This window comes from Balaenoptera physalus (assembly GCF_965194825.1).
Source record: "Balaenoptera physalus genome assembly, chromosome: 19".
Taxonomy (NCBI): Eukaryota; Metazoa; Chordata; class Mammalia; order Artiodactyla; family Balaenopteridae; genus Balaenoptera; species Balaenoptera physalus.
The window spans coordinates 16,895,500-16,956,447 of record NC_138900.1 but is presented as its reverse complement, the minus strand read 5'-3'; the positions used below and the strand labels follow the sequence as shown (position 1 = coordinate 16,956,447).

The 60,948-nt window shown below is 48.6% G+C and overlaps 3 protein-coding genes, 1 long non-coding RNA gene and 1 pseudogene across 9 annotated transcripts; 4 read left to right on the top strand and 1 right to left on the bottom strand.

Moving 5' to 3' along the window:
• The first annotated feature begins 1,346 nt into the window (after positions 1-1,346).
• CD22 (CD22 molecule) lies at positions 1,347-12,731 on the top strand. 2 transcript variants are annotated; one of them, XM_082438325.1, is made up of 14 exons: positions 1,347-1,384; positions 3,173-3,228; positions 3,472-3,846; positions 4,778-5,071; positions 6,188-6,454; positions 6,589-6,852; positions 7,894-8,151; positions 8,356-8,616; positions 8,699-8,962; positions 10,396-10,492; positions 10,646-10,721; positions 10,915-11,039; positions 11,440-11,524; positions 11,834-12,731. In XM_082438325.1, exons 2-14 carry the CDS (start codon positions 3,195-3,197, stop codon positions 11,963-11,965), a joined length of 2,532 nt encoding a protein of 843 aa, XP_082294451.1. In that variant the 5' UTR covers positions 1,347-1,384; positions 3,173-3,194; the 3' UTR covers positions 11,966-12,731. The 2 variants fall into 2 exon arrangements, with proteins under 2 accessions (XP_082294451.1, XP_082294450.1); XM_082438324.1 differs by lacking the exons at positions 1,347-1,384; positions 3,173-3,228 and having other exon boundaries at positions 3,402-3,846.
• Positions 8,148-13,991, bottom strand: LOC309648978. 4 transcript variants are annotated; one of them, XR_014256888.1, is made up of 4 exons: positions 13,128-13,274; positions 12,826-12,963; positions 9,558-10,468; positions 8,148-8,470 (listed from the first exon to the last, which is right to left on the bottom strand). It is a non-coding gene; the product is annotated as an uncharacterized lncRNA (long non-coding RNA). The 4 variants fall into 4 exon arrangements; XR_014256889.1 differs by lacking the exon at positions 8,148-8,470 and having other exon boundaries at positions 8,971-10,001; positions 10,380-10,468; XR_014256890.1 differs by lacking the exon at positions 8,148-8,470 and having other exon boundaries at positions 8,971-9,698; positions 10,380-10,468; positions 13,128-13,217.
• A 2,776-nt stretch (positions 13,992-16,767) lies between these two features.
• On the top strand, positions 16,768-18,752 carry FFAR1 (free fatty acid receptor 1). The gene is made up of 2 exons (XM_082438327.1): positions 16,768-16,835; positions 17,428-18,752. Exon 2 carries the CDS (start codon positions 17,742-17,744, stop codon positions 18,642-18,644), a length of 903 nt encoding a protein of 300 aa, XP_082294453.1. The 5' UTR covers positions 16,768-16,835; positions 17,428-17,741; the 3' UTR covers positions 18,645-18,752.
• A 12-nt stretch (positions 18,753-18,764) lies between these two features.
• On the top strand, positions 18,765-24,008 carry LOC309648976 (free fatty acid receptor 3-like). Its single transcript, XM_082438326.1, is given in 3 exon segments — positions 18,765-22,264; positions 22,488-23,165; positions 23,168-24,008. Coding segments are annotated over 3 exon segments (1,101 nt in total). The 5' UTR covers positions 18,765-22,152; the 3' UTR covers positions 23,479-24,008.
• Positions 24,009-25,636: 1,628 nt separating this feature from the next.
• On the top strand, positions 25,637-54,140 carry LOC309648963 (free fatty acid receptor 2 pseudogene; annotated as a pseudogene). The gene is made up of 2 exons (XR_014268682.1): positions 25,637-37,365; positions 44,669-54,140. The product of XR_014268682.1 is annotated as a free fatty acid receptor 2 pseudogene (transcript).
• The last annotated feature ends 6,808 nt before the right edge of the window (positions 54,141-60,948 follow it).

The window sequence follows — 60,948 nt, the reverse complement described above, 5'->3', positions numbered from 1 at the left end:
AAGTTCCCTCTATGCCTACTTTCTGGAGGGTTTTTCTCATAAATGGGTGTTGAATTTTGTCAAAAGCTTTTTCTGCATCTATTGAGATGATCATATGGTTTTTATTCTTCAATTTGTTAATATGGTGTATCACATTGATTGATTTGCATATATTGAAGAATCCTTGCATTCCTGGGATAAATCCCACTTGATCATGGTGTATGATCCTTTTAATGTGCTGTTGGATTCTGTTGCTAGTATTTTGCTGAGGAATTTTGCATCTATGTTCATCAGTGATATTGGCCTGTAGTTTTCTTTCTTTGTGACATCTTTGCTTGGTTTTGGTATCAGGGTGATGGTGGCCTCGTAGAATGAGTTTGGGAGTGTTCCTCCCTCTGCTATATTTTAGAAGAATTTGAGGAGGATAGGCGTTAGCTCTTCTCTAAATGTTTGATAGAATTCGCCTGTGAAGCCATCTGGTCCTGGACTTTTGTTTGTTGGAAGATTTTTAATCACAGTTTCAATTTCAGTGCTTGTGATTGGCCTGTTTATATTTTCTATTTCTCCCTGGTTCAGTCACGGAAGGTTGTGCTTTTCTAAGAATTTGTCCGTTTCTTCCAGGTTGTCCATTTTATTGGCATATAGTTGCTTGTAGTAATCTCTCATGATCCTCTGTATTTCTGCAGTGTCAGCTATTACTTCTCCTTTTTCATTTCTAATTCTATTGATTTGAGTCTTCTCCCTTTTTTTTCTTGATGAGTCTGGCTAATGGTTTATCAATTTTGTTTATCTTCTCAAAGAACCAGCTTTTAGTTTTATTGATCTTTGCTATTGTTTCTTCATTTCTTTTTCATTTATTTCTGATCTGATCTTTATGATTTCTTTCCTTCTGCTAACTTTGGGGTTTTTGTGTTCTTCTTTCTCTAATTGCTTTAGGTGTAAGGTTAGGTTGTTTATTTGAGATGTTTCTTGTTTCTTAAGGTAGGATTGTATTGCTATAAACTTCCGTCTTAGAACTGCTTTTGCTGCATCCCATAGGTTTTGGGTCACCGTGTTTTCATTGTCATTTGTTTCTAGGTATTTTTTAATTTCCTCTTTGATTTCTTCAGTGATCTCTTGGTTATTAAGTAATATTCTTTTGTATACACTTTCTTTATCCACTCATCCATCAATGAACACTTAAGTTGCTTACATGTTTGCAGGGAACATTGGGGTGCAGATATCTTTTCCAGTTAGTGTTTTGTTTCCTTCAGATAAATACCCAGAAGTGGCTTTGCTGACAAAGAGAGCTGGGGGGTGTGGCCAAGAAGAGTGAAAATCAGTCACTGGCGACTTTGCTGTGCTTCCCCTTTCACTCTTAGATGCTGCCAGGGTCCCTGCAGACAGAAGACACATGAGGAATCAGGTAAAAAATTTTTGTTCTCTTTTGCATTCGACAAGCAAGTAGGGAGCCGCTGCCATGTGCCAGGCACAATTCTAGGGGCTGGGAGCACAGTGGGACTCCCCTCCCTTTCTCTTGCCTGTGTGACAACAGGTAGGAGTCCCCGGTCTTTGAGCATGTCCCTTGCCAGGCCTGGCAAGTCTTCTGAGAGCAGGAGGCATCACTGGGTGCCCAGGAGGGAAGAATGGAATCAAGGAGGCCGGCTCTGAGGTTCTGCAAGGCTCTAAACAGGCCCGTGTTGAGCAGACCAAGGGTCCAGAGCCTTTGTGCCCAATGCCGACTGTTCCCAGCGTTCCATGCCCCATCCTGCCTCAGCTGCCTTCCAAGCCCCATGGCTAAAGAAGTATGGGTCGTGTACTCTACTCTAGCCCCCATGCTGGGAGATGCATGATGCGCACACAGCTGGTTAAAGTGTTTGAAAAGGCCTGCACTGAAGACTCCTATTTCACTTCTTTAAATCCAGCTTCTCTCAAACGGATGTGACCTTGAGGACTTTTTTCTGCCTAACGCTATTAGCACCCGCAGGGCTATATGAGCTCTGTGTGGAGAGTCTGCCCTAATCCATGCCCAGGCCAGACCAGCACGGCCGCCATGCCTGGGGACAGACCCCCTTCCTACTTTCGGCCAGCGGCCTAGCTTTCCCCACACCGGTCCTGGACACCCAACGGTCCTTTAGCATAAGCCGCGCAGCCCAGCCGGAGGAGATAAACAGCCAGCCGGAGGGGCTCGGGGAGGGGACGCCGATGTGTGGGAACTGTTGGCTGGGCGGGTGGGAGAGATGCAGGTCTGTGCTGAGACAGGAGACACACTCTGTTGGCACGTCCTGCTGGCTCCCCAGGGACAGGCATTCAGGGCACGACCATGTAAATTGGGACTTAAATTTAACTCTATGTAAATGTAACTCTATGTAAAAGTCCAGTGAGGTGGCGGTCCAGCTCACCGCACGTGCGCCCACACATAGAGATGGGCAGTGGTTGTGCACCGGCAGCCCTTGGACTACCTCTAGCCCACAGACAGGTTTTGTTTGACCAGCACCATGTTTATTTGTTTTTTTCAAAGCAGGTCATTTCACATGAAACTCTGGCTTCTTACTTCTTTTAAAACAGTAGAAGATCAGGCAGTGCTGAGCCCACGTTCCCACTTGACTGGAACTGAGATAGTCATGGCCTTTACTCAAGACGTGTCCCCACCTGGTTGATTTGTTTCCTAACCAGCCCATGGGGGCATCTGAGTGGGACCCTTGGACCACATTCTCCTAAGTCCTTTCAGACCCTTCTAAATGCTCTCCTGGCATCACACTTAATGATTGGTTTCAGAGTTATTTTTTTTCCCGGTCTTTAAAATCACGTTTTGGCCATGTCTCTCCCCTATGTGAAACCCTTCGCTAGTTGACCCAAGGTAAGCTCCAGGTCACCTAGGGCCTGGCATTCGAGGTGCTCAGTAGTTTGGTGCCACTCAAATCCTGAGAGCTGGGCAGCAAGTTTATAAAATTTTGGATGGATGGCTGGAAGAAAGGAAGGAGTGCTGGGAAGAGAGAGGCTAGCCTTACATGGTTCTCGGGCTGATGGGAGAGGCACAGCATATCCAGAAAAAGACCCTGTGAGCTTCCAGAATTCCATATCCTGCCATGCAACCAGACACGGTCTTCTCGGAATCAGGGAGAAGGGATTGGAGCTCAGTGGGTGAGCAAGAAAAGCTGTCTGGAAGATGTAAGTGACCAGATGGCTTAAAGACAAACTCTTCCTGGCCCAGGCTCCCGCCTAGACACAGCACCATGCATCTCCTCGGTCCCTTGCTTCTGCTTCTCGGTAAGGATGGTGGCCTAGGCGGATACTTGGGTCTGGGATGACTGTGGGAGCTGGAGGAGGAGGAGGAAAGATGGGGGCAGAGAAGAGTAAATGTGGGGCAGGGTGGGGACAGTCAATGTATATGTGTGTGTATACTTCTCTCTTTGTGTATCTGCCTCTCCCCCCCGTCTCTTCAGAGGAAATTCTTTAGAATGCTCTCAGTGTCCTTCAGTAATGCTTTCTGTTCACTCTGGTGGGTTCCAGAATACTTGGCTTTCTCTGACTCAGCCTCCTGGACGTTTGAACATCCCAAGACCCTCTACGCCTGGGATGGAGCCTGCGTCTGGATTCCCTGCCGCTACAGTATCGTAAACAGGCACTCCATAGATAGCCTGACTGTGTACCACAATTATAAGTACGACAACTCCACCAAGAGCTACAGTGGGACCATCCTCTATAAGAACCTAAAAATCAGGGATTTTCCTCCTCGTCAGGAAAGGGTACGATTCCTGGGAAACAGCAGATACAACTGCACCCTCCTCATCAATCCCGTGAAAGTCAATGACAGCGGTCAGCTGGGGCTGAGGATGACGGCTAAGGAGGACAAATGGATGGAGCCCATAGGCCTCAACATCTCTGGTAAGGCCCTGAGGATGGGTTCCTTTGTCTCGGCAATGAGGAAGGTGGGGAACACCTGACTCCTGGGACAGCTCACAAACCAGGTTGCCTGCAGAGGCCAGACGGGGATGCCAGTGAGCGACCGGGGTGCCACAAAACAGTGGCGCCCGTGGCAAACTGGAGCATGGGCACGCATCCCTCCTTGAGCATCTCCCCTGCCACTCAGCCTCTGCCCATTCTAGAATCTGGCTTCCAGGTTGCCCGGTTTTTCCGGAGATGGAAATCTGAATTTTCAAGTGAAATCTCCCAATGTATTAATGTGGGGGGTTAATTCTAATTAGGCCTTCGTGGCTACACGACACACGGATAGGGTGTGAACCAAACACAGGTCTGGGGCCTCCACCCCAGGGAGTGTGCTCACTCCATTCCACGGCCTGTGTGTTCGGTGGCTGGTTCTAAGCAGCCCTGTGTTTGGGGTGAGAGACGAAGCTCCAGACGCTGCAACCTGAGGGCGGCCCAGCCTAGCCTCGGGGGGAGCAGGGGCTGGCTGCGCACAGGCCTCTCCGCGAAAGGAATCCCCTCCAGGAGGGCTGTGTGGGAGGTCTCCGACACTGAGGGCTTTGGACAGATGCAGGTTTGTCCTCCAAGCTAAGCATGTTGAACTAAACGCGTAAAATCCACTGAGGAGCGCGGGGGGAGTGGCCTGGAAAACATTTAGAAAGCAAACACCAGGGGGGTGTGAATGAAGTAACTATAAAACATAAAACACAGTTTCTAAGGAGGATCAGCTTTCACAAGACCTTTCAGAGGGTGTTTCGGCCGAGCAGAGAAAGGCAGGCCCGGAGAGAGGTGGACGGGCCGGGCCAGGGATTCCTGATGGGTTACTTGGGGCAGGGCATCTAAAGCTGGTCCAGGCTCCCAGGCCTCCAGCGTGGCCCCTGCTCTTTTGCAGAGACGGCTCCTCCGCCCCGCATTGAGCTCCCTCCAGAAATCCGGGAGCTCCGTGATGTCACTGTCACCTGCTGGCTGAATTTCGCCTGCTTTGAGTACCAGGTTCATTTGCAGTGGTCCCTGGAGGAGCCTGCGGTCACCTCCACCTGCCTGTCCACCAAGACTGTCTCCACCCAGAGCACTCTCACGTTCCAGCCGCAGTGGACGCACCATGGCAAGAACCTGACCTGCCAACTCTGGGACCCCACAGAGCAGCAGTTACTCTCTGAGGAAACGGTGTGGCTGGATGTGAAGCGTGAGTCTCCCCAGTGCTTCTGTGGGGGGTCCGGGGGTCCGGTCATCCCTTCACCCCCGCAGAGGGTAACAGGGGCCCACACAGATGGGAGCGTGATGGGTCTGTGGGCACGCACTCTTGGGAATGGTCCAGGCAGAGCCGCGGCCCCTCCTCCACCGTTCCCATCGTCAGCTCCGGTGTTTCAGGGGACACCTGATTCAGAATAAAATAATCTATCCTCAAACCGTGACCTGATCACCTGGTTAAGGTTTTTTTGTTACCCTGGGGGGGTGGGGTGAAGAATTTTTTCACATCATTTTTTTGTGCCTCATTCATTCATTCATTCAATAAATATTTGTTGTGGACCTACTAGGCCTTACTACGGCTGCCGGGGATAGAGCAGTGAGCAAAGTTCTTGCCCACGTGGAACTAGCATTGCAGTCAGGGAGACGAAGAGTAGATAGGTGAAAAGGGAAATAGAGAACGTATGTGTAGGCGGTGCTAAGTGTATTACAAAAAAATAAAGCAGGGCTAGGACAGAGGGAGTGAGGGATGGAGGCTGAACTTGAGCTGAGACTTGGGTGAAGGGAGGGCCTGAGGCAGGCATATCTCTGTGAGAAGAGAATTCCAGGGAGAGGGAAGAGCAAGTCCAAGGCCTTGAGGTAGGAACTTGGTGTGTCTGCCTCAGAGCAAGGTGCCAGCAGGCTTGGCGCTGCGTCCAAGAGGCCCAGTGGTAGGAAAGGAAGGCCGAGAGGGACCGGGACACTAGATCTTGTGGGCGGCAGTGAGGGTTTTGGATTTTTCTCTAAGTGTGGAATCCACTGAACGGTTTCAAGCAGGAGAGTGGCAAGGTCTGATGGACAGTCCTGGGAATGCTGCTGGCTGCTGGTGGAGACCAGACCTTCAGGGTCTGGGGTGTGGGAAGCAGAGAACCGAGTTGGGAGGCTGTGACGGTCAGTCACCTGGCGCTTGGACCAGCCCACCCTTGTTGACAAGGGTGACAGTGAGTGGCTACGCACCCTCGCCCGCTCTGTATAGGCCGCTGCTTTATCAGAATAAAAGCCCCGCAACTTGTCAGCACTTCGCACCCTCTGAGAATTCCCTATCCCCTCCCTCGCTGCCCCTCTGCTCCTCCAGACGCGCCAAAGTTGAAGATCCAGGTCAGTCCCACAGAAGCCACTGTAACAGAGGGAGAGTCTGTGACCATGACGTGCCAGATTGTCAGCAGCAACCCACGGCACCAGGGTGTGTCCTGGCTCAGGGACGGGGCCCCGCTGCTGGGGGAGGAGACGCCCATGCTCACTCTGCCCCAGGTGACCAGGAAGATGAGTGGGCAGTACCAGTGCAAGGCCCACAACGATGTGGGCTCAGAAAAGTCGGAAGCAGTGGACCTCCAAGTACACTGTGAGCCTGCTGGGAGCTGGGGAGGGGCCAGGCCGGGGGTCAGCAGGGGCGCCTTCCAGGCCCACGGGAGCAGAGCCCCGGAGGCCTCCGCTCACCGCCCCCCCAACCCCCCCGGCCTCGGCCTCTTCTTCCAGATGCTCCGGAACCTTCCAGCGTTCAGATCTTCTCCTCGCCAGCTAAGGAAGGAAATAAAGTAGAGCTGACTTGTATATCGCTGGCCAATCCTCCTCCAACAAATTACACCTGGTACTATAATGGGCTAGAAATGCCTGGAAAGACGGACAGGACCTTCCAGATCCCAGAGGTCCTCCTCAGGCACGCTGGGGAGTACTCCTGCTTGGCGGAAAATAGTCTTGGTCCTGGAGAAGTTGGCCAGGGGGCTGACTTGGAAGTCCAGTGTGAGTGGTCGCAGAGCTGCTGGAGGGAGGAGATGGCTCTGGGGGCGGGAGGAAGGCAGATGAGTCCGCGAAGGGCCAGCAAGCACAAACCAGGGGCTCCTGGCAGATAAGCTTCTTGGGGCGGGTGTTGTGTTCACAGCTGTGTCCTTAGTACCAGACAGGGCCTGGCTCGTGGGAGGTGCTCAGTAGATGCTTGTTGACTTGAATGAATGGCAAGATGCCAGGGTCCCATGAGGGACGCGGAGACTTGGCGTCACTCGGCAGTGGCTCAGTCCCTGCAGGGGTCCTGACGTTTTCGAGGAGAACTGGGGCCAAATGCTTCATTACCTCTCGGTTGTCAGACCCTGTTTAACACAGTGAGTCTTGGCACTGAGGGGAGCCCAGGACAAAGAGAATCCCTAGGTTTGATCCTTGGACCCTGGGATGTCATAGTCGGGGCCAGATACTCTGATGCGGATGCCCAAATCCTGAAACCTAGACACCGGGTGTGTGGTAACAGCAGCAGCAACGTGTATTGTGTGTTTACCACACGCCACAGGGCTCTAACAGCATCCTCTCACCGCATCCTCCAATGATTCCACAAGGTTAGCTACTCACGGGACCCCATTTGACAGATGAGTCAACTGAGGCCTGCAGCCCATGGTCACACAACTCCAAGGGGCAGGATCCGGCAGTCTGGATCCAGAGCTACGCTTTTCTTTTTCTTTTTTAAATTAACGCCCTTACTGTAGTGACCCGGCTCCGCGCCCCAGACTCGTGCAGAGACCCACAAACAGTGGCCCCTGCCTCGCACGGCACCACACGTACTCCGCCCAGAGCTGTGCTCTTAACCACTGCACCATCCTGTCTCAAACCACAACCAGGCCAAATGGCCAGGGCAGGGTTTCTGTCCTCAGAGGCAAGAGGGAAGCACAAGCCTTCCCTCGGCTAATAGAGGAACTGCGTGAATGCACGGCACAGGAAGGGGCAAGAGGAAGCAGGAAGGAACAGGCCTTATGGGCGGCTGACTTTTCTTCACCCATCTCTCTGGTTTTCTTCCAGATCCCCCCAAGGAGGTAATCACAGTGATTCAAAACCGCACACCGATTCGAGAAGGAGACAGCGTGATCCTGTCCTGTACCTACAATTCCAGTAATCCCCGAGTTACCCGATATGAATGGAATCACCTAGGCTTCCAGGACCAGCTATTACCTGCTGGGCTGACGATTCGAAAAGTTGCCTGGGACACAGGGCCAGTCAAATGCGCAGCCTGTAACCAGTGGTGTTTGTGGTCTCCCCCTGTCAACCTGGATGTCCAGTGTGAGTGCCCTGGGCCGGGGGAGCTGGGGGGTGGCCCAGTTGGGGTGCGGGGCTCTAAGGGTGAGGAGACCGAAGCCTGAACCACAGTCCTCACAGAGAATTGAGGGATGAGAGTCAGGCCTCAGGGCCAAGGGGAGAGGAATTCTCGGGAACAGGAAGAGGGGAAGAGACCCAAGAGGTCAGCCTGAGGTCCTCGCTCTCCAGATGCCCCCAAAGATGTCAGCGTCCAGGTCACTCCCCACAATGAGATTCGCTCTGGGAACCCGGTCCTCCTCCAATGTGACTTCTTAAGTAGCCGCCCCACGGACGTCCGCTTCTTCTGGAAGAAAAATGGAATCCTTCTGGAGGAAGGAAAGAAACTGAGCTTTGACGCCATCTCTCCAGAAGATGCTGGAATTTACCACTGCTTGGTCAACAATTCCATAGGACAGACCTCGTCTAAGGACTGGGTTCTCCGAGTGCTGTGTGAGTGGCTGGAGCCAGAGGCTGAGAGCGGAGACGGGCAGGTGACTGGCTACCTGGATCCTGACTTCGCTTCTACTTACAGATGCACCCAGGAGCCTGCGTGTGTCCATCAGCCCGAAAGACAGACTGGTGGAGGGGAAGAAGGCAGTCCTGACGTGCGAGAGCGACGCCAACCCTCCCACCTCCCACTACACGTGGTTTGACTGGAATAACCAAGACCTCCGCCACTATGATCAGACGCTGAGATTGGACCCTGTGACGCTGCAGCACTCAGGCGCCTATTGGTGCCAGGGGACCAACAGGCTGGGCCGGGGCCAGTCGCCGCCCACCACCCTCACTGTCCACTGTAAGGGCCCTTCCCTCTTCTCCTCTGGCCCTGGCCACTCCTGCAGCGTGCGTTCCAGACCTCCTCCCCGCTCGTGCTCCTTCCCTGCCCCACCCGCCTGTCAAGCGAGTGCACGGAGGTTGGGGAGTGGGCAGCCTGTGAGCTCAGAGGCACCCCTGCTCCACACACAGCTCCCCCGTCTTCCCTCCTCCCTGCTCAGTCTCTCGCCGCCCCAGGAGGATTCAGGCTGCCCCTACCTTCCAGCCATCCTGAGCTCCTCCTGGCTCCCTCTCTCTGCCTCTCTCTCTGTCTCACCCTTGATAGGCTGCTTGTTTCTACCTTTTGAGATTTTAGTGGTTTTTTTTTTTTTTTTTTAAAGACAATACAAGTACATGGTAAAAAACTAAAACAGCATGAAAGGGTAAATAGTGGAAGGACGGATACCTCTCCTTTCTTGCTCCCTGAGAACTCTACCCCCTCCTCCCTTGAGGCTTTTGCTGTTGGCAGCTGGATATGGCCCCTCACAGAGACTTTTCTGTACGTGCACCCATAGGCCTGTAGGGATTTATGTCCATACACCCTTCTTTGTTACTTATGTTACTTCTTTGTTACTTACATAATAACTTTGCTATTTATGTCCACATATCCTTCTTTCGTGGGAGAGCTCACACGTTGCCCTGAACTTCCCTTTCTTCCATGTAATAACAGCACTTGGAGATTGTTCTCTATCTGTGCATATACAGGGTGTCTGAAGAGTCTGGAAACACAGGGGAAAATATTTATTTATTGTGCTTTTTTCAGGTTAATGATTGGAGCCATGGCTTTAAATTTAGAGGATTGTCACTGGCAAAGCTGGTGTTAAAGGGAGCCAGCCTGAGGGGGTCATTTGGAACAGTTACACATTGTATAAAAACACGTTCCCCGGGTCTCCCCTCTGCAGGCACCCTGGAGACCTGACTCTTTTGCTGAGGGTGCACTGCGGTCCCGTGTACGGATGTCGAGTAACTATGTGCCCACTGCCCTCCTCAAGGCTGGGTGCAGTCTCCTGCTCTGGGCACACCTGCGAAGAGAATTGTAGGCTAGGTTCCTGCACGGACTGACTGGCTCAAAGGACAAGTGATTTTAAGCATGGCTAAGCTGCCTTCTGAAGAGGCGGTGCCACTTATGAGGGTTACGTGTTCTGTGTGTGCCCGAGTCTGTCACACAGCAGGAGCTCCTCTTGAGAAAGAGCTGCCCTTCCCTCCTAATGAGACGTCCAGAGGGCAGGGCTGGCTTCTCCCTCTTACTCTGCACCACACCCCCTGGGCAAGGAGGAGATGTCCCGCAGGCCAGAAGGACCGTGGCTATGCAGAGAGAAGCCAAGGATGCCTCCCAGGCAAAGATCACAGGGCAGAGCTGGCCTGCTACCCGACTGAGGCAGTGACATCCACTGACGTACCTCCTTTCTCTATCAGATAGCTCAGCCACCATCAGCAGGCGAGTGGCCTTGGGAGTGGGGCTGTGCCTGGCCACCTTCCTCCTGGCAATCTGGGGAGTCAAGCTTCAGCGGAGGTGAGTTCCTCCCATGCCCACCACCTTTGCTCCCCCTCCGCCCATCCCAGGGAACGAGCCCGGTTACTCAGTCCTGCAGCCCCCAGCGTGCCGTGTCCACAGGGTCCTCTTCCCAGGCCCTTCATCCTCCCTGAGCGGGGCTTTATTTCTCAGCTGGAAGAGGATTCAGAGACAGCAGGGGCTTCAGGAAAGTGCCAGCGGACAGAGCTTCTTTGTGAGGAATGTAAAGGTAGGATGGGAGAAAGATGAAATGCAGGGCAGAGCTTCAAGTCAAGAAAGAAACAAAGTAGAAAATCAACTATGTGTCAAATAAAAAAAAAAAAAAAGAAACAAAGTAGAGAAGGGTGATAAAGAGTACGAGGGGCGGGGGAGCTAGGGCCGGGAGAGGAGTGGTAAGGGCCGAAACCTTGTCTTCCTCTCAGGCTCGAAGGATCCCCCAAGCTGAAGGCCCCCACTCCCTGGGTTGCTACAATCCAGTGATGGAAGATGCCGTCAGCTACGCTGCCTTGCGCTTTCCTCTTGGCGAGACTGATGCACCGAGACCTGGGTACTGAGGGCACCAGGGGGGTGACACCTGCACCCTGGGAGGGATGTGGAGGGAAGAGCTCGTGTCTCGCCTGCCCTCTTTGTGCCAGGCCCGTACTTCATCTCCTCATTCCTGCTCCATAACAACCCCCCTGGTAACGGTCTCGGGAATTGGGGGATCTGTTCCTACAAACCAGGAGCATGCACAGCCAGCGTTGGTCTCTATCACCAAGGTTGGGACTTTGGATACATACATACATACATTCACTCATTTGACACATCAGCCCCTGCTGTGTGCACTAGGCATGATACAAAGGGGCTGAGAGGCTGGGAGTGCTCTTAGGGTCTAGGGGAGTTGGAAGAAGGAGCAGATTTCATGCAAAAGGCTTCATTTGTGGTCATCTCTCTGCCTTCCCTCTCAGAGATGCAGGGACCTCAGAGACGCGGGGACTTTCCCCAAACAGGGACGACACAGTCACTTACTCTGTGGTGCAGAAGCGTCAAGTGGTAAGAGGGCAGGGCTATGGAAGGTGGGGAAGTGACGGGACCTGGCCTCGGCTGTGAGTCCCAGAGCCTGGGTGGGCTCAGTGCTGGCAGAGGCTGGGCAGCGGGGAGGGCTGCCCAGACCCTGGTGAGGTCAGACCCAGGGCAGGCACCTCCCAGTCTGAGGCCGGCTGCAGCCAGTTTCCAGACAAGAGGACTCCTGCTTGGGCTCTTGGACCCCCAGGTGGAGCCGAGGAGAGAAGGGACAGGGGAAGCGGGCTGTGGGAGGCTGGTGAGCGCGAGGCCACGCTCACCACCACGTGGCTTTCTCAGGGCGACTATGAGAACGTGACTCCAGAGGTCCTAGAAGACGAGGGGATACATTACTCGGAGCTGGTCCGTTTTGGGTTTGGGGAGCCGCCGCTGGCCCAGGAAGGAGTGGAATACGCGACCCTCAAGCACTGATGAGCCAAACCAGCTGAGGTGGAGGTGCCACAGGGGCTGCAGGGGCCAGGGTGGTCCTGGAACTTTCTCAGCCTCTGCTGTTCAGCTGCGAAGTCACACACACACACACACACACACACACACACACATGCATGCACGCACACACACACACACACACACACACACACACACACACGAGCACACACGCACGGTCACAGTTACTGCAACCCCAGTTGGTGCAGAGAACTTTGTACATGGTCCAGAGACAGTCTTCCTTCTTAGCACTGGTAACCCCGACCCTCCAAAGGGTCTGTCCCTGGTCCTTTCCCACTCCCCTTCTCACCCAGAAATTCATCTAAATACCTACCCTGAGCTGTACAAATCCCCCTGCCCCTTCCCAGCCCTCTGCCACCACCTACCCACTCCCAAACCCCACCCCCCAGCTGGCTGTGTCCCTGCGGGGATCAGCTGGTCATTATTTGTATTGCTCTCTCTGCCCATCCCTTTGACACCTCACCCCTGCTCTGATAACTGCACTCACTAATCTTATGCGTAATTTTTGACCCCAGGGCAAAGCCCAGGGAAAGAGGAACCAAAATGAGGTAGAGGCACTGCCCTGGGCTGGTTTCTTCTCTAAGAGGCATCCACGGGACGATTATGCTGCTGCGACTCCTTTCTTCAGGGGTCTCGTGGTCTGAGACGTACACTGATGTGGGCAAACGTGGAACAGACCCAGAGCTACACAATAAACATGGCTCAGATGCCACGGCAAAGAGCCAGTGCATGATTTCCAGTCTGCAGAGTCTGAGTGGGGACAGGGAGATGGGGCAGGCATGCTGGGGCTGGGGGAGAGGGGAAAGGTGACTTCACGAGCAAATCACCAGATCGGAGGGTCCATCGTCTTGTTGCCAAGAGTCCGCTGGCGTCACAGACAGAGTCTGAGTCTCGATTCTTCTGCTCAACCAGCCGAATGATCTTGGGCAAAGTTCACCGGCTTCTCTGAGCCTCAGTCTCTTCGTCTGTAACAGGGAGATGCAGGTGGTTCGAGAAAGGAAGTGAGGTATAACCTTATGTCATGTTATAAGAAGATTAACGCAATAGCCAAAAGTCCCTAAAAACCACATTCCCATCTGATTTGCATCTCTTGAAGACCATAAAAAGGGGAAGCCAACGCATTACTCACAGCACTTCTCAAAAGTGACCCTGCTGCGTCGTTTCACAGCCCACAGCTGCCTGCCTTCTCGAAGGCCAGCTACCTTGAGGAACCTCTCAGCTTTTCTACCTCCCCCCGTGACCCCCACTAGCTCTCTAGTATGTTCCCTGGCCGACTTGCCGGAGAGGCACTTCCGGCTTCTCGTCCGCTTCTCCGTCTGTTCTCTCTCCACCTGTTCTCCTGCTTCTGCCAAGGGGCCAAGGCCCATTCTCCTTCAGGGCAGAAATCTGTGGTTAATCATTCATCAAGATGACAGTCAAATTCCCGGCCTGTGGTGGGCGCTCTGAAGGCACCGCCTTCCTTGGCTGCCCTACTTTCCCATCTGCTCCATCCAGATGCTCTCTGAGAGGTTGTCCTTGGGATGCCCAAGGAGTGGGGCACTGATTTCCCCATCAACCTACTTTGTTCCTGGTTTGACATCTTTTTTTTTTTTTTTTTTCTGGCCACGCCACGTGGCTTGCAGGATCTTAGTTCCCTGACCAGGGATTCCACCCGGGCCCCGACAGTGAAAGTGCCGAGTCCTAACCACTGGACCACCAGGGAATTCCCTGGTTTGACTTGTTGTGAGCACCATCCACTTTTCTGGAGAAAGGGAAGGCTTCGAGAGCTGTTGAAATGAGAGGGCAAGGGTCTGGGGACCAGTATCATTCAACCATTTATTCAGCAAACATCTACTGAACACCTCCCACTGCATCCACCACAGAGCCAGTTGTTGGGGTACAAAAAAGATACAACATGGTCCTAATCTTGGGGGTCTCTAGTCTAGGCGTCCAGAGGGTTTTAGGAGCTGAAGGACCTCAAGGCAGCCGCCAGCCTGATGAGGCCTGGCACGGGCTCCTTGGCAACCAGCGGGTGACTTCCCATCCTGGACCTGAGCCTGACTGCTGATATCAGCCTACTTCATGACCAATTGCCCGAGAGATATGGCTGTCATCAGGCCCTGCTGAGGTGTGCACAGCAGGTGGCTGGGCAGCGCTGGGGCTAGAACACAGGCAGCCCCCGACCCAGCCCCGGACCGCACCGTCCTCTTGAAGCCTAGACAACTGGCCATCCATCTGACTCACTGAGCCCCTGCTATGTATGCAACAAGCAGTGGACAAAGCACACAGAAAGCGTTGCCTTCACTGACCAACATTCTAGTGGAGGAGCCGGCAAATCTGATGTTGCAGAGTCTTGGGTGCTTGGAAGAAACCACAACACAAGATGAAAGCAGAGGGGCTGGAGCAGGGGAGGGGCCCGTTTGGATGCAGGGATCAAGGGAGGCCCTCGGAGCAGGGGACACTGGGCAGACACCTGAACTGCCAGGTGGGAGGGCCAAACAGAGAAGAGCTTGAAGACCCGCTGTCTCCCTTTATAAATTTATTTATTTATTTTTGGCTGCGTTGGGTCTTTGTTGCTGCGCGCAGGCTTTCTCTAGTTGAGGCGAGCAGGGGCTACTCTTCGTTGCGGTGCATGGGCTTCTCATTGCGGTGGCTTCTCTTGTTGTGGAGCACGGGCTTTAGGCGTGCAGGCTTCAGTAGTTGTGGCTCGCGGGCTCCAGAGAACAGGCTCAGTAGTTGTGGCGCACGGGCTTAGTTGCTCTGCGGCATGTGGGATCTTCCCAGACCAGGGCTCGAACCCGTGTCCCCTGCACTGGCAAGCAGAGTCTTAACCTCTGCGCCACCAGGGAAGCCCCCCGCTGTCTCCCTTTGCACCCAACTTTGCTCATCTACCAAATGCTTGTCAACAAGAGGTGAAATGGCACTCCTGTTGACTTTTCCTCAGTTCTGTCAGTTTCTCAGTGTTTCCCAAAGACAAAACACTAAACAACAGGTCGCAAGTTCTTCTACATTCCCAGGGAGGTGCTGGACGACACATGTAGGACTTAGAAGGGGGGTGACCAAGAATCAGTTTGGTTCCTGAGGTATGAAAAGGAAATGAGATCATTTCTTTGGAGGGAGCAGTGGATATGCTGAGAATCTCAGGCTGCCTGCTCTGGAAGCCTGGTGGGAAGCACTTCCAGGGAACCACTCAGAGAAGCTTATTCTGGGTGACTTGGATTTTGGGGAGGACATAGGAGCCTGGTGACTGACACACACACCCAAGAAAGCTGAAGTCCAGAGAGACTGTACTGTCAGCCTGAGGCAGGAGTGAGACAGACAGATAGAGAGACACGTGCACGGTCAGAGACAGAGAGAGAGAATCACAGAGACAGCTTAGGGCCGCTTTAAATTTCAGGAGGTCTCCCTAGAAGGGCAGGATGACCCCAACAGAGTGGTGAATGACCAAGTTCTCAGGGCCTGAGAGGAAAGTTAAGCGACCAGCTGGAGGCACGCGCCACCCGATGTCCCTACAAGTGCCCCAGGGAGGAGTCCCTTTTGACATCCGTGCAGCCCAGAGAGAGGCAGGGTGGAGACCACAGCCCGGGTACTTCAGTGCCGCCGAACTCGACTTTGCTTGCTCCAGGTCTCTCCTCCTCTCCCTCCTGTCAACACAGGGAAGGTCATAAACCACTGTCATCAGGTCAGAGGGGAAAGGAGAGGGAGGATGGAGGAGCCCAAGGCCTGTGCAGGTGGGGGGAGAGTAGAAGCTCTAACTGGGAATGATGATCTCATTATCCCACATAGTTAATGCCAAGTGGAGATGGTACGGGTGACTAGAGGGACTTTTTATTATCTGGGAGTGAGCCTGGGCCTGCCCACGAGCTCGTCCAGGAGTAGAGAAGACTAAGCCCCCAGAGCCAGTTTGAACGGGCTGGCAGGGGTGGGGATGGAATAAAGGTGCGTTCTGGTTGTACCACCAACCCTGCTCTTTAGAGGTGCTGATAATTCCAAAAGATACATGCACCCCAATGTTCATTGCAGCTCTATTTACAATAGCCAGGACATGGAAGCAACCTAAGTGTCCATCAACAGAGGAATGAATAAAGAAGATGTGGGTACATGTATACCATGGAATATTACTCAGCCATAAGAAACAACGAAATTGTTCCATTTGCAGAGACGTGGATGGACCTAGAGACTGTCATACACAGTGAAGTAAGGCAGACAGAGAAAAACAAATATCGTATATTAACGCATATATGTGGAATCTAGAAAAATGGTAAAGATGAACCTATTTGCAAAGCAGAAATAGAGACACAGACGTAGAGAACACATGTATGGACACCAAGGGGAGAAGGGGGTGGTGGGATGAACTGGGAGGTTGGGATTGACATATATACACTGCTATGTATAAAATAGGTAACTAATGAGAACCTACTGTGTAGCACAGGGAACTCTACTCAGTGCTCTGTGGTGACCTAAATGGGAAGGAAATCCAAAAAGGAGGGGATATATGTATACGTATAGCTGATTCACTTTGCCGTACAGCAGAAGCTAACACAACATTGTAAAGCAACTATATTCAATAAAAATTAAAAAAAAAAAAAGGTGCTGGCTACGCACTCTTCACTCCCCCCAGGAAAAGTCCACATTTCTAACCTCTCCCCTTCCTGTGTTTGCATCATCTTGGACCCTCACCTCCTTCTGAGATGCCCCATTAGCTGCTCATCCAGGCTGTGAGTGCCTCAGGCTAATGGCCCTGCCTCCCCGCCCTTCTCTCCCTTCCGGCTCACTGCCCATCCCGGCTCACTGCCCATCCCGGCCACCCTCCCTCAGGGGACTCCTGAGCCTCAGAGACATCTGGCAGAACCAAGAGGTGAGTCCCTCTTTCTGTGGCTTCTCTCCCCGCAACAATTTTTCCCCGGATTCCCAGATGCCTCCGCTTAGGGTGAACCGCTGAAGCTGGCTAAAGTCATTCCCTGTGATACCAATGGGACCTGGCTTACCCCTGGACTCTCCCTGGGCGACCTCCTTCTCCTGCCCTTTGCTACAACCTACACCCCGACTTCCCCTCGGCTAGGCGTTGCCACCAGCCCCGCACTGCCTGCTGTAGGGAAACAACTCCTTCTCTTTCCAGGGAACTGGGGAAGGGGTGCGAACACAGGAATCTAGCTTCTTTTCCTGAGAAAAACACATACTGTCGGGTTCAACTCTGTTCATTTTTTTCTTCTTCTTTTTTTTAAAGATTTTTATGATGTGGACCATTTTTAAAGTCTTTATTGAATTTGTTACAATATTGCTTCAGTTTTATGTTTTGGTTTTTTGGCCACGAGGCATGTGGGATCTTAGCTGCCCAACCAGGGATCGAACCCGCAGCCCCTGCATTGGAAGGCGAAGTCTTAACCACTGGGCCGCCGGGGAAGTCCCTCAATTCTGTTCTGAATTCTCTCCACTGCTTGTCTCCCCAGAGTCTCAGAAATCAAGAGGCCTTCCCTCTTCCGGGACCTGCACGCCTGTGTTCCGTCTCCTCCCGTTACACCGCGATCGCTCGCTTCATTTTAAGGGGGCACATGGTGGAGAGGAAACAGAGGACTGACGGCTAGTGGTCCTCACTTCTAATCCAGGCCGCCTCCCCCTACCGGCGTCTGTCTCCCCAGCTATCCCACTGGATGGCTTCTCGCACCCTGAGCAAGTGCTGAAACCAGTCTGTGACTCTGGGAGCCCCCTTTCCCGGGCCCTGAGACCTGAGGGCAGGGAGCCAGTGGCGCGCACGAGGGGCCCCATGGACCTGCCCCCGCAGCTCTCCTTCGCCCTCTACATGGCCGCCTTCGCCCTGGGCTTCCCGCTCAACGCCCTGGCCATCGCAGGCGCCGTGTCCCACGCCCGGCTGCGCCTCACCCCCAGCCTGGTCTATGCCCTCCACCTGGGCTGCTCTGACCTCCTGCTGGCGACGTCTCTGCCCCTGAAGGCGGCGGAGGCCCTGGCCGGGGGAGCCTGGCCCCTGCCAACCTCACTCTGTCCTGCCTTCGCCCTGGTCCACTTCGCTCCGCTCTACGCAGGCGCCGGCTTCCTGGCCGCCCTGAGCGTCGGCCGCTACCTGGGAGCCGCCTTCCCCTTGGGCTACCAAGCTGCCCGGAGGCCGCGCTATTCCTGGGGCGTGTGTGTGGCCATATGGGCCCTTGTCCTCTGTCACCTGGGGCTGGTCTTCGGGTTGGAGGCTCCGGGAGGCTGGCTGGACAACACCACCAGCTCCCTGGGCATCAGCAAGCCAGTCAACGGCTCTCCAGTCTGCCTGGAGGCCTGGGACCCGGCCTCGGCGGGCCCCGCGCGCTTCAGCCTCTCGCTGCTGCTCTTTTTCCTGCCCCTGATCATCACGGCCTTCTGCTACGCGGGCTGCCTCCGGGCGCTGGCCCGCTCAGGCCTGAGCCACAGACGGAAGCTAAAGGCGGCCTGGGTGGCCGGCGGGGCTCTGCTCACGCTGCTGCTCTGCTTGGGACCCTACAATGCCTCCAACGTGGCTGGCTTCCTGCACCCCAGCATCGGAGGCTGCTGGCGGAAGCTGGGGCTCATTACAGGTGCATGGAGCGTGGTGCTCAACCCACTGGTGACCGGCTACTTGGGAGGGGGCGCTGGCCGGGGGACAGCGCGTGGGGCAAAAACAAAAGGGGGGCCGTCCCAGAAGTAGTCATCACTGCAGAGGGGAAGGGGCAGGGAGCAGGAGAGCCAGACTGTTTCTCCAGGCGCTTGGCGAGGGCTGCTCCGCAGGAACTGCAGGGTGGTTTTGCCTGGGGGGCATCCCGGAGCCACTTATGGGAAGAACTGAGCCTGGCAGAAGATGGCATCCCAGGTGGAGAGAAGAGTGGAGGCCTGGAGCTGGGTCACAGGAGGAAGGTAAGCTGCCTTGGCACACATCTGCGCGATTTCCCACCTCTGTCCGTTTCTCTTCTCCCGAGTCCTGACTGGCCTGACTGCCCGTGTGCCCTGTGGGGAAGGAGGAGGGAGGTTTGCTTCTAAGCCAGAGGAACTGCCGCCACTCTGATGGTCTACTTTGGGAGATGTTACTCCATAATCATTTCCTAGGAAAGACCATTTTGAATTTCTGAATAAGAGGCCGGAGGCAAGGTAATGACACTGTTATACCGCTTGACACCACAAGGGAGCAGCATTAGAAATGTGAACAGGACGCTGGTAGGAGAAGATGCCGGGGGAAGGGAAAACACTAGCAACTCCAGAAATACACGTGACAGTCACCACGCCAAGTGCTTTACAAGCGTTGTCTCATTTCATCCTCCCACATTCCTTCGATTCAGCCATGCGGCTGCTGTACAGATGAGCAGGACTGCTCACTGCAAGGGGGTGTCAGGCAGAGGCGCAAACACCGACGAAATTCTACCCTGTGCTTTGCTCGCCAAGCCGTGGGCCTGGCATGGGGCTGCTTCCCACCAGGGGAAGCAGCAACTTATTCTAATTTGAACAAAGGCACTCCTCAAGCAGTGCACCCTGGTGCTGGGCTATGCTCACCTGCAGGGTGTACATTTTCCTAATTTGCACTTAGGTGCTGCATGCGTTGGTTGTGGTCCTGGAACCAGGTATGATTATCATCTTCATTTTGCGGGGTTTAGAAATTTACCCGAGGCCCTACAGCAAAGAAGGGGTGGACATAGGATGTGATCCTTCCAGGAGGATCAGGGGACATTTGGAAAACTTGGGGTATCAGGCTTAATGCCTGTCCTTGTGGTCCCTTTGGCGAAGGTGAATGGTAGCACCCTGAACCCGAGAGAGAGTGGGCAGAGGACAGTGGCCACGAGAGACAAATGTCTGGGCGTCTGCTCTGAGGCGAGGAGCAGGAAACAGACTTGTTCCTCTAATGACGATAAAGACATGAACACACAGAAGCAAAAAAGTGGTAGCTATGTGCCTGACAAGCACGAACTGGTTTACACAAGTTATCTCTTTTCGTGCCTAAATGTCTACAAGGGGGGACTCCCCTGGAGGGCCAGTGGTTAAGACCCTGCCCTTCCACTATAGGGGGCACGGGTTCGATCCCTGTTCGGGGAACTAAGATCCAGCGTGCCGCGTGGTACGGCCAAAAAGAAAAAAAATGTCTACAAGGGCAAGGATTTTTGTTTCATTTGCTGATATATCCCCAGCAACTAGCAGAGAGCCGAGCACACGGTAGGCTTGCAGTAAATATTTGCTGAATGAGTGAATGCTCATAACAGGCCTCCAAAAGAAGTCTTATTATCCCTGTTTAAAAATATGGAAATGGGCCAGAGAAGTTCAGTCACTTGCCCGAGGCTCTGCCAAAGCCAGAAACAAGTTTGTTCTCTGCGCAGTGGTGACATCAGAGGATTTCAGCCGAAGGCCGAACTCCAGCCCAGGCAACCCCTCCTGTAACCCGAGAACCACTCTCCCTTCCACCGCACCCGAGCACCTGCTGGTGCCGAGCCACTTCTTCCAGTGACTTGTGCCTCCTCCACTTAGGGGAGATTTCAGTTCCTCCCTGGGGCCCCTGGGGCCCCGCACGACCCACCTCCAGCATCCTCTGGTGACCCTCGCTCCTTGGGCCCTGAACTTTCTACCAGTGCCCCTAGCAGGTCAAGCCTGTGCACCGCCCCCCATTCCCTCTGCTTGCGCTGTTTGCTCCAGGAGCTCTCAGCCTCTGTGTTATTGATGTCTTTATTATACTCCCACCACTCAGACCCCCCCGAGACTGCTGTACTTCTAACAACTTATTTGAGATAAAATTTACATATCATAAAATTCACCCGCTTTAAATGTACAACTCCATGATCTTTAGTAAATTTACCGAGGTGTGGATTATATTATATCACTATAATCCAATTTAGGACATTTTTATCACCCCAGGAAGATCCTTCATGTTCACTTACAGGTAATCCCATTTCCACTTTCAATCCCTAGGCCACCAGTAATCTACCTTCTGTCTCTACACATTTGCCTGTTCTGGACATTTCATAAAAATGGAAACATACATGGTCTTCTATGTCTGGCTTGTTTCACCTAGCACAATGCTTTTAGGTTTATCTGTGTTATGGTATACATGGATATTTCATTCCTTTTCATTGCCAAATAGTATTCCATTGTATGGCTATGCCACATGGTTTATCCATTCATTGGCTGATAGACCACCAGGGGATGTTTCCACTTTTTGGTTATTATGACTAATGTTATTATGAACATTTATGAGCAAGTCTCTGTGTGGACATATGTTTTCACTTCTCTTAAGTAAATACCTATAGCAGAATCAGGTTACGTGGTAGATTTATGTTTACCTTTTTAAGAAACTGCCAAACTGCCCTCCAAAGTGACTCCATCATTTTACATTCTCAACAGCCATGTATGAGGATTCCCATTTCTCCACATCCTCACCAACACTTGGTATTATCTGATTTTTTTTTTTTTTGGCTTATAGCCATTCTAGTGGGTGTATGAAATGGTATCTCATTGCACTCTATAAATATTTGAATGAATAAGTAAATACTTTCTGAAGCTGGACAGATGTTTGAACCCTGGTGTCGATACTTAGCAAACTGTATTACCTGGAGTGAATCACTTCCGCACTGTGAGGATTTCAAGACATAAGGTGATACCCTGAGAAGCAGTGGGTCTGCTATGGATTAGGTAGCTGTCATCATCATTGCCACCAACGTTAATATTATTACTATCAGCCCAGAGACAAGGCCACACGAGTGACTGACAGCCGGCATCTGTCAAGGGCTCACCACACTTACCGCTTAACTTAGCCTTTGACACGTATTAACGCTTTAATGTACACAAGCCTATGAGATTGGTTATGATTATCCCTGTTTTATAGATGAGAAAGCAGAGATACAGAGGGCTTATGTCACTTGCCCCAAATCACAGAGTTAGTAAGTGACAGGACCAGCATTGAACCCAAGCCCCGGCTCCAGAGCCCAAGCTCTACATCACTGTATCACACTTCCTGCTCTTACAACGAGGCAAACTGGATGAGTGCCATTCTAGAGGAGCAGATGAAATTCAAGTAGAGGATCAGAGAGAAGAAGACGCAGTCTGCTTATCCCATCTGAGGCTGCTGGGGAGAAAGGCACGCAGGCAGTCGTGGAATTTGCCCCTCATTTTGTCTACTGGGCCGGCACTGCTAACAGAGCTAAAGGCATCTTTTGGGCTGTTGCTCAGCAGCGAGTGACATCATGGGCACTGCCAGGTTTTTATCAGTTCTGCCAGATAATAGCTCACTGGACTTGTTCTGGAGGAGCCAGCAAGTTGCTGAGCGGCAGAGAACTTGGGTTCCCAAACCAGCAGGTAAGCACGGGATCCTGAGGGGCTCTGTGGAGGGCACCTTGGTGCTTAGAGAAAGGAGACAGGAGACAGGGTATGATCAGGAAGACAGGCAGGCTGACCCCGCTGGGGAAAGCACTGGGGGCATGAGGGAATGAGGCTGGAGATGACGTTCCCTTCTGATAGCTGAGAAGCGGATGGTGCAAGATGCCCACCCAGACTGCCATTTCTGTCCCTCTCTTGCTAGTGGCCATGACCATGAACACCAGCTCAGACCGGTCCTTCTTCCCCGGCAATCACTGGCTCTACTTCTCCGTGTACCTCTTCACCTTCCTCATGGGGCTTCCCCTCCACCTGGTGGCCCTGGTGATCTTCGTGGGCAAGCTGCAGTGCTGTCCGGTGGCCGTGCACGTGCTCTCGCTGAACCTGACCCTATCGGACCCGCTCCTGTTGCCCTTCCTGCCATTCCGCGTGGTGCAGGCAGCGAGCGGCACGCGCTGGTCCCTGCCCTTCATCTTCTGCCCCTTCTCCAGATTCCTCTTCTTCACCACCATCTATCTCACGTCCCTCTTCCTGGCAGCTGTGAGCGATGAGCGCTTCCTGAGCGTGGCCTACCCAGTTTGGTACAAGACCCGGCCAAGGCCGGGACAGGCTCGCCTGGTCAGCGGGGCCTGTTGGCTCCTGGCCGCTGCTCACTGCAGTGTGGTCCATGCCACTGAATTCTCGGGGCGCTCCTCCCCCACCCAGGGTATCAACGGGACCTGCTACCTGGAATTCCAGAAGGCTCAGCCCGCCTTTCTCCTGCCTGTCCAGCTGGAGATGGCTGCGGTCCTTTTTGGGGTGCCCCTGCTCATCACCAGCTACTGCTGTAGCCTCCTGGTGTGCGTACTCGGTAAGGGAGCCAGCCAGCGCCGGCGGAAGAGGCTGGCGGGCTCGCAGCGGCCATGCTGCTCAACTTCCTCGTCTGCTTTGGGCCCTACAATGTGTCCCATGTTGTGGGCTACATCCAGGGTGAAAGCCCCAAGTGGAGAAGTTACGTGCTGCCCCTCAACACCCTGAATTCCTGTGTCGACCCCCTTGCCTGCTATCTCTCATCATCTGGGTTCCAAGCTGACTTCCAGGGGCTGCTGGGGAGGCTGACTGGAGCCTGTGGCCCTTGGTGGCAGGAAGGCAGCGTGACACCGAAGAGTGAAGGAGAGGGGCCGCCGCAGGAGCTGTCTAACATAGAGGTCAGGTAGTGGACTCTAGGGGGGCTCTGCAGCGGGTGGCCAGGAGGCCTGGCCTGCAAAGCGGATCATCGCTGGGGCAGGTCCAAGCTCAAGTCAGGCAGAACCTTGGAGAGGCAGGCTGGGGATTGGCACTGTTTGGGTCAGAGCAGGTACCCAGCCTTCCTCAGGATGTGCCCACAAGAGCCCAGCTGTTGATCTCGCCATACTGCCCTCCCTTCTCGTGCCCCAACATGCTCAGGGAGCGGTCAAGGTGAGAGAGAACTCTGGAGAAGAAGGAGCTCCCCAGGGCAGCAGGCGAGCTCCTGTGCTTTGCTGAAGGTGAAGGAGGAGCTGAGAGCAGTGTCCAGGGTCTGAGGGAGCTGCCCAGTGACTTGGGACAGAAGAGAGGAGGAATCTGTCCTTCAGAACTACTGACTCAGCTGGGCAGGAATGGGGACACAGGACTCCAGGAATGAGGGAGCATACTGCTGTCACATGCACTCTTCCAGAAAGTTTCCACTCTTCAATAAATTCAGACTTTCAGGGACACTTATGAAAAATGACAGAAGAAAAATTACGTAAATAAATTTGGTAGCAAGCAAAAGAGAATGGTTTTTTCTTAATTTTTTTTATGGTGTGTGTGGGTGGTGTATGTGAGTGTATCTTAGGTGGTGTTGATGGATGGAAGGATAAAACACGAAGACTCTGAAGGAAAAGTGTTAAACTATAAGATGCCTAGTTGCTGGGAGAGGATTTGGATTGGAAGAATAAAAATAAGAGCTAACCTATCTTAAGGGCTTAGCCTGACATTGTCTTCAGTCTTCTCAGTAGCCGTGAGGCAGGTACTATTACTATTCCCATTTTACAGGTGAGGGAATGGGCCCGGCAAGGTGAAGTCTCTCACCTGAGATCCCATAGCCAATAAGTGATTGAAGCAGGGCTGGAAGCTGAAATCAGCTGACTCTGAAACTCAGGTCCCTAAGCCACTCTGCCACCAGCTGTGTGTCATCTGCCGTGACTGGGCCCAGTCAAACTTCCAGAGTCGGCTGAGGCAGTCTGACCAGGACAAATGTAAACAGGCCACAATGAGAAACAGAACTAGATGCAAAGCAGATCGACTATTTGTGTGGATACATCCTCTTCCCAGTAAAGAAGCCCTCTTGGAAAAAAAATAAATGAAGAGAATTAGTAACCCCAGTTGACTTCGGGTTACTACAAAGACAAATGTGTGTTCTTAAGAGCTATTTTTATCAAACTGCGATCACTTAGTAATTTTTCGTTTTCCACTGAGGGGTGGTGCATGAGAAAGAGTTGGTCAGGGTCTCCTCCCCTGGGAAAGCAACCAGAGAAATGCTGGCACCTGTTTGCACCGTCAGCTTTATTATTTCTTTTTTTAATTTGTTGTTGTTTTTTTTTAATGACAAACCAAGAAGTCTCTTACTTTATTTTTTTATTTTGGCCGCACTGCACAGCATGTGGGATCTTAGTTCCCTGACCAGGGATCGAACCCGCGCCCCCTGCAGTGGAAGCTCGGAGTTTTAACCACTGGACCGCCAAGGAAGTCCCGGTCAGCTTTAGTTCAAAAACATTTATGGTGCACTTACTGTGTGCAGATGGCTGCGCTCAGAAATTCCGGGATTTCGATACTAACATCTTTAGCATCTGTTTTCTTCCTGAGGTTAAGGTCGCTGGGGAATGAGGACTGGCTGTGGATGGGGACTGGGTCTCAGGTGGAGGGAGAGAGACATCGTCTCTGTACAGAGATGAAGGCATGAGCTGTCCCTCTGTCCCATGGCTCATCTGTCTGTCCCAAGGCACTCAGACCTTGATGTGAACATGGGTCTGCGTGGTTCAGAAAGGGCACAGCGGTGACGTGGAGTCTTGCAGCTCCAGGAGTGGTAGCCAGGACCCACGAGCGAGGACAAAGAGGAGTTGGAAACCCCGCTTTCCAGAGAGAGCCACGAAGAACAGGAGTCTGACTCCTCCCCCAGAGTTTACACCGAGGAAGAAGAGGCAGCTTAGCTGGCTGTGCTGCCCCCAGCCATCACCCAGGACCCCACCCCTACCCCAGTCTGTGTAAACTGAAGGCTGACGGGTGGGGAGGATGAAAAGTCATCAGAGGCTGGGTGGTGGTGAGGGCAGAGCTGTAGTGTTTTCCATATCTCTCGGAAGTCAAGGGAAAGGGGCGCTCAAGGAGTAGAGCGTGTGTTCTGGGGCTGCTGCCCTGTGCCCATCTAAGCAGAGGAGGGAGACGGGCAGGGAGGTGGTGTGGGCGCGTACGTGTGAATGACAGGGCACCAGGCACGCTCCCCATCTGGCAGAGCAAGCAGGTATGAGGCTCCCATGGATGAGGGCATCGCAGGCACAGGGCTGAGTGGGGGAGTTCTGGGGTGCTGGGAGAGGTCAAACCAGGTTGGGTCTCCCAAGACCGAGGTCAGAAGAACTCAATTCTAGCTGCCAAAGAGAGCCAGCACCCGGGCACCTGCCTCACGGCAGACACCAGAAGCTATTCGGTGTTAGCTAAAGCACTGTTTCTCAAACTTTTGTATCATTGTTCCCTCAAGGAGCCTTTTTGGATCTTTTCCTCCTACTCAGTACCTTCCCCTGCCTGCCCATGAAATTTTAATACAACAGACATACTATGTATCTGTTTATGTGTGTGTGTTTTGGAAGGCCACAAACCACTGTAAGACTTTTTGGCTCCCCCAGAACTAATTTTCACATCTTTGGGAGCAATAGTGCCTGTGTTGAGAACGCATGAGCTAGATAACAGGTCTCCTCACTCACAGAGTGATGAAGCCTGTCTCACACAACTGTAGCCCAACAAAGTCAGGTTCATTATCTTGCTGGAGCAAAGGAGACCACATTCCAGAGGAAGCGTGGGGCATCTCACGAAAGAAGAGATGGGGTTATAAGAGGTTTGGGGTAAGGGTGACGTTTAGGTGATGCTTTGATGAAGTAGTATTTGATAGGCTCAAAGCACAGCAGGCCTGGGTGGAAAGAGGTCAATTTCAGGCCTGGGCTGAGAAGCAGACCCAGGGTCCGATTCTTTGGAAAATACAAAATAAAGATAAAGGTAGAATTTCGTACCTGAAAACTCCTTATCTGAAGCTCTGGGGGCTGAAAAGCAAGGCTGCTTCTCTGTGTCACAGGCTCCTGCCCAGAGCCTGCAAGCAGCAGAGGAATGTTCCATTCTCACTGATGGGATTTCAAACAGCCACGTTGCGGACAGTCTGTGATTTTATTTTATTTATTTATTTTAAATTTGGCCATGCCACACGGCTTGTGGGATCTTGGTTCTCTGACCAGGGACTGAAGCCGGGTCCCGGCAGTGAAAGTGCACAGTCCTAACCACTGGACCACCAGGGAGTTCCCAGTCTGTGATTTTTAGAGAACTAGGTTTCTTAGCAGTCAATTAACAAAACAAGTTTTTAAAGGTTTATAAAAGGGAGTTATTGATGGCCATTGGAGTAGGAACCTTTCCCTCTTAGAAGGAAGGGTCCACCCCCAAAACCTAGGGCAGTGTAACCCAGAAGGATGGGAGGAAGTGTAGACTAGATTCATCTCTGCCATAGGTTCCCTGGGCCACAGGTCAAGTCTCAGCTCATAGGAGAATGGTGAGGAGGCTAGGAGTTTTAAATCACCAAGCGTGACCAGAAACCTAGGGAAGCCACTCAAGAAGTCGTTAAGAAATTGGCAAAGATGGTCCACTGCAGACTGACTGAAGGCAGTGAGTGTTGAAACCACTGCAGCTCAGGCTATCCATGAACCGGTGTCAGTCAGAGTAGGGCGGAGGGGCAGGCAGGAAGCAGGGAGGCACAGGGAGGTGGCTGACTTGATAACTTTTCCTGCGCTGAATACATCACCTGTGACCAGTATCTTAGGATAGTTTAGCAAGTCTGTGTATGTGCCTGGTGGGGCAAGGGAAGCTGTGATGCAAAGCAGGAGAAGTAAATCTGCTTCACTTGGACCCTAGGAAGGGGTAAACCAGGCCAGGTTAGGGTTGGGGGAGAGAGGGTGGGAGGTGAAGAACAGATGGGGGTAGGTAGGAACAAGAAGACTGGGAGTCTGCAAAATTAGTTGCAAGAATCATCCAAAAGGAAGAAGCAGAGCAGCAGTAAGAAGTAGAAAGAGACGTGGTGGAGAAGTGAGGCCCTAGATTCTGGGAGAGGAGAATCAGAGGTGAAAGACAGAGGCTAGGGTTGGGGAACAAATAGAGTAAACTAGTGTGAGAAAGTGTTCAACTTTTTACCTTCCCCTCTCTGATGTGACCCCTCTGGTTGAAAAAAAAAAAAGGCCAAAGCAATACAGGTAGTTGTGGCCCCTAAAACTCCGCAAAGAGAAGTGAGAAGCTTGCTGACTTCCCTTTAAGGCCAGTTCTGAAAAACCATATGGAGGGAGATCAAGGCATCAAGATGGTGGCCCATGTTCTGGGAAAAGGATGCTGGGGTCACATACCAGAAGAAGAATGGGCTAGAATGAATGAAATCTGATAAACACTGTTGGAAGTGGGACGGTGCATGGAGTTGATCCCCATGGAGGCGTGGAACTAGGGGAGAGAAAATGTTACAGAAGAGGAAATGGGGTAGAGAAATATTTTTGGAAGAGAGTGATTTTACTGAATTCAGACAAGAAGGGTACAGTGAGACAACTAAATCAATCATCCCCTGTTGCAGATCCCCCAGCTCCAGGGGTTGAATCGTAATTGGAACTAGTCATGACAATCTTGTTCCCCTTTATAGGTGACTGGTCTCAGGAAGGCCACATGACCCAATTTTAGCCAAAATATGGTAAGAAGTCTGCTGAGGGTCTCTGGGAAAGGTTTTCCTTCTTACTAGAAGAGATAGATGTGTGAGGAGCTTCCCTTTCCCTTCTTGGTTTGGAAGATTTTACATGAGGATATGATACTTGGAGCTATAGCAGCCGTTTGGGGGCCATAAGACCACATACTTGAAGAAGAAAGGTAACAAGCTAAAGGTGGCAGAGAAGAAGGATGGAAAGGGCCTGGGCCCTTGATGAGCTTGTTGGGCTGGGATTACCACCTCCAATCATCCCTATGGCTGACTCACTATTGGCCAGGTATTCTCTAACTTGCAGCCAAATGCATCTTAACTCTAATGGATAAGATGCTGTACCTCGGCATCCTATACCCTACTGGAAACTACCCAGTGATGCCTTCTTTTATTTTAAATTGTTTTATGATCCTGGAATTGCTAAACTCTATTTACTTTGTAGGAGTTATGAAATCTTAGTGTTTATCCTACCTATTATGACTGTACTTAGGGGAGAATTCTTATGGCTCCAGTCAGTAGTTCTGGCATCAAAATATTGGGACACCCTATCATTCAGAATTTTGAGAGCTGGCTGGCTGGGGCTACGTGGACATAGCACTATAAGACAAAGAACAGACTACTGGATGGGCACTTTCTAAGGTCGAGTATCATCTGACTGATAGTCTCCACTGCAAGCTCTCCTCCTTTTATTGATAAAGATTCCCATGCTTGTTATCGGATTTTTTAAAATTTTCTATTGAAGTATAGTTGATTTACAATGTTGTGTTAGTTTCAGGTGTACAGCAAAGTGATTCAGCTATACATATACATATATCTATTCTTTTTCAAATTCTTTTCCCATTTAGGTTATTACAGAGTACTAAGCAGAGTTCCCTGTGCTATACAGTAGGTCCTTGTTTGTTATCTACTTTAAATATAACACTATGTACCTGTCAGTCCCAAACTCCCAATCTCTCTCTCCACCCCCCTTTCCCCCCTGATAACCATAAATTCATTCTCTAAATCTGTGAGTCTGTTTCTGTTTTGCAAATAAGTTCGTTTGTATCATTTTTTTTAGATTCTGCATATAAACGATTTCATATGATATTTGTCTTTCTCTGTCTGACTTACTTCACTTAGTATGATAATCTCTAGGCCCATCCATGTTGCTGCAAATGGCATTATTTCAGTCTTTTTAATGGCTGAGTAATATTCCATTGTATATAGGTACCTCATCTTCTTTTCCCATTCATCTGTCGATGGACATTTAGGTTGCTTCTATATCTTGGCTACTATAAACAGCACTGCAATGAACATTGGGGTGCATGTATCCTTTCAAACCATGTTTTTCTCTGGGTATATGCCCAGGAGTGGGATTGCTGGATCATATGGTAGCTCCATTTTTAGTTTCTTAAGGAACCTCCATACTGTTCTCCAATACGGGATCTTGATTGCCATGGAAACAAGAGAGGATTGAATGAGTGGGGAGGAGATCATGAACGATGCTGCCCTGTGGAAGGGTACTTGGCCCTGCACAGGGTACTTGGCCCTGCGCAGTGTTCTTGGAAACAGGAGAGTAACCCAGTCTTCGTACCCATGGAGTCACCATCACACATGCCCTGCCCATATGAAGATGAGGAGATGTGTTCCTGGATGCCTAATTTACTACTTGTAATTTATGCGCAATCATGGGCTTGCAACTCACTGATTCCCTTGTCCCCTCCCCCCTTCCTAATAATTGTTTTCTAGCGGTTCTCTATGCTTAGAGCACAGCCCACTCTTCTAGGGTGTTCCCTAAAAGCCTCCACTAAAATAACTCCTTGTTTGCTTATCCTTTGGAAAACAATCAAATTATTTGCTGTAAATCAAGAGGTCAGCCAGGAAAAAAAAAATGTAAGCAGGAAAGTTCACTGCAAAGTGAACTGAACAAACAGGCCAGCAAGCTTCGGCACCGATTGCCGGTACTGGCAGTACTCCTGCTGCTGCATGCCGACCACATGCCAAGCAGCCTGGTGAGGAATCGCCCAGCTCAAAAGCACAGGAAGGCTTTGGAAGCATCACTTCTGAGGTTACGAGCAGCAGGGTCCTCCTAGGTATTACTCAGGAGGATGAGAGCCTCCCTATATACACAAAGTCTGCAGGCAAATATTCAGGGTAGCTTTAATCATAATAGCCCCAAACTGGAAACAGCCCAGGTGTCCATCAAAAGAGAATGGATTTTAAATCTGTGATGTAGCCATGCAACGGAACACTACTTGGCAATAAAAAGTAACAACCTGCCCATATAGATAACAGTATAGCCTCTGACTGTGATATTGTGATTTATAATGAATACGTATTTGGTCTTCATCCCCATTTCTGGCACAGAACTCTTAAAATCCTTAGAATTTCCTAAGTAATGAGAGCAACAAAGGTGTCTTTTGTTATGCTAATAAGGTGTCTTTTGGATCCCCACCTAAGGATGAGGGCTGATTGCCAGTGGGACCAACTATGTGATTGGAGGGTTGGAACTTTCAGTCCTACCACCCCTCACCTCCAGGGATGGGAGAGGGGCTGGAGGTTGAATCAGTCACCAACGGCCAGTGATTTAATCCATCTTACCTTTGTAAATGAAGCCACCATAAAAACCAGAAAGGATGGATTTTGGAGAGCTTCTGGGTGGCAACTTGGGGAAAGCGGCTTGCTGGGAAAGGGCATGGAAGCGACTCACTCTCTCTGGGTAGACAGTGTCAGAATTGAGTTGAATTGTAGGACACTCAGCTGGTATCGGGGGAAGTGCTTGGTGGTGTGGGGGAAATGACACCCCAGTTTGGAATTGGTACCAGAACCCCTTTAAGTGACAGAAAGCATATCAGTGGTTGTCAGGGGTTGGGGATGGGACAGGGAGGGGATTGGGTGGGAGGATACCAGAGGGACATTTTAGGGTGATGGAAATCTTCTATAACTTGATTGGGGTAGGAGTCACACAGATTTGTCAAAACTTAGTGAACTCTAAGCTTAAAATGGATGCTAAAATGCAAATTAAGTCTCAGTAAAAAGAAGTTGATTAAAAATGTGGTAACACCTCACCTCTGGGCCTATATGATAAGTGTACATACCATCATCAAAAAAATCTTCCCAAGTTTCAATAAGCCAAGCAGGTCTCTGCTTTTACTGTGCCACTCTGCAGAAGTTCGGACGGCTGTGGAACAACCCAGGTTACATAAAAGGGCAGAAACCATGGTGCAAACAGGTGATAAATGGCAACCACCTCTTGATGCTGGAGATCCGCAGGAAGTAGTAAGGACTATGGCCACCTGGAGAGTGCATGGCCCATCTGAATTCAACTCCTGTCTTGTTACCACGTAGGGCTGTGGACTCCATGTTGCCAGACCTTCCAGTTTTTCAAGTTGGATATCCAGCTGTTGCTGCTGTTTTTGAAATTTTATATTCTTTTAAGCTGATAACCAATTCAAAATGTGAAAGGATTGTGTGTGGTGAAAACAAACCAGAACTGAGGGCTGTGGACGGCTCCTAGGCTCCCAGTTTGTGGCCTCTGCAGCAGTGGAGGTTGAGGTGGGTTCAGATGTTGAGGATGGATGGGTAGGGAAGGAAGCAGGAGGAAGTGTCATTTTGCCACAAGCGCGGCTCAGAGAAAATTTTTCCCGGATCTGATGGCAAACAGCCGCAAAGACCTGCTGACTTTCTAAAATCATTCTTACGAGTTCCTCGTTCTCATTTAGAAGTCCCTGTCTACCTCAGCAGCCCTCCTCACAGGGAAGGTCCCTGGAGGACAGTCAGTCAAAGGAGACACACTCCTAATACCCCATGATCCCCGGATCCCTCCATCTCGACCCTGGCTCCTCCTCCTCCTGCCCCCACTCTCTGGAAGGCATTGTTCATTGCTCTGGAAGGTTCTCCCCTTTTGTTCTTGCCCTACACCCTCTCCCCAGGTGTTCTTCTTCTTTTTTTTTTTGGTCGCACTGGGTCTTAGTTGTGGCTCACTGGCTCCTTAGTTGCAGCTCACAGACTCCTTAGTTGTGGCATGCATACGGGATCTAGTTCCCTGACCAGGGATCGAACCCAGCCCCCCTGCATTGGGAGTGTGGAGTCTTAGCCACTGGACCACCAGGGAAGTCCTCCCCAGGTGTTCTAATTCACTACCATGGCTTTAATCATTGATGACTCCCAAACCTCTATCTCCGGCCCCAGACTCCTGTGTATCCAACTGTGTCCAGGGAGAACCCCAACTTCACAAGTCCAAACCGAACTTTTCACTCCATCCCCCAAATCTGGTCCCACCGCCCAGCCTATTCCACCTCTGTAAATGGTGGAATCTACCTTTCTGCCCATGCCAGAAACCCGGGAGTCATTTTTTTTTTAACAATTTAATTTTCTTATTTTTAAAATAATCATACTATAAAAAGGAACTTTTTTTCAGGGAGAACTGTACAGTTCTGTGAATTTGAACACACATAGATTCTTATAACTACCACCATGATCAAGATAAAAAGGGGGCAGAGTCACATCTTCCCCTCACCCCTCACCACTGATCTGCTCCCTATCATCATGATTTCACCTTTCCAAGGATGTCACGTAAACGAAATCCTATAATTTTAACCTTTTGAGACTGGCTTCTTTCACTCAGCATAAGGTCTTTGATATTCATCCCAGTTGATCCTATCACAGTTTGTTTCCTTTTATTGCTGAGTACTTTGTCCCACTGTATGACTGCACCACAATTTGCTTATTCATACACCCACTGAAGCACACTTGGGTTGTTTCAGTTTAGGGCAATCACGGACAGAGCTGCCCTAAACATTCATGCACAGGTTTCTGTGTGGAGATAAGTTTCCATTTCTCTAGGTCAAACATCCAGGAGAAGGATGGCTGAGTCATACGGTAATTGCATGTTTAACTTTTTACGATACCTTCAGTCTGTTGGCCAGAGAGGCTGTACCATTCTGCATTCCCTCTGGCAATCTATGAGAGATGCACTTGCTCCATATCCTTGTCAGCACTTGGGGGTGTCTTAGCATTTTTATTTTAGCCCTCCCGATAGGCGTAGAGTGGTCAGGAAGCCATTTTGGATGTCCTCTCCCTTACCACCCACATACAATTCACCATCAATTCCTCCTGGTTCTGTCTCCAGAATATATCTTGTATGAATCTACTTCTCTCCAACTCCACGGCAGCCATTACCTCTCACCTGGCCTGCTGCAAAAGCTTCTAACCCAATCTTTCTTTTTGTCCTCATCCCGATCAGTTCACACCACGCCAGAGGAACCTTTGAAGAACATAAACTAGATCATGTCATTGCCCTGAATAAAACCTTTCACTGGTTTCCTATTCCGATCCCCTCTTCCTGGGCTACCAGGCCCTGGGCCCATCTGGCCCTGACTCTCTCTCCAGGCTCCTGCGACGCCTTCGCTGATATCACTCTGCTGGCCTGGCCTCAAGCTCTTAATCTCTGCACGCAGTTTCCTTCACACTTTGCTTGGCTGGCTCACCCCCTTCTTTCAGGTTTTCTCTCCAATGTCATTCTTGAGAGAGACGTTCCCTGATCACCCAATTTCAAGTAGCCCTCACCCCCCTTGAGGTGCTGTGACAGTTTGACTTACACACTTGTCTGTTCATTTGTTTCATATGTGATTCCTCCCTCTAGACAGAGAAGCCCTTGACAGCAGTCATCATGTCTGTTTTACTCATTACGGTATAGCCAGGTGCCTAAAACTGAACCTAGCACAGAGCAGGCATTTGGTATTTGATAAATAAATGAATGAATAATAAAAAGAATCTCTGATTTTCCACTATTATAAATAATGCTACCAGGAACATCCTTTTACATAAATGCTGTGCATTTGTACATTTCCTGAAAGTGGTACTGCTGTATTAAATAGTATATACATTTGAAATTTTTATAAATATTGACAAATTACCTTCCCTGGCTGAATCAACCTTCTCTCTCCTAAATAGTCTATAAGAGACTCCATAATCCTGCCAACAAGGAAAAATATCATATTTTAATTATTTTTAAAAAATTAACATTTAAAATTTAATAAATCAGTGTATTAGTCAGGGCCCTCCAGAGAAATGGAACCAAAGTGTATATACATCGAAAGAGATTTATTTAAGGAGTTGGCTCGTATGATTGTGGTGGTTTGGTGAGTCTAGAATCTGATGGAGGAGGCCAGTAGGCTGAAGACTCAGGAAGAAGTTGCTGTTCAACCCAAAGGCTGTCTGCTGGGAAACTAGGAAGAGCTGACGATGCAGATGCGGTCTGGTGGAGAATTCCCTCTTGCTCAGGGGAGGTCAGCTTTTTATTCTATTCACGCCTTCGAGTGATTGGAAGAGACCCACCCACATTAATGAAAGGGAATCTGCTTTACTCAAAGTCTGTCAATTTAAACATAAATCTCACCCGAGAAACATCTTCACAGAAGCATCTAGAACAATGTTTGATCAAATATATGGGCACTGTGGCCCAGCAAAGTGGAAAACATAAAATCAAACTCAGTACTATTTTAATTTCTTGGATGAAAATTGAGGTAGAAAATATTTGTATATTGTATATAGTAATTTATGTTTCTTTCTTTTTTAAAAATAAATTTATTTATTTTATTTATTTATTTTTGGCTGCGTTGGGTCTTTGTTGCTGAGCGTGGGCTTTCTCTAGTTGCGGCGAGCGGGGGCTACTCTTCATTGCAGTGTGTGTGCTTCTCATTGCGGTGGCTTCTCTTGTTGTGGAACGTGGGCTCGAGGCGTGTGGGCTTCAGTAGTTGTGGCACGCGGGCTCAGTAGTTGTGGCGCGCAGGCTCTAGAGCACAGGCTTAGTAGTTGTGGCACATGGGCTTAGTTACTCTGCGGTATGTGGGATCTCCCTGGACCAGGGCTTGAACCCGCGTCCCCTGCGTTGGCAGGCGGATTCTTAACCACTGTGCCACCAGGGAAGTCCAGTAATTTATGTTTCTATACTTGGTTTTTTTTAAATTTGATTTGCAGAAGTTCTTTGAATGTTAGTATATAAACCCTTTATCAGTTACATGTGTAGAAAGACAGTGGTCTTATTTTGTGAATAATTTTTCCATAGCTTTATATTTTTAATGTGCTCATGTTTGTCATTTCTTTGATGACTTCTATGTTTATATCACACTAGGAAAAAGCCTTCTCATTTCCAAAGCTTAAGAAATTATATAATGTCTATACAACTTCTATATTTTTGAAAAATATATTCAATCTTTAAAACATTTGAATTTACTTTTGTTGTCTATTTGTAACTTTTCCAAATAGACAGTCAACTACCCCAGTATTATTTACTGAATACTCCATCATTTCCCATATTTATATGAAATGGACTTGGATCACCTAAGTTGAAAGAATCCTCAAAATGTAAACTGAAACAAGATACCATCATTTTTACCCATCCTATGAGCAAAAATGTTAAAGATTCAAAATATCTAGTGTTGGACTTCCCTGGCGGTCCAGTGGTTAAGACTCTGTGATTCCACTGCAGGGGGCATGGGTTTGATCCCTGGTCAAGGAATTAAGATCTCACATGCCGCACAGTTCGACCAAAAAAAAAAAAAAAATCCAGTATTGGAGAAGGTGCACGGAAATGGGTACTCTCATACACAGTTTGGTGGGAATGTATATTACTGAACATGTTCATGAAGGTAATATGAAAATATCTATCAAAAAATTTAAAGAAGTGCCTCTCTTTGACCCAGGAATTATATCAATTACATTTCTAAAAATTCCATCTAACCAAAATACTCACACGGGTCTAGATAGATAGATAGATTGATCGATAGATAGGTATTCACCAAAGCACCGTCTGTTATAACAAAGGAACTGAAAAGTGAAAATAGACCCTGAATGACTGCATACATTATAGGATGGTCCTAAAATAAAATACCGTGTAACTATCAGAAAGAATACAGTAGATCTACGTGTACTGCCATGGAAAGATTACTAAGGCATATTACATGGTGAAACATGAAGTTTCAGAACATTACATATAGCATGATTCCATTTATGCACTTTTTAGAACTATATATTTATATATGTACACATATGGGTATAAATAAAAGAGAGGTTACTAGGAAGGGAAAAGTGTCAGGGGGAAGTGAAGCTGCCTTTCACATTTTACTTCTGTATTGTTGGATTCTTTTACAGTAAGAATATATTCATGTATTATTATGCAATTTTTTTAAATAAAGAAATAATACTGGAAGAACATTCATCACATTGATTCTGACCAAGCTAGAACAGGGAATAGGGCGCAGAGATTCAAGCTGCCTGCAAACTCACAAGGGCCACTGTGAGGTCAGCTGGGATTATGGGGATGAATCATGTCACCCACTCAGGCCTCCAAGGGTCCACCCCTGGAGCTGAGGAGGGCTGAAGTGGCTACACTGCTCTCAAACCTCAAGCAGGGAAGGCGGAAGTGTTTTCTCTAAGAAAAATGGGTGTGGTGTCACTGGGAGAATGTGAGCAGGGCAGGCCATTAAAAAATCCGACCACCAGGGCAGATGCACAGGAGATGTGTGTTGGGAGGGTCATTACCTCCTGTGCGGGGAGGGGCCAGCACATGCCCTTGGGCACCACCATTTCTCCCACTGATATAATATAGAAAATGCACCCCCAGGGTGAGTATCAGGATAATCACACCCAGACAGAGCCCTGTCTGCCTTGTCTCCTGTGAACAGTCACACGGAATCATCAGCAATGAGTTCAAAAGAACCCTCTTGCACTGTTGGTGGGGATGTAAATTGATACAGCCACTATGGAGAACAGTATGGAGTTCCTTAAAAAACTAAAAATAGGACTACCATACGACCCAGCAATCCCACTACTGGGCATATACCCTGAGAAAACCATAATTCAGAAAGAGTCATATAGCAAAATGTTCATTGCAGCTCTATTTACAATAGGCAGGACATGGAAGCAACCTAAGTGTCCATCATCGGATGAATGGTTAAAGAAGATGTGGCACGTATATACAATGGAATATTGCTCAACCATAAAAAGAAACGAAATTGAGATATTTGTAGTGAGGTGGATGGACCTAGAGTCTGTCATACAGAGTGAAGTAAGTCAGAAAGAGAAAAACAAATACCGTATGCTAACACATATACATGGAATCTAAGAAAAAAAAAAAAAAAAGGTCATGAAGAACCTAGGGGTAAGATGGGAATAAAGACACAGACCTACTAGAGAATGGACTTGAGGATATGGGGAGGGGGAAGGGGAAGCTGGGACGAGGTGAGAGAGTGGCGTGGACATATATACACTACCAAACGTAAAATAGATAGCTAGTGGGAAGCAGCCGCATAGCACAGGGAGATCAGCTCTGTGCTTTGTGACCACCTAGAGGGGTGGGATAAGGAGGGTAGGAGGGAGACGCAAGAGGGAAGAGATATGGGAACATATGTATATGTATAACTGATTCACTTTGTTATAAAGCAGAAACTAACACACCACTGTAAAGCAATTATACTCCAATAAAGATGTTAAAAAAAAAAAAAAAAGGCAATCAGGCTTCTGGCATGCTCTATCGGTCCCTTCCCAGACTGGTCTCCGGGCGCACCCAGAGAGCAGGCACACGATTTCCCCCAAATTAAAGGGCTCCTGTGAACCCTTGAGATGCATGGCAAAAGCCTCTGAGGTACAGTGTCGTGCTTTTGGGAGAGGAGCCTCCTATCACAGCAGCTAGATAGTGGAATTTTAAAATGGTAACTTAGAAAAAAAAAAACCACACAGAGCCAAGGCTGTCCCGGTAAGTGCCGAGTGTCTGGCTCATTCTTCAGTGAGCGAGAAGAGGTGAAGTTATAACTGGTGCACTAGGGATTGCTCAAAACTGTTCTCCCTGAAGGCGGGTGTTACATACACATGGGAGCGTCATTCCTCCTGCATAGTGTGGCCGAAAAAGATGGAGAGCATTGCCCTAGCCTGTGAGGCTGTCTGGCAAAGAAGCACAACAGCAGAACAGGTGGAGTGCTTCACAGTTTGGTAAAGCTTTCCCCCAGGGATGATCTCTTTAACTTGTAAAATAATCTTGAGGGGTTGGCATCATTCTGCTTTCTTTACAGACGACAGAATGGAGGATCACATCTATGAGTTGAATACAGGGCATAAAAAGGAGGACCTATGCTGTTTCAGTTTCAGCCAAAGTCAATCAACAGATACCAAGTATCGCCACAGCCCGATGGTGCAGACTCTGGAAACTGGTTTCGTGAGCGGTAGCTCAAGACTCACCCCTGGCCAAATACCAGGAGCTGGGAAGTGGAAGAGGCAGACAGTGAGGACTGTTTGGGAGAGCTGTGAGTGCGCCGTGTTCTGACCCCAGTGGGAAGAAGAGGGGGAGCTTCCTACTCACCGATGAAATAACAATAGAGGGACTTCAAGACAGCCACTGGCAGAGCTGGATATGCCCCTGAAGTTTAGGGGGTACAAGGGCTAGTGCCAGATGCTTGCTGGGAGAAATCAAAACCTAAGAGGCTCGCTGGGTCTGGCAGAGCAAAACGGGAGAGTGGGCTACACTGGAGTGAGCTGCTGTTGTACCAACAATGGGACCTTTCAATGTGTGTGGCTCCCTTGGACCAAATGAAGGCCCTTTGCTGAGAAACCAGCCTAAAGTCATTTTATAAATGATCCTATCCAAGGGTCAGCCTAGAGGAGCAATGCAATCCTACAGAGGGGATACCCAGGGGCTGAGAATGGGTCAAACGTGGCCAAGGGGGCGAAGCACCCCCCCATCCAAGGTGCCGACCAGGGAGGTCCAAGAACCTGCGAAAGGTCCCTATGGGAGAATGAGTTGGCACTAGATGTCTGTTCCATCCAGAGGGCATCGCTCCAGGTCATAACTGTACCAGGCCAGCCAGACATTTGCCGCCCCTAGCGCCTCCTCTCTGCCCACAGGGCGGGACCCTAAGTGGATCTGAAGCAGAGCTAACAAGCAGGAGAGAAGATGAGAGAAGGTGGAGTGAAGGAAGAGAAACAGGACTGTGTCTGGCCCTCCTCTGCAGGCTGTGAGCCCCAGGCACTGCAGAGCTGGGGGGAGAAGCACTATTTAGAATAGAATTGGGAGGGCTTCCGTGGAGGCGCAGTGGTTAAGAATCCGCCTGCCAATGCAGGGGACACGGGTTCGAGCCCTGGTCCGGGAAGAGCCCACATGCCGCGGTGCAACTCAGCCTGCGAGCCACAGCTACTGAGCCTGTGCTCTAGAGTGCGCGAGACACAACTACTGAAGCCCGCATGCCTAGAGCCCATGCTCTGCAACAAGGGAAGCCACCGCAATGAGAAGCCCACGCACCACAGCGAAGAGTAGCCTCTGCTCGCCACAAATAGAGAAAACCCGCGCGCAGCAACAAGACCCAACGCAGCCATAAATAAATAAATAACATAACATAACATAACATAAATCTGTTAAAAAAATAGAATTGGGAATTTTGATGTTACACTGGCCTGTAGCTATGAGATTATTTAACTGGACTAGACTTTTCATTGTCTAAGAGTGTCTGAAGAAGCCATGGCACCCAAGGAGCCATGCTAGCCATAGGAGGAAGGGGTGCAGGGGAAGAATAAAGTTAAGTTTTACTTGAGCTTCCCAAGCCCAGCTCATTGAATAACATGGTTATATTCATTTTAGATGGCCTCAGGATGCAGTAATTTGCGTCTTTGGTATGTAGCATCTGCACAACGTCTAGGGCAGCTCTTGTCTGAGGCCGGCACGACCAGATTGCCCTTGTAGGCAGGAGCTGCTACCCGGGAGCCGACCTTGTACTTGGAGCACAGCAGCTCTGGACCACCTGCCCGCACCAGGGCCTGCGGAAGTGCCGGCCTGGAGGGCATCTGGCCCAGGCCTCATACTTACTCTTCTGATGTGAACACTTAATAAGGATAAATACACAGTTGCAGGAGTATCTTGACAGGACCCATCTTTAAACCTGTGGCCCATTTCTGGCTCTATATTGTAAAGAATTCCATCAAAAAACCAAAATCCTAAACCTATTTCGTGAATGGTACAATTATATTTCTTATTTCTTGTTAGGAATGCTGCCCCACTATTAAATCCCATTTGGGCATTTTGCCACTTTTTTTTCATATACTGGGAACCTCTAAATATGGAAGTGGTCTGGACCATCCTGACCTCTGAGAGGCTTTGCTGTAAGCCTCTGGTCATCCTTTGGTTGCCTAGCATCTGAAACCCTTCCCGTGTTTAGGAAACTGCCCACATATAAATCTTGAATCCTGGTGAGAAGCAGAGCCCAGCTCCCACTGGAGAAGCTGATAGTTTTGGGCCCTTATTTTCTGAGCAGCCCTGCTATGTTTAGCCCAGATTCTGAATCTGAGGCTACAAAGTGGTACAGAAAAGGAGGGCAGTAGTGGTGTGAACATTATGTGGCTCTGGGGCCCAAGGTTCAGTGTGTGCGTGTGTGTGTGCGTGTGTGTGTGTGTGCGTGTGTGTGTGCGTGTGTGTGTTTGTGTGTGTGTTTGGGGGAAGGGCTCCTGTATCCTCACTGGACTGGGTCAGAGGCATGAATTTTAACGTGGTCCTGGCTGCACAGCTTCATTTATTCTCCAAGCCTGGTTCTCCAGCCTTGCTGACAAGTCTCTAAGCTATCCAACATCTTATCAGATGATCCCTAAATTAGGTAGAGTTGGCCTCTGTTGCTTCAGTTAAGAGCCATCGCTGAGACACTGTCCAGCACAATGATTATGAGCTAAGAAAGCCTGCATTCTACTGAGAGATGCTCAACCCATTAGTAATCAGAAAAACGGGACTGCATTAAAACAGCAAAGAAGACACTGCTTGAAATCCTTTCACCTGGCAAAAATGCAGAAACCGGATAAAGCAAAGTCTGGTTGGGGATGTGATTCAGAGATCCAACGGCTGTGAGGCTGGTAGCTCTGCCCTTTTTGTTTTCTATGCCTACTTTGGGCCTCTCCACTCTCCCACCTGGGGCAGCTCAACAGAAGAAAGGGCTGTGGCTGGGTGGTGTGGGCCGCACTGCTGGCCACTTACACGGACTGGCTCACCTTAATTAATCATAAGGGTTTACTGTGACAGGCAGCATAGCTCATAATAAATGCCCAATAAATATTAGCTATGAATATTTTTTCTTGCTTTTGATTCATTTTTTTGAGTAAGATTACACACACACACTCAGAAAAAAACATTTTTTTTTTTTTACAATACAAAGGCTACATGGAGATAGGTAAGTTCCCCTTCCCAGAGACACACCGCTGTGAACAGTTCCATGGGTATCCCTTCCCCCAATCTACTCCTCACCCGGCATCCAGAGAGATCCTTTGGAAATGTGAAACAGGTTACATCACACCTCTGCCCATCATACCCCAGATGTCACTCTACATCCTGACCCCGGCCACAAGGTCCCACACACTCTGGGCCCTGCCCACTGCCCTGACTTTATTCCCACGACTCTCCCTCTCTCAGGCCCCTTGCAGCCGCTCTGGCCTCCCTGACCTCCTCTGACACACTGGCGCTCATCTCGGGGCTTGCCTGGAACAACCCCCGACGTTCTTACACCTCATACTCTTCTTTCTTGCAGGGCTCTGCTCAACTATCACTTCCTCTGAGAGCCCTTCTCGGACTGCCCTCGCTCTCTGCCTGCTTACTCTGCTTTTCCAGTCTCTGTCTTCCTTCTTAGCGCCAGCCTGGCCCCCGGCTTGAGGTTACGTTATCTGTTTATCAATCTGCTGCCTGTCTTGCCTCGATGGAACGTCAGCTCTGGGAAGTAAGGCTTGTTCACAGCTGATCCCCTAGCATCAGCAAGTGCTGTTACCCGGGGGGGTCTCAGGAAGGACTCACTGAGTGAGTGTGTGGGTGTACGTCCCTTCTCTCTTACGGCTCACTATTCCCACACCTTGCTTTTTCTCATCTAACCATACACCGGGGAGTCGGATCTACATTGGCATATGTAGACCTGCCTCATTATTTGTAACACATGCTGAGTATTTCAACTGATTGGATGCCCCATAGTTTTTATTTAACCAGACTCTTTGCTGATGGACATAGGTTGTTCCTAGGCTTTTATTATCACAGAACAAACAAACAAAAAACACTGTGATGAATATACCTCTTTGGACACATGAAAAAGTATATCCATATAATAAACTCATGAATGTCAACTCATTGGATCAGATGGTATTGGATTTTTAAGTTTGAGAGATGTCATTAAGTTGCACCCCCCGGAGAAGTGTCCCAAGTAACAGGGGGAGAGAGAGGTGTAGGAGATGAGGTCAGAGAGTGACGGCTGCAGGAAGCCAACGCAGTTGAACTTGGAGGCTACTGTAAGGGCTAGGGCTTTGATGAGTAAGATGGGGAGACTGTGGGATTTTGAGCAGAGGAGGGACAGACCTACTCATGTTTTAAAATGATCATTCTGGCTACTGTGTGGAAAGCACACTGAAGGGGACAACAGAAGCAAAGGGACCAGACAGGAGATAATGAAGGAACACAGGTGAGGGAGGGTGATGACAGCCTGACTGGGGTGGTACAGTAAATGCGGTGAGAAGTGGTTGGATTTGGGATACCTTTTGAAGATAGAGTGGAAAGGACTTGCTGCTGGAGTCGTCAAAGCCTGAGAGTTATCTCTGAAGAGTCAAAGGTATCTCTCGGGATTTGGGCCTGAGCAACCGGAATGGTGGGTGGCAAGGTCGAGGCAACCTGGGGTCCCGCTCCTGAGGTGCTGGAAGTGAGGGCCTGGACAGGCAGCAGCTGGGCAGGCGGAGGCGTCTGGGGAAACTCAATTTCCTAACAGATGAGGTTTCCTCATCTTAGACTGTTTCTGTGGTTTCAAAGGAGTTACACTGAACTGCAGTGAGCTAAGCTGTCCCGGGGCCCAGCTCGAATGAAAGCAGTGACTAACTCGAGCCCAGTTCCCTGGTTGGGCCCATATTCCTCATTCCTCTTTGCTTCCCCTGTTGGTACGTGCTGGGCTGCACACTTCTGTTCCCTATCATCTTAAAACGTTTCCCAGTCACTCCATTTTTAGCATCCCCTCATCTGACTGTCACCCCACCTGTTGTCGCGGGATGCTGAAGAGGACAGTGGTGGCTCTGTGTTGTCAAGGTGTCAGGGGGGCGCTCTGAACCAGAAGGGAGCTGTCAGATTCTGACTGGCTGTGGAAGCTTATCGGGACATATCAAAGCCCCGGCGAGGAAGGTAAGATCAACAGATGAGACACCGTCATCCAAGGTCCAACAGCTCCAGATGACGCAGCATTCTCAGGCTCAACCCTGCGTCCTCTTACACAGCCCAGCGACCAAGCAGCCAGACCTGTCTTCCAGGATCAGCCACGCCGGCCCCTGACACAGCGAGCTTGTTCCCATCGCAGGGCTTTGGTACTTGCTGTCCCCTCTAGCTGGAATGCCCTCCACACGGCTGGCTTCTTCTCACCAGTTCAAATATCCCTCCTCAGCCCAAGCCTGTCCTAAAGAAAACCCTAGGCCAGACTCTCTCTCTAGGTTTCCTTGTTTGCTTCCTTCCTTTACTTGAAATCCCCTGGTTTGTGCGTTTACCTGTTTAACTCTGTGTCTTGTTCACTCATGTCCCCAGCACCCGTGCACAGGGTAAGGGCTCAGGACCTTTGATGACTGGGAAGCGGAGCGCTGGTGAAAGGCATGGCCTCGTGGAGAGGAAGCTCACGTGCATACAGTTGTGTGAATCACTCTGAGGTGTACTTGGTTGAGCTGGACTTGACATGCTGCACTGCCCCCTCCCACGATGCAGCTGTGTGGGGTCACTGAAGCTTTGTGATTCTGTAAAACAACTTAGTCTGAATTCCCCTAAGCCTCCAGCACCAGTGAGGTCCCAATACTGGTGACTTGGGCGACAGAATGGAGATAAAAGAGAGAAGGCAAAAAGCACAGGTTCTGACCTATTCTTTGCTTGTATCATCAGCTAATAAGCTCTTACAGGCACATGCAACTTCTATCCTTTCACTCCACAAGTATTTAAGTGCCTACTATATGCAAGGGACTATGTTAGGTTTTTTCCTAAGGACAGACTTCAAAATAGTCATTTCCAGAAGAGCTAATCTTACCTAGACTCAATACTAACACCCCATGAGAAGGGGTGGGGTCACCCCAGGAGGCACTGCCCTTTTCTAAGCTGAAAGGGGGTTTCCTGAGAGATTCCTGACCTGGGAATCAGCTATGCATGGCTGGGGATGCAGATGGAGAAAAGAGGCCCCTCCCTTAGCATTTTAAGATAATGAGAGCAGTCCTATCCGGCAATCTTCACCTTTCCAGTAAGTTTCTGTTGCCAATCAAATGCAGATAGTAAAACGGCACAAATTACTTTGGTAGAGAACGAAAGATAATTATGTTGCCTTCGTCTCCTGTGTATCAAGAGTCTGTCATACAGAGTGAAGTAAGTCAGAAAGAGAAAAATAAATACCGTATGCTAACCCATATATATGGAATCTAAAAAAAAAAAAAAGGTTCTGAAGAACCTAGGGGCAGGACAGGAATAAAGACACAGACGTAGAGAATGGACTTGAGGACACGGGGAGGGGGAAGGGTAAGCTGGGACGAAGTGAGAGAGTGGCATGGACATATATGCACTACCAAATGTAAAGTAGATAGCTAGTGGGAAGCAACCGCATAGCACAGGGAGATCTGCTCAGTGGTTTGTGACCACCTAGAGGGGTGGGATAGGGAGGGTGGGAGGGAGACGCAAGAGGGAGGGGATATGGGGATATATGTATACGTATAGCTGATTCACTTTTTTATACAGCAGAAACTAACACAACATTGTAAAGCAATTATACTCCAATAAAGATGTTAAAAAACAAAACAAAACACTTCCTGGTTGCCCATTCTAGGATATATACCGTGTGGTTAGGGAAGGAAGCCTGCAGTAATGTAGAGAAACCACTTGGGTACCAAGGTGGGGAGCGATGAGCTAAGTGAGAAGAGATCCTTTCTGGAGCAGAAAGTTGTCTGAGGGTCATGCTTCCTGGGTCATGGGGAGAGAACCAGAGCCTCTGTTGGGAGGGTCAGGCAGCCAGTGGCAAGAGAACCACATTCCTTGAGGAGAGACAAAGCATCCCCTATGTGTCCACTTCTATGTGTCCATAGAAGATGAGTGTCCACATCTTCTATGTCTGCCTCAGGATGCCAGCAGGGAGCTATGTGAACCCTACACAGGTTGGCGAGAGAACAGTGAGAAAAGAGGGTGGTCCAGGAAGAACAAAGATCACGAGGAGAGGGGAATGAGTGGGGAGAAGAGCCAGAAACAGACTGCCTGGCAGCAACATGGACTCAGGATAGTCTGAGTCTGAGGGAAAACATTTGTAAGAAGGGACCTAATGGCATTTGCAGAGACACGGATGGACCTAGAGACTGTCATACAGAGTGAAGGAAGTCAGAAAGAGAAAAACAAATATCGTATATTAGCGCATACTTGTGGAATCTGAAAAAATTGGTATAGATGATCTTATTTACAAAGCAGAAATAGAGACACAGACGTAGACAACAAAGGTATGGACGCCAAGAGGGAAAGGGGGTGTGTGGGTTGAATTGGGAGACTGGGATTGACATATATACACTATTGATACTATGCATAAAATAGATAACTAGTGAGAACCTACTGTATAGCACAGGGAACTCTACTCAGTGCTCCGTGGCGACCTCAACGAGAAGGAAATCCAAAAAAGAGGGGATATATGAATACGTATAGCTGATTCACTTTGTTGTACAGTATAAACTAACACAATATTGTAAAGCAACTATACTCCAATTAAAAAAAATTTGTTTTAATAAACACATAATTAAATTAAAAAAAACAAAAGGGACCTAATGGGCCGGAGGAAGTCAGGCAATGCTCAAGATACTAACCAGATTCAGCCAGAGCTTCCTGGAAAGAGAACAGGAAATTGAGCAGGTCAGGGATCTTGAGAGAAAAGATGAAGAGGGAACAGGTGAAGGCAGAGTAGCGGGGGCAGAAAGTGGATGCGTGTGCAAAATTGTTTGGGAAAATAGCCCACAGGAAGGAAAAAGAATAGATTGCTTGGAACGCAGAAGGAGGAGAAAGCGCAAAAGAACAATTGCAATTCGGATTCTGGAAGAAATAATGTTTGGTGGGGACAGAATTTTGTAGGGGATCCAGGCCAAGCTGCCTTGGAAAGAGCTCAACTATTGAGCTACCTCTTTTTGACCATGTGACTCTTCCAGGTATAAAAGACTATCATTTGTGGGGGAAAATAAGGTGACTCAGTTAGACAAGGTTCCACCTGCTTCTGAGACCTGATATATTTGCAAAGCCATCCATCTTCCTCCAGGAGAAGGCAAGGCACCCGACTTTGCTTGTGCTCAGGGAAGAGGCTGTTGGGATCACAACCTTAGGAGGAAATGGGATGGAAGGAGCGTGTGTAGCTAAACTTATGAAAAGGGAGCAGAGTATGGGGTTTACTCTCAAAGGAAGGGAGGGAAGAGGACACAGAAACGAAAAGGGGGCCAGGATAAGTCAAGGGAGAGAGGGTGCTGGTGAGGGCCAGGGCATGGGTGAGGGCAGGAGGAAGAGAAAAGGTGAGCTCCGTCCCAACTAGGTGGGGAATCTCCCTGTTCACAGGGCCCACTACTTCTGAGATTTTCCAATTTGGGAGTGAGATAGACAGATGGGCCAACAGCAATATGTTACCAGTAATAGGTTAAAGACTCAAGTTTAATTTTAAATCTATACTTTTTAATTAAAGGAGATTAAAGGTTACTCTTGATTGACATAAATCTCACGGATATGTGCTTTCTTCAAGGGGAGAGAAGGTGAATCGGCAGGCAGTATATGGGAATTGTGGCAGTTCTGGTGAAATCACTGGTTATATGCGGTGCAGAGGAAAACAAGCTGATGCTGAGAGGACTTAGAATGATTTTCCCAGAGTCACGTGACTGATCTGAGGCATGGCCTGACAGCAATCCTGGTTACCTGGTCCAGGTCAGTTCCCTTCTGTTACCCCACCCAAACCTACAGGTTGTCTTTGACTGGCTCCACATGGAATCAAGAAGCTGGGCATCTGGGACTCACTTTGGGCTTTAGCTGCTTTTCCCTCAGGCTTAACCACACTCCCATTTTCAGCCGTGAAGCTGAGAATCTTGTGTTCAAGCTCTGTGACCTGGGGAGAGGAAAGAAAAAGAAAAAAGACAAAGATAAGGAGAGAAAAAAGCCACAAGCAGGCCGAGTAGAATTTGGAGAAGCTCAGAGACAGTCTTGGGATTACTCCGTCCCTGTGATGAAGCACAGTTCACACAGCCATTCATTTATTGACAGATGTTAGTTCAGCACCTACTATGTGTCGGGCACAGTTCTGTGTACTGGGGACAAAATGGTGAACAAGACAGACGATGGCACTGCTCTCACGAAGTGCCCTTTCTAGTGGGGACTTGGAGACCTCAGAACTTTTCCTGTGGGAGCTTCTGAGACATCAGAACTCTGAGGTCTCTCTCTCTCTCTCTCTCTCTCTCTCTCTCTCTCTATTTGTAGAGTGGAAATGGAGAGGGGGAGGGTTCTAAAGAAGTAATTTGGTTGTGAAGCAAGGAGGACTTCTTTCTCCCTGACACACAGGAAGCAGATAGCACTCCGTCTGCAGGGTTAGGAATAATCACTCGGCGAAGCACGGAGGGGAGATGCAAAGAATCTGATTTGCCTTGGTTTGGGGCTGGGAAACCCAAAGTCAGAGAGGATTCTGACACCATCTTTTGTCTCTTCAGGAAGGATGGCCTCAAGTTTCCGAAACCAGGTACTTTTCTTCATCTACTTCATATCTTTTCTCTTTGGTCTCCCTGCCAACCTCCTGGCGCTGCGGGCCTTCGTGGGGCGCGTCCGCAAGCCCAACCCGGCACCCATCCACATCCTCCTGCTCAGCCTGACGCTGGCGGACCTCCTGCTGCTGCTGCTGCTGCCCTTCAAGATGGTTGAGGCGGCGAATAATTTCTTCTGGCCCTTGGGGGACATGCTCTGTGCCCTCACTAGCTATGGCTTCTACAGCGGCATCTACTGCAGCACGTGGCTGCTGGTGGGTGTCAGCGTCGAGCGCTACCGCAGCGTGGCTTTCCCCGTGCAGTACAAGCTGTCCCGCCGGCCCGTGTACGGAGTGTTGGCTGCTGTGGCCATCTGGATCTTGTCCTTCGGACACTGTAGCGTCGTGATCATCGTACAATACTTACCAACCAACAAGTCGACCAGTGATGCCCGAAACCTCTCTTTTTGCTATGACAACTTCACCCCAGAGCAGCTGAAGGTGGTGCTTCCTGTGCGGCTGGAGCTGTGCCTCGTCCTCTTCTTCATCCCCATGGTGGTCACCATCTTCTGCTACTGGCATTTTGTGCGAATCATTCTCTCCCAGACCCAAGTGGGGACCCGGAAGCGCTGGAGAGCCGTGGGGCTGGTGGTTGCGACCCTGTTCAATTTCCTGGTGTGTTTTGGACCCTACAATGTGTCTCACGTGGTGGGGTACTTTCATAACACAAGCGAAAAGTGGCGGGTGTGCACAGTGTTGCTCAGCGCCCTCAATGCTTGCATGGACCCTTTGATTTTCTATTTCTCCTCCTCAGCTGTGCGCAAAGCCTTTGACAAAAAGCTACAGACGCTGCAGAGCTGGGGTGCCTCACTGTCAGGGTACTGCAAGAGAAGAGCTGCGTAGCTGGCTGCAGAGAGAGGAAACGGGAGCTTAGGTGCAGCCAATGTCACCTTCACAGGAGACTAGATTTGTCAGCTTGGTGTTATGTTTCTACGGGGGAAGGAGCTCAAAAAGGGGAACAATGAAACAGAACCGGGGCGAGTTCTCCTGTGCCTAGCTTAAGGGGCAAAGAAAAGCAGTGGGCCTCGCAAATCCAACTCATCCACTGGGAGAGTGTTTTCATTTTGTTCCCTGTGGTCTATGACATTTCCTCATTTGTGGCTAATACTGCTTCATGGTAAGCCACAGGCCCTTTTATCCTGGAATATCGGAGTCTTGGAATTCCTTGCCTTCCCCACTCAGCGTCTATAAGATGGTAGTATTCATTTACAGGCATACCTCGTTATATTGCGTTTCATAGACATTATGCTTTTCACAATTTGAAGGTTTGTGGCAATCCTGTATTGTCAGATGATGGTTAGCATTTTTTAGCAACAAAGTATTTGTAAATTAAGGTATGTACGTTGTTTTTTCGGACATAATGCTATTGTTCAGTTAACAGTCTACACAGTACAGTATACGCTTTTCCATGCACTGGGAAACCGAAAAATACGTGACACTTTATTGTGACATTCACTTTATTGCAGTGGTCTGGAAACAAACCCGCAATGTCTCCGAGGTATGCCTGTATGTACTACAGAATTCTTAGCTCTATCCTTTGCCCTGAATCAGAAGCGGGCGGGGGTTCCACGTATTGGGTCTGAGCATCCAGCACAGGCAGGTGTCTGGAGAACAAGACGAGGTCCTTGCATGTGAGCCCAGAGGACAAGTATCCTGATCAAAGCAGTTTCTGGCTCAGGTTCACAAAATGGGCAAGAAAAAAGTCCTTCAGAGAAAAGTCAGCAGTGGTGTGAAGAAACTTGGGTCAGGATACTTCTTAGTAGTTATGTCTTATTTTCAATCCCCAACATTGTGTATTTATATGCTTTTTTTCCTTGATCAATCTTGCCAGAGGTCTGTTAATTTGTCTTTTCAAAAAACCTAGCTCTTCTCTGGCATTTATCCTGTTTTGTATTTCATTGATGTCTAATTTTGTCTTTATCGTTTCCTTCCTTCTACTTTCTTGAGTCTTTTCAATTGCTCCTTTTCCTACTTTTTAAGGTTGGATACTCATTAATTTTAGCCTTTCTTCTCTGCTAATGTAAGTATATAAAGCTATTAATTTCCCTCTAAGAGCAGCTTTAGTGGGATGCCACAATTTTGATTTGCAGAATTTTCATTATTTTGAGTTCTAAATAGGCTCTAAGTTTCATATGATTTTTTTCTTTGACCCTTGGGTTTAGAAATGGTTCTTAATTTTCAAGCATATGGATTTTATCTTCATCTTTTTGTTTTTCATTTCTAACTAAATTGCACTGCCATCAGAGAATACTGTTTGAATAGTACCATGTCTTTGAAATTTGTTGAGAATCGCTTTTTGGCCTAGAATATAGTCCATCTAATGTTCCAGGTGTAAAAAGAATATAGATTCTGCAATTGTTGAGTGCTGGGTTCTCTCTTTATGTTTTACATCAAACTTGTTAATTTGTAATGTTCAAATTAAATATCATAAAACCTTTATTCACTTTTGTCTGTTTGATCTATCAGTTGCATGGGGAGGTGGGTTACAGGCTCCTTCTATGATGGTGAATTTGTCTATTTCTCCTTATAGTTCTGTCTTCTAAGATTGTTGAATGTCTTTCAACATTAATTTGCCTTAAAATCTATTTTGCCTGATATTAATATAGCCACATCAACTTGGTTTTTTTTTATTAGTATTTGCCTAGTACATTTTTGTCCATCCTTTCACTTTCAAACTTTCAATATCCTTATGTTTTAGATGTGTCTTTTATAAGCAATATATGCAGTGGTTGGATTTTCCTGTAGTCTGGTCCTACAATTCAAAAGTATATGTCTTTTAACTACATGATTTCATTCATTTATATTTATATGATAATAATTTCCAATAAATATGGATTGATTTCTGTCATCTATTTTTAAACACTTTCACTGAAGTGTACATACATACTGAAATGTACACACATATCATGCATGGCCTAATAATAAGTGTACTGGTCAGATGAATTACCACAGTGAACACATTCATTTGAATAAATTTTAAAGAAAAGAAACATTTACCATCTTATTTTGTGCTTTCTATTTTCCTTACCTTTTAATATTTCTTCTTTTACTTCCCTTGCCATCCTTTGGGATTAAGTTGTTTTATTTCTTGTCATTTCTCATATCATTCTCATATTGATTTCTCATATCACTGACTTGGATATTTTATGCCCTGTTTTATTACTTTAGTGGTTATTTTAGATATTTTAATATATTAAGAGTGCCTTAGTTGGTTCCTCCCTTTCTTTCTTCTTCCCTTTAAATAGCACAAATTGAGGAAAAACCAATCCAGATGGCATCTAACTATGTGAATCTAGTAGAGCAGCTCTCAAAATGTGGTCTGGAGAACCCTTGGGGGGCCCAGAGATCCTTTCAGTGATCTGTGGTATTAAAACTATTTTCATAATGATATTAAGATACTAATTCCTTTTTTTAAATCTCATTCTCTCACAAATGAATGTACAGTGGAGTTTTTCAGAGGCTACCTGACGTGATATAACAATGGACTGAATGCAGAACAGATATGAGAATACAGCTGCCTTCTACTAAGCTAGACATTAAAGAGATCTGCAAAAATGTAAAACAATGCCACTCTTCTCAGTAGGTTTTTTTTGAAAACAAAGTTATTTTCATAGAGATATGTTATTTATATTAACATATAATGGTCTTACGATTATTATTTTTAAATAAATTAATACATATTTTAAAAATAAAAGTCTTAATTTCTAATATGGTAAATGTCAATAGCTTTCATAAATGTCAACATCTAAAATCTATATAAATGTGAAAAATCTCTTTGGGGTCCTCAGTAATTTTTAAGAGTATGAAAGGGTCCTGAGATCAACAAGTTTGAGAACTGTTGGTCCAGTTAGATGACAAACATGCTTGTTCTGATGAATGCAATTGCACATACATAAAACATCATGCTACTTGGTGTTTAAGCATCTAATGATTCAAAATTTCATAGTTAAAGTTTAATGCCACTTAAACTTTCATAGATGTGAGTTTAAAGTCTGGCTGGTGAAATGCAAAGCTTTTTGATGTATTAAGTGAGATGTAAAAACCAGAACAATTCTATCACGAGATAGAAAGTAACAAAACCGGTTTAGATAAATAATATATAATTGCTCTGCACAGGCCAATATGTTCATCACTTTATGCTAGTCAAGAATCTTGTTCTAAAGATTTTTTGCACTGGAGTTTTTCTTTTTGTTTTATGGGACAGGATTACTTCACCTTCATTTAGGTGGTGATATGCTGTTCTAAAATATAGATAGAATTTCTGATCTTAGAAGTTATATTAACTGGAGGAAGGGGAAGTCTCAATACTGATTATACTTGCCAGTGTCATCCTGAAAAAAACTGTACATTTGATTTTTTTGTCAGCAAAGATTAAAGAAAGGGGACTTTCCTGGTGGTCCAGTGGTTAAGACTTCACCTTCCAATGCAGGGGGTGAGGGTTCAATCCCTGGTCGTGGAGCTAAGATTCCACGTGCCTCGTGGCCAAAAAATACAAAACAAAAAACCCATAAAACAGAAGCAATACTGTAACAAATTCAATAAAGACTTTAAAAATGGTCCATATCAAAAAAAAAAATCTTAAAAAAAGTATCCTCAGAAAAAAAACGATTAAGGAAAGCTCATCAGGGTAAAATTTATGAACATATTTAGTGTGCTTTATTCGTGGGGGGTTTGCAAAGACACAGTGAAAGCCCCTATTTTGCAGTTAGAGTACTTGATAACATCTAGTTCATATAATCTAGTTCAATGCAACTACTATTGCACCTGCTGATGAAATAAATAATTCCTGGAGCATTGTGCAGTGTATTATTGTTTGGCAAATATAAAATTATGTTAAACATGTATTTTCAAGCCACCCACTCCATCCTACTTGCATAATATCCCTCTGAGATCGTCACCAGCTCACTTGGCAGAGGCTATATGCCCCCATCCCCACTTAGTTGGAGAACTGATGGCTTACGGGGAGTCTACTAAGAGCCCAACTCTAGCATTTACAATATCACCCCCATGAGGAAGCCCTGCTACAGGGGCAGGGTGCAGAGTGATAAGAGGAAGGCGGGGAAGAGTGAAATGATTTGTGGACTTGAAGATTTTCCACCAGCATAACAATGCTGCTTCGAACATCCTTGTACATGTCTTTTCGTACACTTGTGGGAAAATTCCTCAAAGGAAGGAAATACTGGGAGCACTGGCATCTGCATTTTCAGTTTCAGCAGAAACTGCCAAACTACTCTCCAAAGTGATAGCATAAATCCAGCTCTTTCTGAAAAGCAAAAAAAAAAGACTCATAGTACAGAAACCCCACTACCACTACCACCTTCCTTCCCATGAGCTCTTCTTCCAACTCTGGCCTTGTAGTCAACATAAGGTCATGACTGGGTGGGTACAGACCAGGCATACACTACCTGCCAACAGGAAAAGGAGTTCAAATGAGGCCTGAGACCCTCAAAGTAACCCAGTGGATTGGCATATGCGCCAGACAAACACATGGCATGTACATGTATATAGACTATGTGTGTATGTCCATATACATATATACACATGGGCAAAGTGGGGCAGAGAACCTCTCCAGGCCCCTGGGGTAAAGGAGAGTGGTCCCTCTCCCCATTCCTCATCTTTCTTAACCAAATCCAGATTGTTAGGAACATTCAAGGAGAGCATAAAGGTAGAATGATACAATTAAATGTAGCAGAGAGAGGTTTCTCCCTCCATTCTGTTGTTTATATGGGAAGTGCACATGTGCTGGGGAGAAATGGTGACTGGAAGAAAGTCTGGGTCCTGGAGGACAGCTCAGATTGATGATGGAGTAAAAGGAAAATAAGATGCTGGGATTCTGAGGGGGGATCTAGGGGGTGGCGGTGTCAAGTGTCCTGGTTCGTGGGGATGAGAACGTAACCTCTGTTGGTTCTGGGCCATATAACATGGGCCAAGACAAGACACAGTTTCTGTGGAACCACGAAGCATAATCTGTCATGTATTTATGTGTTTTTGTCAAATGGCTTCCAAGGAAACTGGAGTCATCTTGGATCGATGTGGTTTAAGCAGAGCTGAGGTGGGGAAAAGGCATAGGTGATGCAGAGTCAGGGGACGGGACACTGGGAGACAGAATCAGAGGCCCTGCCTGTGTCAGGACCCCAGCCCTCTGCGGACAGTTGAACACGTGGCCCCACTTTCTTCTTACGTACTCATGTGTCTAGGGATTCTAGAGTGGTTTTGTGAGACAGGGCTGAGGAATAGCCAATTCAATTGGATTCTGACTAGGGAAGACAGACCAAACAAGGAGTGAGGGCAGGGGCAGGGACAGGAGTACATGAGCAAACTCATATGCACGTTCGTTTGGTTAGCCCAGGAAAAGATGTAAAACAGGATACCTGAATTATGAAAGCAGAACCACACATGAACGAGTAATCATGGCTTGAGATCTAGAGAAGATAAATAAGATTTGTGGAAACAGAGTTTTTGGGGAAACAGAGAGGGCTGAGTGGCCTGAGAAAGAGCTCAACTCTTGACCTTCCACTTCCTGACACATTGCAAGTTCAAGTGTAAATGTTCTTGGCTCCTGGGAGACCCTGAGATGGCAGAAAGTACCTGTGTCTCTGCACCTTGTTCCACAAGTTGGTAAATGTCCATTCAGGGCTGAACTCTGAGAGCCATCCGCTCGGGAATGGGAGGAGGCTAGTCATCCAAAACACAGAGCGAGTGCCTGGGAGAAGGCACCTTAAAATCCGACCCAGAAAAGGAAAAGGATGAGAGGCCCAAGTGACCACAGGGTCACCCAGTTGGGGAACGAGGTGAGGAGTTCACTGCCAGTGGACGGGTGAAGTCAGAAGAGTAAAGGTCAAGAAAACTGAGTGAGGACTTGAGATTAACCGGTGGAGGGATTACATAAGTTGAGGTGGGGAGGCACCAAGCAGAACTGGTCTTCCTCGGCAGAGTAGGGAAACGCCCTGGCATTCAGCTGGCCTATGATCTAACAGTCCTTACCTCTGTCCTGAGCCTGTTTCCTGTGCGGTGACCTGCTGTGAGTGGATACCTGGAGTTTTGCCTGCCAAGCATCCTTTCCTCCTTCTTCTGGTAACAGCATCCCACTTTTCCTTTAGTCAATCACTCCTTCTCTACTCTCAGTCCATGTGGCATGGGGTGGGGGGTTGGGAGGAAAAGGCTGGCTCCAGACCAGCAGCAGGGGAGGGCATGCCACCCAGACTTGGGTTCATGCCCAAGCCAGTCCATTCAGAGTCAACCACTTCTAGATTCTTCTGGAATGATTTGGAAAGAGGCACACTCTTTCCACAGGGTGGTCAGGCTGGTAAAATGTAATCTTGGAACTTTGGGGAGCCGTCTTTGCCACTACTTGGAAAGGGCCTGAGAATGAAGCTGGCATAAGAAAACAGAGCTAAGACACGGAGACACATGACCAGCAGCTTCGTTTAAGCACCTGGATCGGGCCATTCCTGAAGCAGCTTTGCCCCAGACTCTTCAATTACATAGCCAAAACTTCCCGTTTTTCCTTAATCAGCCTGGGCAAGTTTCTGTCACTTAGAACCAAGATATTAATACAAACAGTTGGTAAATAATTTGTCACCAATAATAAAGAATGGGTGTTTCTGAAATATATCTTTTATGATATTTTAAAAATAAATTAGAGCAGATTTGAAGCTATCTTTCTCATAATTTCACCAACTCATTTGCATTTTGACATGCAAGGGTTAGAGGCAAAGCCCATGGACAAGGAATGGCACATAGTTCTGGGCATGCTGGGGACTGCCTTCGCTGTCTAATAGATCAGATGCTTGGTTAACAACAATAACTTAAATCAGAAGAAGTGTGTTCTGCAGGTTTTTTAATTAATTAATTAATTTATTTATTTATTATTTTTGGCTGCGTTGGGTCTTCGTTGCTGCACGCAGGCTTTCTCTAGTTGCAGCGAGCGGGGGCTACTCTTTGTTGTGGTACGCGAGCTTCTCGTTGCGGTGGCTTCTCTTGTTGCAGAGCACAGGCTCTAGGTGTTTGAGCTTCAGTAGTTTTGGCACACGGGCTCAGTAGCTGTGGCTTGCAGGCTCTAGAGTGCAGGCTCAGTAGTTGTGGCTCACGGGCTTAGCTGCTCCACGGCATGTGGGATCTTCCCAGACCAGGGCTCGAACCCTTGTCCCCTGCATTGGCAGGCAGATTCTTAACCACTGTGCCACCAGGGAAGTTCCTGTTCTGCAGTTTTAAAAGTGTTTCCACACATATAATCACAACTGAGTCATAAGATAATCACTGAAGCTGGTTTCTTATGCATTCTTCATCAGCGAGGGCTCCAAGGTCCAGAGAAGCTAAGTAGCTTCCTCGAAAATATACAGCCAGGCAATGTTCACACCTGAACCAGAATCTATGTTGATCCTCCAGGTCCAGTGCTCCTTTTATTCCACCAGCTTCCTGAAAAGTCAGGAGCCAGTGGGTGGGACTCAGAGACAGCAGTACAGAATTTTGTCCAACATCCACTGGGTGTGCTGCAAGGAACACTAAAGGGCTAAATGTTAGGATCCTGGGAGGGGAAATGAGTCTGCTGGGGCCTCTGCCTGGGTCGCGGAGAACAGGGAACATTATAGAGAACTTCCTGTGGACTTGGCACTGTTCTAAATGTTTCACATGCTCTAAACCATGATGCTAGCTCTCCCAAAAGGCTCTCGCTGCAAGGCGTCAGGAAGACAAAGGCCCACTCCCTTCTCCAGAGATGGAGACACCAGCCTGCATCCTTATTTGTCTTTCATTCCTTCATTCAGCTATATTTACAGAGTACCTGCTCCACGTCAGGCCTTGCTCAAGGTGCGGGGAATACTATGGTCAACGAGACAGAGAAGCTACCAGCTTGCACGAGGTTTACATTATGGAAGTGCTCTGGAGTTGGAGGATACTGGTGCATCCTTTTAGGTCTAGCATTTAGACTCTCCAGGAATGAGATGCACTTTAGACGATTACTATGTGACCAAACTAATAAAAGACTCCAGGGACTTCCCTGGCGGTCCAGTGGTTAAGACTCGGCGTTTCCGTTGTAGGGGTCTCAGGGTCGATCCCTGGTTGGGGAACTAAGATCCTGCATGCTGCCCAGTGCGGCCAAAAAAATAAAAATAATAATAATAATAATAATAATAATAATAATAATAATAATAATAATAAAGACTCCAGATAGTTAACAATGTTGTTTTGATAATATAAGTGTGGCTTCCTCCTCCTCGTTTCTGGGCCAAGGGGTGGGGAGAGGCAGCAAATAAAAAATGCTTGTTTGCTTAACCTGAAAGTATGCCTATGTGTGTGTTTCTAATTATTAGGCACAACAAAGAGCTTTTACCGGAGCATTATAAAACCAAACCTGTGACCCGAGTAGCACTTCTCAGTCACCAAGAAGTGTTGACAAACAAAACGATTTCAGATCTTGGTAAAACACGATGAAGAAAACAAAACGGAGTATTGTTTTCCATTAAAGGAGGAGAGGACTCCTTTAGATGGAGTTGCCAAGACGGGGCTTTCTGAGGAAAGACAGAGAAGTAATCAACTATTGACTTTCTGCCAATGACACGGCCGTCTTGGTAAAAGCCTGACCCTGGAGCAGAGCCAGGTGAGGAGAGGCAGCTCCAACTCTGCCACCTCGCTAGGAGCCTGAAGACTTCCTTTTGGACGCTGCCACCCTCTTGCTCAATAAAAAATCAGAGTAAAGCGAAGTTCTTAGGTGGCGGCTTGTGCTCTGGGAAAGGGCCTTTGATGGCACGGAGTAGAAGGACTCAGGAGAGGGCCACGCTGTTGGGGACAAGGCAAGGGCTTCACTTCCAAGAGGTGGACAGAACCAGGGAGGGGGAAGGGAGGAGGGTTAGAGAGATGCCAATGGGAATACTGCACAGTGCTGAATGGGGCTAGCGTGGGGCAGAGGGAACTGACAAGGTCATGGCCACGAGGCGGAGAGACATCGTTTCTGCCCCTTGGAACTTCTGACTCAAGCTGTCAACATTCTCTCTGCTGAGCAAGAGAGGAATGGGAGAAGTTGCAGTTGGAATGCTCTGGGAGTTTGTCCAGCATGTGAGCATAATCTGTCCCACGTGTGGCCACTGGAAAAAAGTTGAGGATCACTCCGGGAAAGAGTTTACTTGTCTGGTTACAATTTACAACAGAGAACTATTTTCAGTCTTGCAGAGTGTTTTTGCAAATGTTACCTCACTTATTCCCCCAAACAATCCTGCCCTATTCACACAGGGTTACAACCCACAAGGAAGCCCAGAGAGGTTAAGGGACTCCCCAAGCCCTCACAGCTGATCAAGACAGAGCCCACATGGGAATCTAACCTGTCTCCCCGACTGGCTGGCTGACATCCCTGAGCTCTGCCTTTGGAAGGTTCAGGAGGGAACCGGGCTAAAAGGCATTCAGAGGGGCCAGCTGGCTCCCTTTCGACCTCCCCTTCTGCCTCTGGTCCCTGTGTTTCACAGCTGAGACTTACAGTTTCACATGAGCACCAGGTGTCCAGAACAGGACTGTGAACTTGAACAACATCACAAAGCCACTGGACCTACTCTTCCTCTGTGACAGTGGCTCTCAAACCTTAGTGTGCACCAAAATCTCCTGAAGGGCTGGTTGAAAGACAAATCGCAATGCTCCGCCCCCAGAGTTTTTGATTCAGCAGGTCTAGGGTGAGGGGTCAAGAATGTCCATTTCCAGCAAGTTCCCAGGTGATGCCGACGCTGCCAGCCCAGAGGCCACCCTTCGAGAACTGCTGATCTGTGATACGATAGGCGTCTTCCCCTCTCGGAGGGGAGAGTGGTTATGGGACTCTGGAATCCTCATGAGAATAATTCTTCAGGTGGAGGAGTAGGAAGGATGAGAGGGCTAGAAGAATTCAATAGAGACCTAAGGAGGCTGGTCTTCCGTAAGCTACGATAGAAAAATCCAGTAAAGAAAAGAAGTAGCAGGAAAAGATCGAGAAGTCAGCGGGAAGCAGTGAGATGTGAAGGAGAGGATAGAACACTGTGGTCCAGCCTCGCGTTTCACTTCAGTTATCAAACAGCAGTATCACAACTTCTGTGTCCCCATACCACCTGCAATATGATTTACTTATGGAGTTTTAAAAAAATCGACTTATTTTTCTCACACACAATTTAGCCTTATCCTAAACAAAGATAAAATAATAATAGTAACAGCCAGTACTATACATGCCTGCTATGCCCCAGGCACCTGCTTACATACACACATTTATACATATGTGTACGCGTGTATACACACACACATACGTGCATGCATACGTATACACATTCACTTCAATCCTCACAGCAACCCTACAAGGTAGGTGTATTAGTATTCCCATTCCACAAATGCGGAAACGGAGGGAGGCCTGGAGATGAGTCACCTGCCCAAGGTTACACAGCCAACAAGTAGCAGAACCAGAACTCCAAGCCACACAGCTGGCTCCAGAGTCCATGCTCTCAACTCCGGAAACTAGAGGTTTAGTGGGTTAACTATAGGTTAGGTAATTTGCCAAAGAACACATGGCCAGAAATGGGTTGGGAACCGAGATTTGAATATAACTTGATGACTCTAAAACTTGAGTGTTTCACTCCTGCATACATCTCCCTATGGGTTATGTGTGGTGATGGCAATGAAGGGGGTGCTGAGCTGGGATAGAATCTGGAGAGGAGCTTGGAGCTTTGCCTAAATTAGCCCTGGACACAGCTCCCTCCATTGACTTGGGCTTGAGATGCCATCTTGCCTTCTCAGTACCTCTTGACCTTTAGTAAAAATAAACCAGAAGCTGACTTTCACTGGTCCACATCATAAAACAACTGTTTTTGTTTTTGAAATATAAAATTATATCAAATATGCTTTTTCAAAGTGGTTATTCCATCGCATGCCATACCCTCTCTCCCCAAATACCCCCCACCACCCTCTGTTCCTCAGAGACTAAAGGATATGCGTCAGCCAGGCCTGGGAAACAAACGCTGGCCTATAGAAAAGTCTCTTGATACTCTGCTGGCCAGAGTAGGGCCTGCTTTCAGTACGAATCTCTGTTGACCTCAGGAAACCACTGGACAGGGGTGGGGTGTGACATGCAGTGTAGCATTTCTCATTCCATATCAGCCTAGAGGGTTGTAAAAGGGGGAGGAGGTGAGGCCAGTGACCTCCCGGGTTGGTCCTTCTCTCCCTGCTTATCCAGCCTTAACACCTGGACAGGAGCAGAACAGACCGTCCCCAGGCAACCATGGGTGGAAAGGAGGTAACAGCAGGGGTCTAAGGATCCTGGGAACCACCTGTGACTTGACTTCTGCTCCAGAATGAGATTCCTCAGTAATATTCACAGTCAGCAAGGGTGGCAAGAAAAGACTCAAGGAGAAAAACCACTCTCCTCCTTCCCGACATTTCCTTGCCCATGAGTCTGTGTCATTCACTTAAAATCAGAATGTCACGAACATCTGTAGAAAATAACAACAGTAAAACGATGCAAGTAAAGTTAGTCAAGAGACACAAAGGACAGTGTCTTCTCTATGTTCCTACTAGTCTGGAAAGTGGGCCTGTGCAGGAGGCCAGTGAAGCGGGGAGACAGAGAGAGATGGAGGGGTGAATGACAGACGCCAGGTCCCCGTGGGGGTCCGTACATCGTTAGGCCTCCCCAGTGCCTGGGGGCAATCAAAGCCCTGACAGACAGCAGAGCAAAACACTCTTGTACTCCAATAGGTAACCAGAGGGGCCTTCAAAAACCACATATCAGATCATTTCATTTCTCTGAGGAAAGCCCTTCCATGGGTTCCTGTAACTTTGGGGATGAAACCCGAATCCTCCCCTTGCACTACGTGATGAGCCCTCCCTCCCCGCTGTCGCCTCTCCGACCTCATTTCCCATCAGCCTCCCTCAGGTGCATTCTGCCCCAACCACGCTGGCCTCCTTTCAGTTCCTCCATCACTCTGAGC

What these genes read in the sequence shown, in the direction of transcription:
- CD22 (XM_082438324.1), top strand. Translation starts at nt 3,420, where the DNA reads ATGCTCTCAGTGTCCTTCAGTAATGCTTTCTGTTCACTCTGGTGGGTT. An exon ending in GGCTGACTTGGAAGTCCAGT is followed by an intron (nt 6,853 to 7,893) that starts GTGAGTGGTCGC and finishes GTTTTCTTCCAG; the next exon opens with ATCCCCCCAAGGAGGTAATC. An exon ending in TCTTTGTGAGGAATGTAAAG is followed by an intron (nt 10,722 to 10,914) that starts GTAGGATGGGAG and finishes TCTTCCTCTCAG; the next exon opens with GCTCGAAGGATCCCCCAAGC.
- FFAR1 (XM_082438327.1), top strand. Translation starts at nt 17,742, where the DNA reads ATGGACCTGCCCCCGCAGCTCTCCTTCGCCCTCTACATGGCCGCCTTC.